The sequence below is a fragment of the Sciurus carolinensis genome, chromosome 13, assembly GCF_902686445.1.
Source record: "Sciurus carolinensis chromosome 13, mSciCar1.2, whole genome shotgun sequence".
In the NCBI taxonomy this organism is placed as follows: Eukaryota; Metazoa; Chordata; class Mammalia; order Rodentia; family Sciuridae; genus Sciurus; species Sciurus carolinensis.
The window spans coordinates 26875844-26947932 of record NC_062225.1 but is presented as its reverse complement, the minus strand read 5'-3'; the positions used below and the strand labels follow the sequence as shown (position 1 = coordinate 26947932).

The 72089-nt window shown below is 40.3% G+C and overlaps 1 protein-coding gene and 1 pseudogene across 1 annotated transcript; both read right to left on the bottom strand.

The window, feature by feature from the left end:
- Positions 1-46639: 46639 nt before the first annotated feature.
- LOC124963336 (protein TFG-like) lies at positions 46640-50125 on the bottom strand (annotated as a pseudogene).
- Positions 48387-50081, bottom strand: LOC124963338 (B box and SPRY domain-containing protein-like). Its single transcript, XM_047522999.1, has 2 exons — positions 49178-50081; positions 48387-49025 (listed from the first exon to the last, which is right to left on the bottom strand). The coding sequence occupies exons 1-2, from the start codon at positions 49755-49757 to the stop codon at positions 48496-48498; spliced, it is 1110 nt and encodes a 369-aa protein (XP_047378955.1). The 5' UTR covers positions 49758-50081; the 3' UTR covers positions 48387-48495.
- Positions 50126-72089: the final 21964 nt, after the last annotated feature.

Below are 72089 nucleotides of genomic sequence, written 5' to 3'. Positions count from 1 at the left end.
GTAAGATATATTTTTGGTAAGTTGGGTACAGTGGCACCCACCTATATTCCCAGCTACTTGGGGAGCCAAGGTAGAAAGGTGTGTCTGAGGCCAGCCTGGGCAAATTAATGAGACCCTGTCTCAAAATAGAATTAGGGGGGCTGAGGTTGTAGCTCAGTGGTAGAGTGCTTACCTAGCACATGTGAGGTACTGGGTTTGATCCTCAGCACCAAATAAATAAATAAATAAATATATAAAATAGAATTAGGAAGGACTTGGATGTAGCTCAGTGCAATGTGTCAGGTCCTGTGTTTAATTGTCAGAACCACTAAATGAATAAATACAAACACACACATATATATATATATGGTTTAGATATGAGGTATCCCCTGAAAGCTCATGTGTGAGACAATGCAAGAAAGTTCAGAGGTGAAATGATTAGGTGATGAGCATTGTAACTTAATCAGTGGATTAATCCCCAGATAGGGATTAACTGGGTAGTAACTGAAGGCAGGTAGGATGTGGCTGGATGAGATAGCTTAGTAGGGGCATGCCTTTGGGCTGTATATTTTGTTCCTGATGAGTGACGCACACTCTGCTTCCAGACTGCCATGTCCTGAGCTGCTTTCTTCCTCCTTTCCCTCCACCATGATATTCTGCCTCACTTTAGGGCCAGAGCAATGGAGTCAGTCATCTATGAACTGACTCTAAAACCATGAGTCAAATAAACTTTTCCTCCTCTAAAATTATTTTTGTCAAGTCTTTTAGTTACAGTGATGAAAAATCTAAAACAATATATCTAAAAGTACATGTATATGTATATATATTATGTATGTGTGTGTACATATATATACATGTATAGATAGATATAAATTAAGGACCAGTTACATAAAAGCAAACCACTGTCTTTGTCAGTATATGAATTTCAAATGTATAAAAACAGTTTTAAATTTTTAAAAATCACTTGGAATATAATATGGTTACTTGTCAAGTCATGTTTTTCTTCTCTTTTTCAAGGATGCTGGGGATGGAACTCAGTGACATTCTACCACTGAGCTACACTCTAAGCCCTTTTTATTTTTTAATTTGAGACAGGATCTCATTAAGTTCAAGGCTGGATTCAAACTTGCATTCTTCCTGCCTCAGCCTCCTGAGTAGCAGGAATTACAGTTGTGTGCCATCACACCCAGCCATATTTTTTCTTTCACTCTTGTAACACATGAGACAAAACTGATAATTATCAGATTTAATCTTCAACTAAATAATTATCACTCTGACTTTAAAACGAAGAGAAAGAAAGAAATACTAAACATAAAAGTGGTATAGAGTTTCTCTCTTGGTGTAAGAAAGTCAGGAGGAAGGGAGGAACATGTATATGTTTTCAATAGAACAGATAATGTTCCAGTGTGTAAACTGGGCAGTGGCCTCACAGATTTGTCACTGCTATAGTCTGATCTAAAATGCCTCCAAGGGTCCAATGTTAAAGGCTTGGTCCCAAGCTTGGTACTATTGAGAGGTGAGGGAGATGTAGAGGTAGGGCCTAGAGGAAGGCAGTTAGGTCGCTGAGGGCATGCCCGTTAAGTGGGTATTGAGTCTCTGGCCCCTTCTTGTTTCTTTCTTTGCTTCCTGGCAGGCATGAGATGAGCCTCCTTTTCTACCACATACTCCCACCATGATGTACTGTAGACACCGCAGGCCTAAAGCAATGGGACCAAGCAACCATGGACTACAACTTCTGAAATCTCTGAAACCATGGGCCAAAATAAACTTTCCTTTTTGTTTAAGTTTATTGTCATCACAATGACAGAAAACTAATATATTCACCATGCTTTATAATGTAACCATGTTACAAACATTCTTTTATATATATAAATCTTATGTAAAAAAAAAGTTTTGTCTTTTTCCAAATGGGTACTTTAATATTCTACCACATTCATTGTCAAGATTTTCCATTCTGCTCTATAATGCCACCTTTGACATGAAAAACTGTCCATATGTCTGTTTTACTATTCTAAACCATTGAAAAATGTGTCCATCCTTGAGCCAATATGATAAAGTCCTAATTACTATAGTTTTGTACTTAATCTTGATACTGCTACCAAGAATAATTTATTCAATGTCAATCTTCTTCGTATATACATAAATTTTATATATTTATTAAATTGCATATTGTATATTATTTAGTGTAATATATCTTAATATATAATGAATATACACTTATGCATTTATTTTTATATATACATATCTCCTTCTAAATAGTTTTATCTGCCTCCCACAACTTTGAATTTATAGTATTTTTATTTTTGTTCAGTTCAATATTTTATAATATTAGATGTATACATAGTTAATAATCCTGGAGAATTAAATTTTCAATTATACCTTTTTTTCAGTACTGGGAATTGAACCCAGCCATTTTGCTTTGTTTTATTTCATTTTATTTTTGGTGCTCAGGATTGAACTAGAGCACTTTGTCACTGAACTATAGCCCCAACCCTTTTTAGTTTTTAATTTTAATACAAGGACTTACAAGTTTGCTTAGGCCTTCAACAAATTGCTGAGGCTGGCCTTGAACTTGTAACCCTCCTGCCTCAGTCTCCCAAGTTGCTAGAATTATTCAATTAAGCCTTTTTCTAGAATGGATTTATGTTATTTCTGCTATGGACCTAGAAACACTAGTAATCTGGGATCACTTTCATCCAGTTTTAGAGATAGACTAATTAAAGCTGAGTTGTGATCCCTCTAAAGGCCTATTTGCTTCTGTGTCAACCTTACTTGTAGGGTGCAGGCATCCCTTTGGAGTCTCCGTTTAAAAAAAAAAAAAAAAAAAAAAAAAAGAGGGCTATCAAGTTTTAAATTGGTCATGATTCTGAACTTAATTCTGAAAAAAAATTTTATTGCTGCTTTGTTACATTTTCCAGATGATAATAATATCATTGGCAGATAATCATATTTTTGTCTCTTCTTAGCACTTAGTATTACACAGAAGATGTATACAGCCAGACGAATTTTGCAGCTTGCCTTCCAGACTGGATGCTTTATATACTGTGTACTTAAATGTGAGTCTCATTTTATTGATTTGGCATAGAAGAAGCAAACCATTTTTAATCCACATGTAAAGTTCTGTCAGTCTGAAAGTTATTTTATTTCGTAATTATTGATTCTGCCCCATTTATTCTGTTTTTTAATTATTAGAATTATTTACATATTTACAACTATGTATAATCATGTCTCAATTTCCTGTTCATTGTAATATTCTCTCACATAATTTTTCCCTTTTTCTTTGCATCCTGGAAGAAATACTCAAGCTTGTCCTTCACTATCCCTGCTTTTATCTCCTACGTTATCAGTTCTGTTCTTTATGGGTATTTTAAAATTTTGCTATCTCACTGTTTTATCTCTTCGTAGGTTTCTGTTTTGTTTTTATAAAGGCTATATCTTTTTTTTCTACTGAGGATACCAAAAAGTTGAAATTTTCTTTTGGAGTCCACATTACATTATTGTTGAAGATATATTTAGCCTCTGAACTTTCAATTTCCTTTCCCTTGTTTCTGTAATTTATTTCAATTTCCATATTAAACTGCTTTTCTCTTTAATCATAACCTTTATCATAATATAGCTTACATTTATTGAGTGCTTGCTATGAACCGTCCCAAGCACTTCTCATGTATTGACTCATGTAATCTTCACAACTCTATGAAGTAAGAAGCATTATTAATCTTATTTTACAGGTGCGAATGCTGAGACATTGAGGTTAATAACTTGCCCAAGGTCACAGAGCTGTAAGTGGTGGAGTCAGAATTTGAACCTAGACAGTCTGGCTCCAGAGTACTAGTGCTATGCTGCTTCTCAGTCAGATTCAAGTCATTTTTTAAAAGGCAAATGCTATCGCACTCAGAATTCAACAACAGATAATGTGTATGCATTCCACCTAGCTCTGTTTCTATTTGTGTGAAGGTCAAACTCTACTCTCAGCACTACAGTTGAAGGGCAGGTTGGAGTGTGTGATAACCAACCCAGTTCTGCGATCTGGTAGATGCTCATCCATTAAACTCTGCACTTGATACTTGGAACCAATGTGGTTCTTGAAAAGCTACAGTTCTGAATGGTTCCAACAGAGTTCTTTCTCTCAATACCCACTTTGGCAGCTCTTTATTTGTAGGGATTACATGACCCAGGATGTAGGTACTACTGCCAACCCCTCACGCTGGCATCTCCAAACACACACACACACTCTCTCTCTCTCTCTCTCTCTCTCTCTCTCTCTCTCTCTCTCTCTCTCTCTCTCTCTCTCTTTCTCTCTCCCTCCACCCTACCCCACTACTTAACTACTTACTTCCCAGTGAACTTCTGGGAAATCACTGCTATCTTTACACAGATGAAAGAGATAACAAAGAAAAAGAGGAGAATCCATCTTCATTACCTTATAGGACCCCGGGTAGCACAACTGGGTCTTTGAGTTCAAAGGCACACAGTGGGGAAGTCTGAAGGGTCTTATGTTTTTTAGGTATGTTCTGTTTCATGAACCGAGTGAGGGAAAGGTTTGTCTTAACCTTCATTTGTCTGTTAAAGATGCCTCTGAGCGTATGCAGTGATGCATGCCTGTAATCCCAGCCTCTCAGGAGGCTCAGATAGGAAGGCAGAGAGGTCAAAGCCAGCCTCAGCAACTCAGCAAGGCCCTAAGCAACTTAATGAGACCCTGTATCTAAATAAAATACAAAAAAGGGCTGGGCATGTGGCTCAGTGGTTAAGCATTCCTGGTTCAATCCCCAGTATACCCCTCCCGCACCCCCCAAAAAAGATGGCTGTGAACTCAGGTTTTTGTTTTTTTTTTTTTTTAATTTATTTATTTATTTTTTTATTATTGTACACAAATGGGATACATGTTGTTTCTCTATTTGTACATGGCGTAAAGGCATACCATTTGTGTAATCATAAATTTACATAGGGTAATGTTTGATTCATTCTGTTATTTTTTTTCCCTTCCCCCCACCCCTCCCACCCCGAACTCAGGTTTATGTTCTCCATTGAGTTTAGTTCTCAAGCTTCTCCCCAACCCTCCAAACCACAGCTTCCTAGACAGACACTTTATCAGAAGTCGAGAGAGGTATATTACAGACTATGAAGCAAATGCATTTTAAACCAGAAATCCCTTAGCCATTTGAAAGCTTACCAGATTAGAACAGATCTGTAATCAAAAGCACTCTGAAAGATATTGAAGAACAACATTAATTTCTAAACTGATTACTTTCATCAGTGGCCTTTGTATATACAAAGATACTTTTCAACTCTGTATCTTCTGTATCCTCACCCCCCAAAAAAATTATTCAATCTATACTACCTGATACAATCTTGAATCAGAAAAAAATTAGGCAAGAAGTACTGATTGCTTACACAGCCAGTAATACTCTTCTCCTCTTCCTGAGTAACACAACTCTGATTATTTTTAAAACTGTGTGGCTGTGTGACATTATTTTAGCTGAAGAAATGTGAGTAGATGCCAATGAGGATATAATAAGGGGACAGTACACAGAAAAAAAAAATCCTTGAACAACTGGAGATGGCACCTCTTCTTGTTCTTCCTTCTGCTTCCTACATGGAACACACATGTTATGGCTAGATTTGCAGCAGCTATTTAAGACCATGAGCAACCTAGAATGCAAGCCCTGTACTACATCTCTTGGAATTTCCTGGGTGATAGGTACATCTTTAGTTCTAAAGAGGTGGCTCTTCCTGGGTTCCTAGGGCAGCTTCAGGATAGGGGCTTGTCATCAGAAAAACCAAGCCATGATAAGAAGCATGCAACATTCTGGGAAGAGGAGAAGGGTTGGAGATTAAGGGAATAATTAATTATGCCTGTCTACTGAAGTCTCCATAAAAGTTCATAAAGTACAAAGTTTGGTGAGCTTCTGGGTTGGTGAACACATCCATGTGCCAGGAGGTTGGTAATGGGAACAGAAGTGCCTATACTTAGAACCTCTTTAGATCTCACCCTAGGTACCTCTTTATCTGTTGTTCATCTGTACTTTTTGTCATATCCTTTATAATAAACCAATAAATGTAAGATGTTCCCCAAGTTCTGTGAGCTGTCATACCAAATTAGCAGACCTGAGGAGGAGGTTATCGGAACCCTTAGTTTGTAGTCAAGTGGAAGTGTGCATTCCCTGGGGACATATGTCTTCCAATTGGTGTCTGAAGTAAAGGACTGTCTCATGAGACTGGACCCTTAACCTATGGGGTCTTCATTAACTGCAGGTGGTGTCAGATTCAGATAAATCATAGGATACCAGCTGAGATCTCTGAGAGTTGGAGAATTGGTTGGTGTGGGGAAAACATGCTTCTGGTTTCATAAGTGAAGTATTGAGAATGTATAGAAAAAAGTGTTTTTCCTACACATCCACCATGTTAACTACCACTAACCTCCTAACCCAGATATCAAAAATGGCTCAGAAAACATACCAGGCACTGAAATTAGACAACTGCAGTCCCAACAGTTTAAGATGAGCTATTTTCAGGCTCCTGTGTGCCTTTCATGGTATTCAATGACTTTCTGAGCATCAGATCACCATGCTGACAAAAATCCAAACTGACAGCCTGCTGCACATGCTGAGCTGAAATCCTGGCAGAGATTCAAGGGCCTGTTGCATGCAGGTGCTGGACCTTCTACTGCCTTCAGGCAGCCCAGCTGGAGTTCCACATTCACATCACATTCAGGAATCTTACAGTCATCCTTTGGCAAATCCCTGTTTTTTCCCAAATAAAATAGAAATTTTAAAATGTATAGTAATCCTTTAACTTTCCATTACGATGCAGTTAGGTGTATGTGTTCGGATCATTAGCATATATAAATGAACCCATTCCTAGTTTTTCTATCTGTAGCCATGTTGTGGACATAGCTCACCACAGAGTAATAACCAAATGCATTTATAAGAATGTACCCAAATCCTTTGGGACGTTTATATATACATTCATATAAGGTGTTTTGTAGCCCTTTCTTGATCAATTTTGAGTTAAGATGCCATGGTTACCAAAAGTTCTCATTCTTTTCTTTCTCACCTACAATCTGTTTTTTAAAATCATACTGATTTCATCTGTGTGGAAAAGCAGAGTCCAAGACACACTGATTTCAGTAAGTGAAAAACTGAAAATCTTACCAGCCTTCCCACAAAGCACATAAGTTAAAACTGTAATAGGACCCAGTTTCAAAACATGTATTACCAAGACTTGGGGTTTTTGAAACCTGAAGAGATTGAAACCAAGGGAAGAATCACTCTTAGGCAATCTGGGTAATTCCCTACCTGAAAAGCATGATTTGATAGGAATCATGAAGATTCCTCTAACTGCAAATTTTCTCCTACTGACCTATTTGAAATACTAACTATGTCTGAAATCCTGCCACTGAGGATCTCGATCCTTCTTCTGAGGTTAGGCCTGCAGATGCTCCTGGGAATGAGAACAATAGACAACAATGATTTTATTCTCCAAGGATAATGACCTAGTTTATCAGTGCCCTTCCAACCTCACAGCTACCTGAGAAGTAAATCAAGACTCCAGAAAAAGATGAGCGTGTGTAGGGATGTGGGGCATGAAGAGCGGCCACAGCAGAGAGGCAGGGCATACTTAAGGGTAGGAGTATCCAGAGAGGGGTGAGGGAGCAGAAGATGTGGACCCCAGAGGGTTTCTTGGGGAGAAGAGGGAACATGCAGAGGAATGGTATCTAATGAAGGAGCCAAGGACAGGGGAAAGGATCAGTGGTCTTCAGCATGGCGTTTTGCCCCCAGTCTCCACCTGGGTAAAGGAACTGACCATAGGGAATAAGAGGCAGCAGTGTGTGGGTTCCAGGTGATGGGAGGGGGTGGAAGGGACAAAGAGGAAAAAGCCAGCATGTGCAACCCCTCTGACTTCATATGGACACTGTCTTGCCAAGACCAGCACAAATGCTATGGATGATGTTCTCAATGAGCTTTGAGCCTGCCTTGCAGCTCCTCTTCCAGAGGTCTGTCTCCAAAAACTGGTTTCCTAATCACGTGGGAATGAGTCAGGGCCCCACCAGGCTGGAAGGGTGTGGGCGTGGGCGGGAGCCCAGGAGACTTGCACAAGCCTGGGCTGCTGAGGTCATTGGAGGGAGTGCAGCTGTCTCGAGAAGCCCAGAATGGCTCCTCTGAAAACTGGGAGGGGAGGGGCTCCAGGCAGCAGGATCTCCGGGTCCTCTGATGTGCCCTGTCATTTCCTGGACCAGTGTACTAACAGGAATAATGAGGCTAGATCCTGTCTGCTCCTGTGGGTAAGAGGAGGGCCTCAGAGGTGTTAGAGCCAACACCCCCAACCGCCCCAGCCTTGACCTGAACTGTCACCTGGCACTTTTGGGCCAGACAGTGATGTCAGTAAATCTCAAGGGGCTTCTCTGAGCTCTCAGGGAAGAATGGGGCTCCCTCTGGAGGAGACTGGTCTTGGGGGTCACTCCAGCTTTGGCCTGAGGGGAGAGGAATTAGGGACGCTGAGTCTCTAAGCCAGTTCAGTCTTCGGTGGGGGCCTCAGCTAACCCAAGATTTTGGCAAGTGTAGGATACAATCACCTCCATCCTCCAAAACCAGCTGCTGAGCAAAGACAGGGAGCCAGTCTGACAGGAGTGAAGAGAAGGTATGGAAAGCAGAAAATTAGATATAGTTGAGACTATCCCTGCTCTGTGGAGAGCTGTCCCACCAGAGCTGAAGTCAAGAAGGAAGCTCTCCTGTGTGATGTCAAGAGGATACGCCTCAGTAGGAGGAGGGGATTTTTAAGTTCCCACCAACTTGCAACCATGTTTGCTCACCTGTGGAAATTCTGAATTGTCTTTTGGTTAAAAATGGATGGCTGTATTAGTGACAGCCAAAAAGACGCAGTGACTATCTATTAAACACCTCTTTTTTCTTGACATTCATATGTGTATTCTTCAGGGTACTGGGACAGGCACAGGTAAAGAACCACGATCCCTTGTGTCATCACTCTGGGCTTGTCTGAGCATAACAATTTGTTTACTCATAAGACAGTCTAGTCACAACACAGGGGCAAAAGCAACCCAACTTCACCCTTGGGGTGGGAGGGGGACCAAGGGAAGTGACCTGCTGGCCCAACCTAATCCCAGATACTCAGTCAGGCAGATAAGGCTGGATGCCAGCCACAGGCAATCTCCAACTTTGGTGAAACAAACAGTGAACAGCAGGGGCCAAAGCTGGACTGGACACAGGGGTGGCTGGAGGGCATTGGAAGTAGCATCAACAGAGACCTGGAAGTCTGGTCAAGCAGGTTATCTACTATGGGGAATCTACAACTTTGTTCCAGGATTTAGGAGAATTCTCCAGTCTGTTGCTGGGCAACTGGCAGGTTCAGGCAGTGAGGTGGGGCCCTATGAGTTTGCCAGAAAAGAAATCTGGGAATCGAAGTTAAAGGGAACAATGGGGTTCAGGACTTAGATCTTAGGATGTGATTCTGGTTAGTTTGTGTCTTGGATCAGTTAAAATGAAGGCGAATGAATGGCACAAAGTCATGAAATAATATGAACTGGATGCCTAGATGAGAAGAGATCCACCAGCCTGGCTCAAAAGTTTTGGGAGCAAGGGGAAGGAGCTGAATTCTTGGGCATCAAGGAATCTGTCCTCTGCCTCTTTAGGGTACACAACCAAGACCTTCACTAGGCCACATGGAGCCCTTGTATGAACTAAAAATGGTGCTCCCACTGGGCAGACCAATATTGTAGAAACATCAAAGAACATAGATAGTACCTTCATAGGAAAAGAAAGACTCCACTTCCTTCCACAGGTGCAGCCCACAGCAGACCAAACATGTGAGCAGAGAATGTGCTGGATTTCAGTATTCACTAGGTCAGCCATGGAACCACCCACCTGTACTGGAAGTGGGTAAACCTAGACCTCCCAAAGAGCAACAGTGACTGTGGGTGGGCTTAGCTCTGACAGGAAGTGGTATTAGAAGAAACCAGTCTTTGTGTAAGTCTAAAACCAGCCCCATACCTCAGTTGCCACCCTGCAGTATAGCCTGTAATTGATTCTTGTTCACACCATGTTGGAATTTCAAGAATCAGTGCTAATAACACCCCCTTCCAGCCTTGCAGCCCCAGAGCCATAGTTGGAGAGAGGCTGATAAGCTGGGTAGGCTCAGTCACAGCCTTCAGCTAGAATCCTGACCTGCAGGTTACAGTAATTACCACTAACAACTAACATTTATAGAGCACATTGCAATTTACCACCACGCACTTTCGCACGCATTCTCTCACTTGCTCCCTATGAGGCAGGGATTACACCCCTACCCTTCAGCATGTCCTTCCTCTCCACCTGCGTTGGCTCTTTGTATCCCCCTCCCCCCTGACACACACACACACACACACACACACTTTTGGAGTCCTGATTGATTTCATCTCGGGCAGTCCATCAAAAACAAGAAGAGAGACGTTGCGAAGTCTTACATGACCAGGTGACATGGCAGGGAAAATGGAACCTGACTGCTGGGGTTCCCATCCCAGTCCTGCCATTTCCCTCCTGTATGACACACAGAGCAAGTCGTCTCACCTTTCTGTCTAAGTTTCTCCATGCATGAAATGGGGATATTTGTAGCTACTTCATGCATGAGCTGGTTGTGACAGTTTAAACACTTAAACAGCCTAGCATAGACAAGGGCTCCCGGCATAGAGGGTCTGCTTTCATAACATCATCTGGAACCAGGTCTACCAATAAGTAAAATCTCACAGATTGTCTGTGATACAAACAATGGGTTAGTTTGTAGCATCCACTTGGGAATTTTCTTTTTCCTTTTGGTACTGGGGATAGAACCCAGGGACACTTTACCACTGAGCTGCAACTCAAGTCCTTTTCCCTTTTTATTTTTTTTATTATTATTTTATTATTTTTTTATTTTTACAGACTGCATTTTGATTCATTGGACACAAATGAGGTACATTTTATTTTCTATGGTTGTGCACAATGTAGATTCATACCATTCGTGTAATCTTACATGTACATAGAGTAATGATGTCTATCTCACTCCACCATCTTTCATACCCCTCTCCCTCTCATTTCCCTCTATGTAATCTAAAGTTCCTTCATTTCTTTTATATTTTGAGAAAAGTTCTCACTGAGTGACTGAGGCTGACCTCAAGCTTGTGATCCTCCTGCCTCAGCCTCATGAGTTGCTGAATTACAGGTGTGCGTCACTATGCCCTCCTTACTGGGAAATTTAATTGCTGATAAGTTTATTAAGCATGATTTCATTCCTACATAAATGAACATAATCAGCTGGGTACTCAGAGATGGTGTCTACAAATGCAGGTGACCAGGATGAAGGAAGCAGGTGATACTGTCTAGATTGGGTGCTGTGTCTGTCCCTCTAGGGAGGATCAACTGGTCGGTGACCAAGTGGGAATACAGGTCCAAAGCAGCCCCATCTTCCTGTTTTTATCAGAATCTGCCCATTTGTCAATGGAAGCCCTCTGATACTAACTTTTTAGTATAAAATATCCTGAAATATTCAATCTTAGAAACTCTGTTGATTTTCTGTAAAATGCGGGGCCAGACCAGACCCAACTGCAAGTAGCAGTTTATGTCACTGCTCTGAGTTGCCCTCTCTGACCGCCATCCCCAGGAGCCTTTGGTGCCTGCTGACCATACCTGCCTCTCCAGGCATGCCTTGTCATCCCTACACTGGACACCACCCTGCTCATTCTGCTCCTTGAATTCCATAGGTGGTAAAAGTTTAGCCCTGTAGGGTATGGATATTCTGCATAGAGTATTTCAGAGTGAAGAGGTACCATAAAAATTACTTGATTACCATGGAGTATTTAAAAATACTGTGCTATATAAGATAAAATGAAATGTACTCCTTGTGAGCATGCAATGGGAAGTGTTAAGTGAATGGCAAGCATATATAGGATCAGGTGCTGTGTGTTCACCATAAATTTTTAATACTCGGCAGAGATTTGAGTGACACATGAAAACATCTTAAAAAGGAAAGGAACTTCAAGGTCATGTCTCTCAACATGTCATTTCCGATGGAGAAACAGAGAAATTTGCTCAGGATCCTAGAGTTGGAACCCAACACAATGCTGCCCATGTGCTCACTAAGCCCACTCTTCCAACTTCAATGTGCAATTCCTGCTTGGAGTGCATTCACAGATGTGTCTTCTCATGCATGTTCTTTTTCTTTTTTTTTTTTTTTTTTTTGCGGTACTGGGGATCAAACTCAGGGCCTTGTGCTTGCGAGGCAAGCACTGTACCAGCTGAGCTATCTCCCCAGCCCCTCATGCATGTTCTTAAAGGGGTGCTTCTGTTTGTGCAGGGTGGCACCAGAGCCTCAGGAAAGTAGCTTACATTTGCCTTATATGGTTTCCCAAGGGCTTTCAAGTGTTTCTCTATTTTTCCAAAAGGGGCACAAGGCACAGAAGAAACTGGGTCCTCAGATAAACACCACTTATAAGTAATGAGACATTGTGGGAGGTATTTGGCCTTCTTCTTTTTAACATTTTTTTAGATGTTGATAGACTTTTTTTTTTATTCATTTATTTATATGTGGTGCTGAGAATCAAACCCAGTGCCTCACACATGCTAGGCAAGCGCTCTACCACTGGGCCACAACCCCAGCCTGGTATTTGGCCTTCTTGAACCTCCTTTATTCTTGCTCTTCATAATACTAACTATGCCTTAGTATTGAATAATTATTATGAGATTTTCCCATGTTAAAGTCATGTTGCTGAGCAACTCTGATAATGAATGTCCAGCCCAAGGATGTTTCTTGGTTGACAAGTGACACCTTGAAAGGTGGTACACAGTCCCTGAATCCAAGAGAGGAGAGTTCCATGCACAGAGACACTCCTGTGTGTGCATGGTCAAACACTGGCAGGCAGAGAGAGCTGCTGAATGAGTGGCACTTGAGGAACCCAGCACTGGTAGCTGCAGCAGTTCATCGACCCCGTGAACCAGACTTCAGGTCACCAGACTTTCCTGCATCAAGGGCCAGCAAACGTCTTGGCTGGGCCTGGTAGCCCTGTACCTGGATGGTTACTGGAGCTAGGATGTCTTCTCCCTGACTTTTGAATTCATTTGGCAATCCTAGTGCACGCTGAGACCAGACTGTTGTAGCAGTGAATTACAGAGACAATGACCTCAGCAAGACAGAGGCAACAGGATTAGTGCTGAAGACAGTCAAGATCAGCACCTGTACTCACATGCGTGCAGAGAAAGTTACACAAGCTGGTAGTACTAAAACTTGAGGGGACTGAAATCAGGGTAGAAAGGATTTTCCTGAGGGGAACAGCGGATTAAGAGTGACATTTGACAGGGACAGATGAGCCTGTGGTCTCGGCTGGAGAGGTTAGGCTTATTCTAAACTTCATTGAGGTCCTAATTAACTTGGGAAAATATCTTAGTTTTCTTGACTATTGTCCTCCCCAGTTATAAAAATGTAAATTAGTCTACATCTAGTAGATACTTAAGATATGCAGGGCACTGTGTTAAGCATTTTACGTTATGTGTCTCAGTCCTCACAATGACATGGTTTCTATTATTATTTCCATTGTCCAAATGCAGAAACTGAAGCTTACAAAAGTTTAGTTATTCACTACCAAAAAACAAAAGAGTAATACATTTTAATAGGAGGAGCTGAGGAAGTCTTCACCAAATGTTGGAAATAAGAAAAGGAGAGAGGACAGGGGTATATTTCAAGCAGAGAGATCAGCTTATACGAAGGCCCAGAAACAGGAAATGAGCTGGAAAAAAATCAAAGTAGGATTAGACTGTGAGCATTTAAGTGGGGTTGGGCAATGATGTGTCACTGAGGACTTTTGAGTGGGAGAGTCAGATGACCAGATTTGTTAGATGGTCTAATGATTTTACAATACCTTTTAAAATAAAGTTTGCATTCTTCATTTATTATGGGTTCTACGATTTATTCTTAATTCTCTACTACTTGCATTCCACTTCCGATTTTATCATCCTGATGAAGCGTATGTGTCTGCTACTGTTTAAATTCTCCAGAGAAGGAGACAGGCCTCTTTCTACCTACACATGCATACACATATATATGCATATAGGTGAGATGCAGGCCTTGGAGGAGGAACTGGCAAGAGAGACTGGGAGAGGGGAATTGGAGAAGGAGACAGAGTAAACAGATGGGTCACAGTAGCCAAGAGGAGGGTTAGAAGAGGGAACAGCTGGTCAGCATGTCACATGTTGCCAAGAGGTTAAATTGGATGAGGACTAAAAAAAGGCCCTGGGATTGAGCGATGAGAAGGTCACCAGGGACCACAAGGACAGTGCTTTGCCCTGTTGAGTCAGACACAAGTGGGAGATAAAGCAGCACAGGCAGCAATGATGGACTCATACTTTCCAGAAATTTGCAAAGGGAAAGAGAAGAAGAATGATGAGTGAAGTGAGATTTGTGTTGTACTTTTTAAGGGCAGGATATAAACACAGATGGGAAGGTGAGCTTCGACATGGGAGGGGGCACTGAGAGAAAGCAGGAAGGGACCGACAGACCTGGAGGTAGAAGGAGACTTGGGTCTTGGAGATGGGGAGAAAGCTAAAATCTAATTTCTGGGATTTCCTCGGAATAACAACTGAGAGATGAAGTGTGCAATCCGATAGGGGAATCTGAGAAGTGGGTTTCTATCCTTTCCTTCACAGAAATATCATGGAGGTCATTGCACCAGCTTCAGAAATCTGGCACTTCATTCCCCACTGCCCCCGGACACACAGGCTTACTTCATGTTCCTGGGGACTGTCCCTTCTCAGGGCCTCACTTTTCCTGCCCAAGGCTCCTGGTGGGGGTGGGGCTACCTTGGGGAACTGGGGAGGAATGGAGGATCACATGGGGAGAGGGAAGCTGGCAGGGAGGGTGGCAAGCCAGGGCTTGGTAAGGCAGGCTGGCGGCCCGGGACGTCTACATTCTAATATCAGCTTTTCTTAAAAGACTGGGCTTCCGCCAATGGATGGATAATTCCTGTTCTGCCTGCTCGCCAATAATGCTTCCATTTCCATTCCAAAGATGAACTCAAAGAAGTTTGTATCCAAAAGGATATAAAAAATAGTAGTTCGTGGGATAGGAGAGGCCTGTGGCTGCCAGCACACATGTCATGTTCCTGCATACTTACATAATCACAGTGCAACAGTGAGTCACAGCAGCCAGCAGAGCTGAAACGTGATTAAGTCCTTAGAACCCCTCTGCCTGAGCAGGGCAAGGCATGCTCTTTAACCCCTCTGCTGCTATGGCCTAGCACAGGAGGGGCTGCCTTTGGGTAAACTTGAGGTGGTAAGTTCAGGGCATCAGGAAAGGATCCCTGACCTGCCAAAAAATACTTCTCTGAGACAGCAGCCGAAGACTGTTCATTCCACAGGTGCAGATGCAGATGGGAGAGGTGACACGTGGAATCCCGGCATCTCTGGCAATGGCAGCAAAAGACTGCCAAGGGGACAGGTTGTCTTGTTGGCATTCTCCACAAACTTAAAATGCCATACTCCACCCCAAGTGTCTGTCCCAGTATTACATAACGAAATATTTCTGTCATCCAAGAGTTTATCTAAATGATTATTAGAAAAATAATTTCTTTTCATGATTGTCATATTTGAACATGTTTAAAGCCTACATTCCATAGGAAGGGGACCTGTAACTACTAACAGTAGTAAGAGAGGCAGTCAACTGGGAACAGCAGACAGAGGGAAAGTGGGATGAGGAGACGACTTGAAAATAGGGGATTAAGTAAAAATGCACACTGAATGGTGAGACCCCCTCACCCTTTCCCCAATAGTTCCAAAAATGTTGGCAACCAGGTTCAAATCTCCCAAGAGAGAGGTTGGAGGATCTTAATCTGCAGAATTGAATCACACCAGGAAAAAGACCTATAGGAGGAGCACCTCAGTGAGAAAGTCCCATTGTTATTCAAATACCCTAAAGCAGTTGGTTCTACTCTACCAGACCCAACCCCTCCCTACCCTCTCTCTTTCTCTTTTTCTAGCAGCTTTATTGAGGAACAACTGACATATGATATACTACTCATGTTTAAGGTGTACAATTTGTACATATATGCATATATATATGCAGCTACCACTACAATCAAGAGATCGGACTATCCCCCAAAGTCCCTTTGAGCTCCCTTATAATCCTCCCTCTTGACATTCCCTGTCCCACCTCCCATACCCATGCAATCACTGATCTTTCTGCCGCGGTAGGTTAGCTTGCATTTTCAAGATTTTTTAAAAAGTGGAATCAGAGTATATGCTCTTTTAGTCTGGCTTCTCTCAGTCAACATGATTATTCAACCACGTTGTGAGATTCAACCATGTCGTAGGTACCTTTGACCTTTTTTAAAATACATATTTTGAAATGTCCCCTTTACTCTCTAAAATGAAATTCAGAGTTAAAATAGTCTACCCATTTTTGTTTTGCAATTGCACTGCCCTGATGAGAGGACAATCCTTGGTTAAGTTATAAGAAAACCCCAGCCTCATCTCAATTTACACAGTGGTTACATTTTTATTGAGGGCGGTACTTGTTCAAGTACTTCTTTTTTTTTAATTAAAATCTTTTTTATTTTTACAGACTGCATTTTGATTCATTGTACACAAATGGGGGACAACTTTTCATTTCTATGGTTGTACACATGTAGATTCACACCATTCATGTAATCATACATATACATAGGGTAATACTGTCTGTTCATTCTACTATCTTTCTGTCCCCCACCCCCTCCCACCCCATTTTCCTCTACACCATCCAAAGTTCCTTCATACTTCTCTTCCTCCTGCCACCCCCCATTATATATTGTCATGTACTTATCAGAGAAAACATTCAACCTTTGGTTTTTTGGGCTTGGCCTATTTCACTTAGCATGATATTTTCCAACTTCATCCATTTACCAGCAAATGCCATAATTTCATTCTTCTTTATGGCTGAATAAAATTCCATTGTGTATATATACCACAGTTTCTTTATCCATTCGTCAATTGAAGGGCATCAAGTTTGATTCCACAATCTAGCTATTGTGAATTGAGCTGCTATGAACATTGATGTGGCTGCATCACTGTAGTATGCTGATTTTAAGTCCTTTGGGTATAAATGGAGGAGTGGGATAGCTGGGTAAAATGTTAGGTCCATTCCAAGTTTTCTGAGGACTCTCCATACTGCTTTCCAGAGTGGTTGCACCAATTTGCAACTCCACCAGCAATGTATGAGTGTGCCTTTTCCCCCACATCCACACCAACACTTATTATTGCTTGTGTTCTTGATAATAGTTATTCTAATTGGAGTTAGATGAAATCTTAGGGTGGTTTTAATTTGCATTTCTCTAATTACTAGGGATGATGAGCACTTTTTCATATATTTGTTGATCACCTATATATCGTCTTCTGTGAAGTGTCTGCCCATTTCCTTATAGGTTGGGTTCTTTGTATTTTGGGTATAAAATTTTTTAAGTTCTTTATAAATTTAGAGATGAGTGCTCTGTCTGAAGTGTGTGTGGAAAAGATTTTCTCCCACTCTGTAGGCTCTCTTTTCACATTATTGATTGTTTCCTGTGCTGAGAAAAAACTTTTTAGTTTAAATCAATCCCATTTATTGATTCTTGCTTTTATTTCTTGCGCTATGGGGGTCTTGTTAAGGAAGTCTGGTGCTAAGCCAATGTGATGGAGATTCAGGCCTATTTTTCTTCTATTTCGTGAAGGGTCTCATGCCTAATTCCTACATCCTTAATCCATTTTGAGCTGAGTTTGTACAGGGTGAGAGATAGGGGTTTAATTTCATTTTACTGCACATGGATTACCAGTTTTGCCAGCACCATTTGTTGAAGAGGCTATCTTTTCTCCAATGTAAGTTTTTGGTACATTTGTCTAGTATGAGATAACTGTACTTATGTAGGTATGTCTCTGTGTCTTCTATCCTGTACCATTGGTCTATCTGTCTATTTTGTTGCCAATACCATGCCAATTTTGTTACTATTGCTCTATACTAGAGTTTAAGGTCTGGTACAGTGATACCTCCTGCATCACTCTTCCTGGCCAGAATTGCTTTGGCTATTCTGGGTCTTTTGTTCTTCCAGATTAATTTCATGACTGCTTTTTCTGTTTTTATGAGAAATGTCATAGGGATTTTCATTGGAATTGCATTAAATCTGTATAGCTCCTTTGGAAGTATGGCCATTTTGATAATATTAATTCTGCCTATCCAAGAACATGTGAGATCTTTCCATCTTCTAAGGTCTTCTTCAATTTCTTTCTTCAATGTTTTGTAGTTTTCATTGTAGAGATCTTTCACCTCTTTGATTAGATTGATTCACAAGTATTTTTTTTAGGCTCTTGCAAATGGAGTTGTTTTCCTCATTTCCATTTAAGATATTTCATCACTTATGTATAAAAATGCTTTAGATTTATGCGTGTTGACTTTATATCCTGCTATTTTGCTGAATTAATTTATGAGGTCTAGAAGTTTTCTGGAGGAGTTTTTGGATCCTCTAAAGAGAGGATCATGTCATCAGCAAATAGTGACAGCTTAAGTTCCTCTTTTCCTATTTGTATCCCTTTAATTTCTTTACTCTGTCTAATTGCTCTGGCTAGTATTTCAAGGATAATGTTGAATAGAAGTGGTGAAAGAGGGCATCCCTGTCTTGTTCCCGTTTTTAAAGGGAATTCTTTCAGTTTTTCTCCATTAAGAATGATGTTGGCCATGGGCTTAGCATAAATAGCCTTTACAATGTTGAGGTATGTTCCTACTATCCCTATTTTTTCTAGTGTTTTGAGCATGAAGGGGTGTTGTATTTTGTCAAATGCTTTTTCTGCGTCAACTGAAATAACCATGTGATTCTTATTCTTAAGTCTATTGACATGATGGATTACATTTATTGATTTATGGATGTTAAGCCATCCTTGCATTCTAGGGATGAACCCCACTTGATGGTGGTGCACTATCTTCTTAATATGTGTTTGGATGCAGTTTGCCAAGATTTTGTTAAGGATTTTTGCGTCTACATTCATCAAGGATATTGGTCTAAAATTTTCTTTCCTTGATGTGTATTTGCCTGGTTTGGATATGAGGGTGATATTAACTTCATAGAATGAGTTTGGTAGGGTTCCCTCCTTTTCTATTTCCTGGAATACTTTGAGAAGTATTGGAATGTGTTCTTCTTTGAAGGTCTTGTGAGCTCAGCTGAGAATCTGTCTGGTCCTGGGCTTTTCTTTGTTGGTAGGCTTTTGATGACTTCTTCTATTTTATTGCTTGATATTGATCTGTTTAAATTCTGTATGTCCTCCTGGTTCAGTTTAGGAGGATCATATGTCTCCAGAAATTTGTCAATGTCTTCAGTATTTTCTATTCTGTTGAAATATAGATTTTCAAAATAACTTTTCATTACATTATGTATTTCAGTGGTGTCTGTCATGATATGTCCTTTTTCATCACAAAATTTAGTAATTTGAGTTTTCTCTTTCCTTCTCTTTGTTAGTGTAGCTAAGGGTTTGTCTATTTTTACTTTTTCAAAGAACCAACATTTTGTTTTGTCAAATTTTTGAATTGTTTTGTTGTTTCAATTTCATTGATTTCAGCTCTGATTTTAATTATTTCCTGTCTTCTACTACTTTTGGTGTTGTTCTGTTCTTCTTTTTCTAGGGTTTTGAGCTGTAATGTTAGGTCATTTAGTTGTTGACTTTTTATTCTTTTCTTGAATGTGCTCCATGCAATGAATTTTCCTCTTAGTACTGCTTTCATAGTGTCCCAGAGATTTTGATATGTTGTATCTTTGTTCTCATTTACCTCTAAGAATTTTTTATCTTCTCCTTGATGTTTTCTGTTATCCATGCTTCATTCAATGGCATATTATTTAGTCTCTAGATGTTGGAGTAATTTCTGTTTTTTATTTTGTCATTGATTTCTACTCTCAGTCCATTATGATCTGATAGAACAAAAGGCAGTATCTCTATTTTTTTGTATTTATTGAGGGCTGCTTTGTGGCATAACATATGGTCTATTTTCAAGACAGTTCCATGTGCTGCTCAGAAGAAAGTGAATTCACTCATTGATGGATGGAATATTCTATATATGTCTGTTAAGTCTATGTTATTGATTGTGTTATTGAGTTCTATGGTTTCTTTGTTTAGTTTTTGTTTGGAAGATCTATCCAGTGGTGAGAGTGGTGTTTTAAAGTCACCCAGAATTAATGTGTTGTGGTCTATTTGACTCCTGGAATTGAGAAGGATTTATTTGATGTACATGGATGCACCGTTGTTTGGGGCATAAATATTTACGACCGTTATGTCTTCCTGATTTATGTTTCCCTTAAGCAGTATGAAATGTCCTTCTTTATCCCTTCTGACTAACTTTGGCTCAAAGTCCACTTTATCTGAAATAAGAATGGAAATCCCCGCTCTTTTACTGAGTCCATGTGCATGGTAGGTTCTTTTCCCATCCTTCTACCTTTAGTCTGTGGATGTCCTTATCTATGAGATGAGTCTCTTGAATGCAGCATATTGTTGGGTCTTTCTTTTTAACCCATTCTGCCAGTCTATGTCTTTTGATTAATGAGTTTAGGCCATTATGGTTCAGGGTTATTACTGAGATATGATTTATATTCCCAGTCATTTGGGCTTATTTTTAGTTTTTAACTTGACTTGCTCTCTCCTTTGATTGGTTTTTCCTTTAAGGTAGTTCCTCCCTTTGCAGACCTACATTGTTGTTTTTCATTTCTTCCTCATGGAATATTTTGTTGAGAATATTCTGTAGCATAGGCTTTCTATTTGTAAATTCTTTTAACTTGTTTATCATGGAAGGATTTTATTTCATCTTCAAATCTGAAGGTTATTTTTGCTGGGTATAGGATTCTTGGTTGGCCACCATGTTCTTTCAAATCTTGAAATATGTTGTTCCAGGCCCTTCTAGCTTTTAGAGTCTGGGTTGAGAAGTCGGTTGCTATCCGTATTGGTCTCCCCCTATATGTAATCTGATGCTTTTCTCTCGCAGCCTTCAAAATCCTATCTTTATTTTGAATGTTAGGCATTTTCATTATAATCTGCCTTGGTGTGGATCTGTTGTGATTTTGTGCATTTGGTGTTCTGTAAGCCTCTTGTATTTAATATTCCATTTCATTCTTATGGTTTTGGAAATTTTCTGCTATTATTTCATTGAATAGGTTGTTCACTCCTTTGGTTTGTACTCTGTGCCTTCCTCAATCCCAACAATTCTTAAATTTGGTCTTTTCATGATGTCCCATAATTCTTGGAGGTTCTGTTCATGATTTCTTACCATCTTCTCTGTTTGGGCAACTTTATTTTCAAGATTAAATATTTTGTCTCCATTTTCTGAGGTTCTGTCTTCCAAGTGGTCTAATCTGTTGGTGATGCTTTCCATTGAATTTTTTATTTGGTTTACTGTTTCCTTCATTTCAAGGATTTCCTTTTTTTTTTTTTTTTTTTTTTTTTAATCTCTATCTCTTTGTTGAAATGATCTTCTGCTTCCTGTAGTTGTTGTTTCAACTACTTATTGGAGTGATCATTCATTACCTGCATTTGCTCTCTGGTTATCCTTTGCTTCACGAATCATCTTAATCATGTATAATCTGAAGTCCTTTTCTGACATTTCTTCTACCATGCTGTCACTGGATTCTATTACTATAGAAACTAGGTTTGTTTGGATCGTTTTCTTCCCTTGTTTTTTTCATGTTGTTCATGTATATTCCCCTCTAGCAGTGCAGTTTGGGGTAGTACAGTTCCCCCCTGTAGGCTTATAGTTACCCTATAGGGTTTCTTTAAGGGGGAGATCAATATTAGCAGTGCCCAGTACAGACAATATGCAACCATAAACCAAATAGCCCCTATAAAGATGTTAACAATATTGTCATAATAAACAGAATGAGTTCAATTATTACCTTCAGTATGACAAATAGATTTGCAATAAGGTGTTCAGTTTCTAATGGAGAACCAAAAGGGTGGTGAGGGGTTTAAGATGTAGCTGTGAATGGGATAAGAAAAAAATATATAGGAATTCTAGATTGTAGAAAGAGTGTTATCAAAAGAAGTTTGTTGTTAGCATGAGAAAAGGGAGAAAGAGACTCTGAGAAAATAGGTAAACAAAAGGAAAAGAGAGCGAAAAAAATAAAGAAATAAAAACTTAAAATTTTTCAAAAAGGAGGAATAAAAAGAAGAGAAAAAAAAAAAAAAAACTACACTATAACAGTCATATAGTATTCAAACCTCCCAGTCTGCAGTAGCCTGATGTATGAGTGGTACCTGACAATTAGCTTCCAGTCTCCAGCAGGCATCTCAGGATGGGATTTGCCTCCCCAAAGATGGGAGTTACTGCTTCCAGGATAACCCAAGATGGCTGTTCTGGCTTCCAAATGTGTGCAAATGGGGGGCTGCAGCTCAGGGTGTGGACGAGGTTGGCTGGAGGTCCTGGGGGCGGGAGCAGTTGGTCAGGCAGGGATCCTGGTGGTGGAGAGCAGTCAGTCAGTCTGAGGGCCCCAGAGGCAGGGAGTGGTCAGTCAGGCTGAGGGGTCCTGGAGAAAGGGCTCAGTCAGTTCTCCAGGAGTCTTACAGTTCCTGGTTGATTTCTCAAAATGGCAGAAGCCACGTGTAACCAAACCTGCAGGTACTATGACAGTGAACTTCCAGGTACTAGCAGGCAGCTGGTGCTCCACTGGCAGTCTGCGGTCAGACTGCTGCCTGCTGTCAGACGATTGGCAGGTGAACCTCAGGTGGTGGGTAATGGGTAGGTGAAAGGCAAGCAAAAGGCAGGCAAGAGGCAGGCAAATGGCAGATGATAGGGGCACTCAAAAAGTAGTCGATATGCTGGCAGACTGCAGGTGATCACAGTAGACAAATGGGGTAAATAGCAGGGCATCAATAAGCAGCAAAAACTGCCTCACCAAGAAACAGATATCCTCTGCTCGAAACCTGAGTTATGGAACGACAAGGAACGCAGACTCCCTCTAGTCCACCATCTTGAATCTCATGGTTACATTCTTAAAAATCACAGGGTATATTAAGACCATGTGAAAAATCATTTGTATTTATATATAAGGCAAAGTCGATAATATGGATCTAATAATTTTAAACAGATTTGTATCCACAAAACTACCTAGTAGGACATTGAAAGTAGAGTAGGATACAAATAGGGTCTCCATCCAATAAACATACAATACTTAAAACACACAAATACAAAAAAATACATTTATTTTCTGTCTAAAATTCAAAACTGTGTTCCTGTGTTTTAGCTGGCAACCCTAGACACAGGGCAGTCTTTGTTAAATGGAACTGATCCACAGGTCAACAAGCATGCTTAGCCCGCACACAGCTCATGCTAACAGGTCCCCCAATAACTCTGTCAACTAAAAATCCTCACAACTTTCCAAAATTCCCAAGAGCTATCTCTATTGAGCACCACTGTCCTACAGTGAAGATGACCGAAAGCAAGCTGTAGCTCCCCCACCTGTGACAAACAGAACACTCATCAGCTTCTTAGTGATGGATTCAAACATTAATGAAAAGCTAAGGATACCAGACATTTCAAAAAGATCTTCAATGTCAAATGTAGCCCTTGTTACAGCAAAATTTGAAAAAAAAAAAAAAAAAATGGGACTTAGAGAAAAGATCAAGAAGAAAAATACTTTAGGGGAAAAAAATGTAGATACTCTTTGGAAAGATAATAGCAAGAAGAGAATGCTATAGAAGGAGGACACCTCTAAGTGTACTTGAAAATTAAATATATGAGATCCAGAGTTGAATAAGAAATCAATAGAAAGGGTCAAAGATAAATTCAAAAGAGTATCCCAGAAAGTAGAACAAAATAATAAAGAGTTTGACATTAGGAAAGAAAGAACTGGGAAAGTAGAGTATCAATTCAGTGAATCAAGCATCCAATTAATAAGGATTCTAAACAGATAAAACAGAAAAGTTGAGAATACATTGATAATATTTCAGACACTTGGGGATAAATAAAAGTTTCTTAAGAGGAAAAAAGTCACAACAAAATAACTAACAGTAAAAATAGCAAATTTGTAGGCAGGGGGAGACTAGGGATTGAACCCAGGAGTGCTTTACACCTGAATTACATCCCCAGCTATTTTTATTTTATTTTATTTTACATTATTATTTTGAAACAGGGTCTCATGAAGTTTCTGAGGTTTTCACTAAGTTGCTAAGGCTGGCCTCAAACTTGCAATCCTCCTGACAGTCTTCTGAGTTGCTGGGATTTCAGACATGTGCCACCATGCCTGGCAAGAATAGCAACTTCTTAGCTATAATATAGAAAGCTAGCAAACATGAACAATGTTTTCCAAATTCTAAGGGGAAATTAGTTTTCTGTCTAAAATTTTTATACCCTGCCAAATTATCAATGAAATATGAGGATAATGAAATAAACAGACTTGAAAGATGTCAAAAGAATTTTCTCCCATGCACTCTTTCTTAGTAAACTCCCTGAGAATGTGTTCCATGAAAATCAGGAAGTCAATAAACAAGACAAAGTCTGGGGATCCAGGAATGGGGATCAAACATAGGTGAGAATCAAAGTATTTCTAATCCCAGAGCCATGCCACACAGTTGACCCCGAGAGCAACAAGTCAGCCTTGGGAAAGAGAATGGAGGCAGGAGAGCTGCCTGAAAGTTATCCATTAAATTATCTGACATGTAACCAAGTGGATAAACAAATTAAGAGGAACCAAGTAATTTAAGCAAATGGGATAGGGAGGCAATTAACCCTGTCAATATCCAAAAGTCTACCAAATAAAGGAAACATAATTACATTCTTTAGCTCTACACTGAACAACATTTTCATACTTATAAAAGTATAAACATTGCAATGAAATTTAACCAATAATTACAACAGAACTATATTGGTAGAAAGAAGGATAGAAAACTAAAGTGGGGGACTGCAAGAAAGTTTTCTCTTGTTGAATCTATGAGAAATCCACTAGATAAAGTATAAAATTGATGACTCAAACCAATAGTATACATATATATCACATAAATATAAGTAGTGAAGAAAAAAGCTAAAAAAGAGTTTCAGATCTAGCAGTACCACTACTGGAGAAATATCCAAAGGAAATGAAATCAGTGTATTGAAGAGACATCTGCACTCTCTTGTTTATTGCAGCACTATTCACAAGCCAAGAAACAGAATCAAGTTAAGTGTCTAACAGTGGATGAATGCATAAAGAAAATGAATTATGTCCCTACTATGAAATACTATTCAATCCCTAGTTAGTCTCCCCCTGCCCCAAAATTTGCTATTCCTACTATTAGTTATTTTGATGTAACTTTTTTCCTCTGAAGAAATTTCTATTTATCCCAAGTTTCTGAAATGTTATTGTGTGTAGGTTATATTCTTTGTGCTGGTACTTGATAGACCCTTTACAAATTTTTGTATCTTTTTGTTCTAAGAATTTTTCTTGAATTGTTTGATAAATGCCTTTTCTTCCATAAATAAGGGTGCAGTCCTATTATTTGTGATATCATGAAAGGATCTGGAAAACATTATGTCAAGCAAAATAAGCCAAATACAGAAGGACAAATACCAAATGATCTCACTCATATGTGGAAATTCAAAAGGTGAGCTCATAGAATTAGAAAATAGAATAGTGGTTACCAAAGATGAGACTGGAGTGGGTAGGAGGTGGAGAGAGATTGGTCAATGGGTACAAAGTTACAATTAGATAGGAGGAATGAATCCAGGTGTCCTATTGCACCCTAGGATGACCACAGCTGATAATAACATATTATAGATTTCAAGATAGTTAGAAAAGAGGTTTTTGAAAGTTCTCACCACAAAGAAATTATAGATGTTTGGATGATATGCTAATTGCTCTGATTTGATCATTACACAGTGTATCCATGTATCAAAACATTATTACATTCCATAAATATACATGTTATTATATGTTGACTAAAAGCACTAATAATGTAAATATTGATGGGGAAAAAAAGAGTTTAGGAGTCAATGCTATAGGAGTCAGCCATTTTTTAATGAACCTTTTGGTACTGTTTAACTTTTAAAGCTAAGTGTGTGTTTCTTAAGATAAAATTGAAAATTAATTTCAAGAAATTAAAGGTTATGATAGAAGTGGTTTGGAAACTTCTGAAAGGAGAAAGAGCTACAGTATTCTGACACTGAGTTTAATCATTGAGCTACTCTCTACCCAGTGATGGGGCAAAGTAGACCAGCTCTTTTGAAAAGTGCGCCAGGTTCGCTGGATAGAAAAGGACCATAGAGGAAGGATTGGGGGAAGGACCCTACTATGCACAACTGTTATGGGCATATTCTCTCTTCCTCTCTTCTCTCTCTCTCTCTCCCTCTCTCTTGATCATGTTTTGTCAAGTCACCAAGAGCAGGAAGCTGCTTTCTCTTTTATACAGAACAACAAAGGGATGATTGGATTCAATAATGAAGACTGATAACGGAAACACAGAGAAAACCTGGGCCTCCCAAAAGCTTTAAATTACAACTTTTATGGCACTGATTGGGTCCTAAAATTGTAACTGGGACATGGAGAAGCCACAGAAGAGGCAGGCTATTTTCTCAAACAAACACACACACACACACACACACACACACACACACACAGAGAGAGAGAGAGAGAGAGAGAGAAAATATACAAACAAACAAAAACCTCGAGTCAGATTAAACAAAGATTCCCAGTTACTGACACAGATTGAGGCAGGGGGGCGGGGAGACTAGGAGATGTGTCTCTTTAAATCTTGCTCTAAACTGAAGGTTGCCTTGTTTGTAGGGTGAAAATTAAATTGTTCAATTGTTGTTCAATTCCAGTTGAGTGTCTTATGTTGGTAGAAAAAAATCCACACAAATGGATGGTGTAATATGTGAGAGAATGTTAATATATTTGACAAGTTAACTATATTTAGGAAGTCCTGTCTGCTTGGATCACAAGCCCAGAACCCATCCTCTGCATGGGTAGCAGTTTTACCTGGACCACAGATCTGGAGCTCAGAAAAAGCAATCATGTATTAGCTTTGCCTGAATCCAGGACTTGATGAGAAACAGCATGTCCCTCTTGAGACTGGGTGTATTTTCAATCTAGGGCATCTCAAACCAGGTCTGTTTATCTGTTCAGGTCTGTTTATCTGTCTATGTTAGCTCATCACAGATTCTGGTTGAGGTGACATGGAGGTGACTCTGCAGACTATACAGTGGTCCAGATGTGTTGGTATTTCGATAACTATTTCACAAAGAACCTTTGAACACCACATCCAATGTCCATCTACTGGGGTGTTGGAGGTGGATATGGGTAAGAGCCTGGCCTTCTTACCCCAACCCTGACAACTCTGGAAGCCAAACCCAGCTTCATCACTCTCTATGGGGCCTGCTGAGGGCATTGTGTGACAACATCCTAGTCAAATTTTCCCTCTGCCCAATCCTGCCTGTTTCCTTCCCTTCATCCCCCAACTAGCAATGATCTCAAGAATTCCCCCTAATAAATATCTTTACACTGACGGAAAAAAAGGAAGGGAGAGGAAGAAGGAAAGGGAGGAAGAAAGAAGAAATGAAGGAAACAAAGCGAACTATTCAATGTTTAATAAGTTCATTGAAAATCTACAAACCAGAGCTTAAGGCAATCATTTCTGAAGAGGTTATACCAGACTTTGGTTGATTTTTTTCATTGTGCATTTTAACTAGGCCCTAAATAACCCCTCAAAGTGGATTCTATTTGACCAAAGGTCCAAAACCACCATCTCTCAAACTGCAGAGTCCTGGGATACCCATATAATCTGTGGCAAAAACTCCCTCATGAAATGTGAAGTGATCCTGGATCTGGCTACAGGGAACTGCCATTAGTCAAGCAGAAGTCACTCAGGGCTACTATGCACTCACCCTGGGAGGCATTGTGGTGGAGAGGGAGTCATTGGCACAGTCATCCACACCACAAGTTCTTGCAGCAGGTCGTGGTGGACTCATAGGAGTGTGCACATGTGAGAAAGAAAGGGCCTCCTGATATCAACTTCTAGTAATAACACGCTAACGATGCAGCTGTCCCCACTCCTCGGGAGACCAGCTACTACTCAATTACTGCTGACACCAAAACTGTTCATTGAGTGGTCATCACTTGCCAGGCACATTCCTAACTTCATTCAATCCCTGTAACAATCTCATGAGACCGTGAGTGCCATTTTCCATTTGAGAAAACAGCTTTTAAGAGGTCAAGTAACATGTCGAAGATCAGATGGAGTTGGTATGCAAGCTTATGTAATCAGAGAAGAAATCCTGTTTCTATTTTTGTATAAATAAATTTGTCTTGGGTTTCTGTCACTTACAACCAAAAGAGTACCATCCAATATAGAAAATTTGTATGATGGGCAAAACATGAAGCCACCAAGGCACATGACAGGCAGCTGGGCCTGAGAAGCTTCTGGAGTCAGAAGTTCACACCCTTGACGGCTTCATCCCTCGCTTCTGTTGTTCTGCATGAGATGGTTTCCTACACTGAGTGTTTGATAGTATGTTGGCTTAGAGTGATTATTTCTGAGATTACAGGTGATTTTTAAATTTATTTTAATATTTTATCATTGGATTTTTTTTAGTTTTCTGCAATCTGTTTCTTAGGTAATGTTTAAGAAGATTTGAAGAAAACAAAATTAAAACAAACTCCAAAGTGCTAATTGCTCACCCCCACTTCACTGTTAACTATCCCAGAAAATATACGAGGCAGACTCGTGAAGGTCAGGGACATGGACTAAATGTGGCTGGATGAAATGCAGAGATGTCAAATCTTTTTCTCTCATTTTCTCTTTATCACTCCAACTTAAAGGGAGCTGACTGCTGTATCTCAGAGGAGGGGCATCACAGAACAGAAAACAAATAGTATGCAAGACGCTTTCTTTCATGGCTTTAATTTCTAAAGCTTAAGAATGAGAGGGGGAGAGGAATTTTAGATGAAAGCAGTGTATGAGGAAGATGCATGAACTAGATTCTAGATGCATGATTCAAGATTCTAGAAAGATCTGCCAGGGAGAGGAGTAGGAGGCAAAGTCTCTAAGCACAGGTACAGAGATTAAACTTTTCTTTTTTTTTTTTTTCTAACTGTACATTATATGATTGTGTTAAAAAATTAAGACAACTTTCTAGTAATTCATTCATTGAACAATGTGAAAGTATACACAGGAAACACTAATATAAGGAAACACTTCAGCATTGAAGAGGAAAGCACCACCAAACAGGAATCTTCACCAAAGTTTTAGGAAGTTCTATAAAGAAGAAAAAGCCATTGGATCAAGGCTCTGAAGTTGTTTCTATTTTGAAGCTATTCCTTTAAGTTTATAGTTCATCAGAGTCAGAAATCAAGCCAAGTAAAGTCCCGTGAAGATATTTTTTGGTACTCTGGTTTCTGAAAAACTTAGGGCAAATGCACACTCATGTTTTTTCTGCATAAATACCTCTGTCCTGGTTTTTGCTTCTGTGCTTCTAGATGTTACCCACCAAGGATCCATGAGTTGGATGCTCCAGGATATGTTCCAGAGTCTTCTCTGCTGGACTTCTTCCTCCTATGTGGAGATCAGCCCAGTCCAAGATAAATCACATCCTTCTAACAAGTAATAACCAACTTCTTAAACCTAAGAAAGCAAATAAGAGTATGGGATTGGGAGTTGTAGAGTGAGAAAGAGAAGCATCTTAGCACCTGGTTCAATTTTGTTTGTTCTAAAAGGTTTTTCAAAGTACATTTTAAATTTTGGAATAGTTTTAGACTTATGTAAAAGTTGCAAAGATAATACAGAAAATTACTATCACCCAGTTGCCACTAATGTTAACAAAACTAAGAAAACAATATTAGGCAACTTAACTAGACTTTAGATTTCACCAATTTTTCTAGTAATGTCTTTTTCTGTTCTAGAATCCAATGCAAAATACATACTCCATTTTGCGATTCATTGTTTTTCAGTATGAATTTTATTTTTATAAAAGTTATACGTATTCCCAGTTGAAAAAAAAAATGATCAGATATGACACATAACAAAGAAAATCAGTCTTCTGCTCAAACCCTTCTCACCTCTAGTTCCCTGCCCTCAAAGGCAAGCAAGGTCAGCTTTCCCAATTCTTTCACCCTCTCTCCTTTCTATCCAGACACACCAGCCTCTGAATGCTTCCTCAAACATGCCAGTCCCATACCACTTTAGGGCCAATGCTTTGCTCAGACTGCCTATGTGACATCTTCCCAATAAGGCCTACAACTCACCACACTGTTTTAAATTCTCAGACACCTTACACTATGCAGACCCATTCTCTCTTACTCTGCTTTGTTCTTTTTTCCCCCCACGACACTGTTTTTTATTGAATGGTTTTATATATTACTATCTCTCTTTCCCTACTGGAAGATAGAAACCTAGAAGACAGTACCTTGCACACAATAGTCACTTGATAAATTTGTTGAATGAATGTGCATTGAGAGAAAAGGAAAGCCAGAAGCTGTTAAGTTCCATCCTCCTTCAGGTCTGCAGCATTCCTCAAATTTTCCTACTGACAGAGTCTACCATGGAGCCAGCAGCAAGGAAAACAATGTGATATGCAAAATTACAGCCCAAGTGTTATACAATAGAGTGTCAAAGGGTGGTTTTACAGCTGACAGACAATAATGTAATAACTAGAAAATACATACACACATAACATTGCCCTGCAATAATCTTCAATATAGTTGGAGTTTGATTTTTATATTATATTATTTACATTATTTTAAGCATAGAATATTATTCACAGCTAAGTCATGTTATATACCATTATTCCATTTCCTTTTCTTTTTTAAATTTTTTAAAATTTGTTTTAATTAGTTACACATAACAGTAGAATGCACTTTGCAATATCATATATAATGGAGTATAATTTCTCATTCTTCTGGTTATACATGATGTAAAATCTCACCAGTCATATAGTTATATATGTACAAAGGGTAATAATGTCTGCATTCTACTGTCCTTCCTTTCTCCTTAACCCCTCCCCTTCTTCACTCCCCTCTACCTAATCTAAAGTAACTCTATTCTTCCCTAGCACACACGCCCCTTATTGTGAATTAGTATCCTCTTATCAGAGGAAAGATTCATCCTTTGGTTTGGGGGGTTGGCTTATTTCACTTAGAATGATATTCTCCAGCTCCATTCATTTACCAGCAAATGCCATAATTTCATTCTACTGAGGTTTGAACCCAGAGGCACTTTACCACTGAGCTATATTCCCAACCCTCTTAAAATTTTTTTTAAATTTTGAGACAGGGTCTTACTAAGTTGCTTAGGGCCTTGCTAAGTTGCTGGGGTGGCCTTGATTTTGTGATGTTCCTACCTCAGCCTCCAGAGTCACTGGGATTAGAGAGGTGCACCAACGTACCCAGCTCACATTTCTTTTCTTATAGAAATATTGTTTTCCCTAGATTTATTAATTTCCTTACTTTTCTATTTATCAACCTTATCTCAAATTTATCCTCAAATGTCTCACATAATACTCAATACAAACATATCAGGAGTCTATCAGTTCATTTCTTCTCTGGGTTACATCATTCCATGCAGTCCTCTGTCCTCTTGTGTTTTCATTGCTTTAGCTTCTTTATTCCTACAGTGAAGTCTTCTCATATTCTGTAACAGCCTTTCAATACAATTTTCCATATAAGGCAAGTGCATCAGATCATTCATCAGTTCTTTTCTTTTTCTTCCTCCAGGAGCCCTGGAGCCTCTGGTCCCAGCTGGGTTGTTTCCTCTGAAGGCCTGCTGCACAGTTGTCTGGAACTTCCCTTCCCCATGATCATGAGTGTCCTTCTCTCCTACTTCAAATTCCATATTTCCTGGGTCCCAATTTTTCTCTTTCTTGGATCATTTTTGAGGCTCACATCCTCCAGTGTCTTTCTGAGAAAGAATATCCTGGAGGTAGATGTCTTCCATATTTGAATCAGTCTGCTCTCAGACTTGATGAATAGTTTGTCTGGGCAAGGAAATTTAAGTTGAAAACCGTTTACCACAGTCTATTGAAAATATTCTTCCATGGTCTTCTACTTTTTCAAATTTCTATTGAGAAGTTCTATGTTATTCTGCCTCCCAGTTCTTTTTACACAACCTACTTTGTGTGTGTGTGTCTGTGCTCCTCTGGACTTAAGGACTTTTCTAGTTTCCTGTGGTGTTTGTATGTTTGTTGGTTTGTTTGTTTTGGTCTCTGGTGATCCTTGACTTTACTTATGTGCAAAAAGGAGAACCTGAAAGGTTATTGCCTGTTCAACGTGTATGAATGGAGCTTGTTGATTGGCAGGACTTACCTTGTTATAGAATGACTGGGCAAGGATCCAGGTATTTTTAAATTTTTTTCAGTATTTTCTCTTAGACTGGTTAGTTTTTCAGAGAGAAGTGACTTCATTTCCTTTGTTAGGTATTTCTGATGGACTGGGTGTAGTAGGGGAAGGAGGTCTGCTTGGCATAAGGACTTTTTTATTTAATTCCATCTTTTTCAGTGTGGTACTTTTGTTTTGCCCTCTGTTGTCCCAACTCCTCTTCAGTTCAGCCTTTGTGGAGAATATATTTGCTCCCATTCTCTGCCAGAGTGAACAATTTGCTGGCTGTGTTGGAAGGAGATATAGAAGTCTAAGGGTCTTACTCAGTCCTCTTGTTTGGAGTCATGCCTTGAGCTATTTCTTGTATCTACCACTATGTGACTCTGAGGATATTGTGTAGGACCCAGTTTCTTCCTCTCAACTCTGAGGGCCTTTGAGATGTTGTAGATCTCCAGTCCCTCCCCCAAGCCCTGTCCTTCAGAAAATGGAGTTCTCTGTCCAGTGAGTAACACAGACCAGAAGATACAGGAGGTGAAGAAACCGGAAGTGACAAATGGATGGAGCAGATGGAAGACAATGAAGTAAAGGTAGGACTCGAGAGGTTAAAAGTGAATTGAAGAAGCAGGGAAGAGGAGTGCCCGCTCAGGTGGTCCCACATGAAGATCATATTGCTACAGGATCATCACAGCATGTTTGGGACCCAGTAAATAGACCAAAGATTCCAAAAGATGATGAAGGTAGAGAGTAAACTGGGGCCAGATTATGGAGAGTTTGAGTCTCTTATCTAAGATCTGATGATTAAAATCACCTGGGGAGTTTTTTTTTTAAATGCCATGAACCCCACCCAGGCTTTCCCAGGAATTTACATGTCTTTAAACTTCCCACACACTTCTGATGAACTGGCATGTTTAGGAACCACTTCCTTAGGCAATAGAGAACCATGGATGGGTTTATAATCCGGTACAGTGATAAAACTGGAAACTTTAGAAAGATGGCTTGGATAGGCATTTTCAAGGTGAACTGTAGGTGAAAGGACAAGAGACAGGTACTCAAGAGAGGTTACTTCAATATCCCACAGAGATGGTCATGAGGGCCTATAGGAGGAAAGTAATCATGGAAACAGAAAGGAAAGATTATGACAGTCTGCGTGTTATGGTTTGGATTGTGTCCTTCCCCCAAAATTCATACACTGAAGTCCTAACCCCCAGTACCTCAGAATGTGACCCTATTTAGAAATACAGTAATTGCAGATGTAATTAGTTAAGTTACAATGAGGACATTAAGGTGATCCCTAATCTGACTAGTGTTCTTATAAAAATAAGAAATTTGGACACAGAGCAGACAAGCATATTGGGAAGATATGTGAAGAAAAGTAGGAGAAGACAGTGTATACAAGCCTCTCCATAAGGAGAGAGACCTGGAACAGGCTCTTCCTCCCTAGTGGACACCTTGATCTCAGAGTTCTAGCCTGAACAAATGTAACAATAAATTTCTGTGGTTTAAGTCACCCTGTTTGCGGTACTTGGTTATGGTTGGCCATAGGAAATAAATACACCATAATTCTGGAAACACCTCCATAGATTCAAGTTACCTATTTTTCACTATCATGAAGCAGTAGTTCCTCCAAGCCACCTTCTTGAGAGGACTGGAAGCTCTGGTTGCAGAGTGAGGCGTGTGTTTCCAACATTATAGGATGAATTTCTACTACCAGAAGAGTGAATAGGGACGGCTTTTCCAAATCAGCCAGTCAGCTCTCAGAAGTCATCTGAAAAAACAAAAAACCAACTCTAGAGATTGGACAAAAAAGATGCTATTTGTGTGGGAAGCAATGTTCATTCTTCCTACATGAGGAAGACATTGTTGCCAAGCATCTCAGACTGTGGGAAAAGTCAGAGGAGAAGGGAGACTCATTTGTGTGGAGCCACGAACATCCCACTAGCGACTCATCCAGAGAAAGCAGAGAGGAAAGACATGGAACAACCTAAAAAAAAAAAAAAAAAGGTGGCAAACATTGATTCTGTCATTTAGATTTAGTGGTTTAACCTATGCTGAAATAACTGTCCTTCTTGGTTAAATAAAGAATTTCCAAGAACTCAATATATGAAGGTTAATGGCATGATGGCTGATACAGTCTCATGAGACCAGGGAGTGGTGAGCCAGCCCCAGAGTTCAACTCTTGGCCTCCCTCACGTTCTTGGTCAACCTGGACCCATGGCCAGCTACTCAGTGTGGTCCTTGCTAACATCTTTGACCCCTTTGACCATTTTATCTGCCAATCCTCACCTACTACCTGCTCACTCTAGGGCTGCTAAGTTCTGCTGGAAAAAGTTATCACAACTGTGATACCACAGGGTCTGCTAAGTATTCCCACTCCCAAGTCACATCTGGCTCTTCCTGGTTCACAGTGTTCCATCTGGAGTTGGCTTTCTGTTGCTTCCCTCATAGCCCTTCAGAGAATTTTGTAGGCTCCAGTCTCCAGTTACATTTCCATACCGCTCACTTTCATTTTCCAGTTAAGTAAAAGTCTCCAGGCATACGCTGCCTCAGAACTTCTCCCCGTGCACAGCCAACCTTTCCCGAGTTCCTGTTTCAGAGGAAGAAGTGACGATTTCAGTTCCTTGTCCAGGCAAACTCACCTCTGCTCTGAATCTCGGTCCCCATTACAACAACAATGTTATTTATTTAAAACCAACAAAACCTTTTATTACAGAACATTTTAAACTCATATGAGTGATTTTATTTCCTTCAAACCTATCCTTTTTATTTGTAAGTTTAGATCTCCTCCACACTTGAACACAACAAAAATAATTTTTTTTGTCGTTGGTTTGTTTTGATACTAGAGATTGAACCCAGGGAGCTTTTCCCTGAGGTTCAATCTGCAGTCCTTTTTATTTTAAGGCAGGGTCTCACTAAGTTGCCCAGGTTGGCCTCGAACTTGGGATCCTTCTGCCTCACTCTCCTGAGTATATGGGATGACAGGCATATGCCACTATGCCGGGGCTCTTCTGTTTCTTAACTCCCTGTGGTCTAGTTTCAATCCCTACCATTCTATTGAAATTCATCTTTAGTTTTTCTAACTTTATTATTTTGTAATAAATTTCAATTTTTAAAAACATTTACAAAACATTTGAAAAGAGTTTCCATATGTGCTTTATCAGTTTCCCCAAATGTTAGCAGGTTAAATAGTGTCTATTTATCAAAATCAGGAAATTAACATTGTTAACAATACTATTAACTCAACTACAGACTATTAGAATTTCACCAATTATCCCACTTCTCTAACTTCAAAAGCCATCCTTTCAGAAAGAGCTTTTAACCGCTCCAAGATTTCATCTCACTCCAGTGGAGTGACAATTATCAAGAATACAAATGTTGGTGAGGATGTGAGGGGAAAGATACACTTATAGATTGTTGGTGGGACTGCAGATTGGTGCAAACATTATGGAAAGCAGTATGGAGATTCCTCAGAAACTTGGAATGGATCCACCATTTGACCCAGCTATTCCACTCTTTGATTTATACCCAAAGGACTTAAAATCAGCATACTACAGTGACACAGACATATCAATGTTTATAGCAGCTCAATTCATGATAGGAAAACTATAAAACCAACCCAGATACCCTTCAACAGATGAATGTATAAAGAAAATGTGGTATATTTACACAATGAAATATTACTCAGCCTTAAAGAAGATTGAAATTATGGCATTTGCAAGTAAATGGATAAAACTAGAGAATATCACACTAAGTAAAATAATCCAATCCCCATAAACCAAAGGTCAAATGTTTTCTCTGATAAGTGGATGCTGATACATACCCGTGTGGCAGGGAGGGAAGGCATAAGTGAAGAATGGAGGAACTTTAGATTGGGCAGAGGGAAATGAGGGGAGCCAGTGGGGGAAAGAAAAGATGGTGGAATGTGACAAACATCATTACCCTATGTACATGTAACATTACATGAATGGTGTGACTCTACATTGTGTACATTCAGAGAAATGAAAAGTTGTACCCCATTTGTGTACAATGGATCAAAATACATTTGCTATCATGTATAACTAAATAGAACAGACAATTTAAGAAAAGCTTTTTACTTGAGTCATCTTAAAGATCTTTTTAAAACTTAATTTCTGAATGTAAAAGTAATGAATCGCAAGTAGAGAATTAGGAACTATAGAATTGCAGAAAGAAGAAAAAAAAACCACCCACGATCTGACAAGGGATAAAAACAATTTACAGGATGTACAAGGGACAGAAGAGTATGTTAAATACCACCAACACAGGGTTATCATTAGCAAAATTCTATGGTTTTCTTCAGAAAAAAAAATTAAGAGATAAAAGGGAAAACAGTATGTTAAGAAATTCATGAGGACTGGGGACATAGCTCAGTTGGTAGAGTGCTTGCCTTGCAAGTATAAGGCCCTGGGTTCAAACCCGAGCACCGCAAAAAAAAAAAAAAAAAAAAAAAAAAAAAAGAAATTCATGAAATAGAGTAAGCAACTTCCATGTGTAAACTTTGCATTCAAATTTAAATATACTACAAGGAAAAATTCTAAGACAATCTGTGAACTGTGAATATTTATTTCTAACATTAAAAAATTGTTAATTTTTATGTTTATATAAAGAACATTCATTTTAGAGATACATATGGAAATATTTACAGATATAATGACTGCTTCAAAGAAAGGAGGAGGTGAGGATACAGGACAGATTGGCCATGTACTAATAATTGGTGATGTTGAGTGATGGGTGAATCAGATTCATTAAACTATTTTCTCTACAGTTATGTGTTTTGAAATTTTCCATCACAAAATGCTTTAAAAAAAAAAAAAGGAACCATCATTTCCCATTTCTCATCAATCAAGTTCATCTTGATACTCATCTATTAAACAAATACTTATTGCACATTTTATTAATATAGCTTATTACCCTGGGATTAGTGCTCTCTCAAAGCTCACAGCCTCCTTTGGAAGAGTATAGTTTCACAAAGAAAATGGAGAACAAGTTAGGGCAATATTTAACAATGTGTTTAATCAACTATAATCAAATTCCATAATGTGTAATCTAGACAGTTTCCTGGGTGGTCAAGCTGTGGAGGAGCTGGTAGAAGTTAGAAGGTGAGGTAGGGAGGGGCAGAGGCCGAAATCTTCACTAGAAGGTTGAGCTGACCTAAAGGCAGTTGAATGCTGTAAGGAAAGTAGAGGCTGAAATAATTTCACAGAATAATTATTCCTGTTTTCACAGGGGGCAGGAAGGGGAAGAGGATAAACCAAGAGGATCCTGCCACCTACTTAGTTAATGATTCTTCATGTTGGAGTACCAGTAGATGACAATGAATGCCAGTTACATTGTTCCCATGTGGTAATTATCATAATTATAAACACCAGGGAATAATATTTACCTGTCAGAAGACTGGTTGAGTAATGGGTGTCTCCCAAACCTGTTGCTGAATAAAAGTAAATGCAATTCCTGGAGAATCAGCTTTGATTAATGAAACTTCTGAGTTTTAGTCTTTATTTTGAGTTTCCAAGTTGTCATTCAGATCAATAAGGTCACTTCTTCATGCTTCACCTAAAAGAAGAGGATTTGCCTGGAAGTCCAATTTGCCTCAGTCACAAATGGTCTTAAGTAAGGCATGAGCCCATTGTGAGTTATAAAATGCAATTTCAGGAATCCTAGAAAGAAACCTATGCCCCAAAAGATCTCCACCAAGAGCCTGTCCACATGTCTGAAATGACCCCATTATATATCTTGCAGTTGTATCCAGTTCCCTTCTTAAAATATAAGCATTCTTGTGCAAGGCACACTTTAAAAGCTCAAATCTTTCGGTTTGAATGTGATTAAACTGCATTTTAGGGGAAGAGGAACGTTCCCTGAACCCAAAAGGTGTGGGACAAAATCCAACACCTTGCCTGGTTTAAAGGGAAAAGGCCCCTGTCTGAAGACGCACACAAGACCGGTTCCTCTGCTTCTGCAGGAACCTGCAGTAACTGGAAAGCCAGCTTGGTGGAGCCCGTAGGCAGCCCACCCTTGGACGTGCAGAGCGTCAGGCCTCGCTGTCCCCAGGGGGGATAGCACGTGGGAAGACAACTATCGGTGCTCAGATCCTGGGTGCAAGTGGATGCAGTTATGTAAGGTCTTAGGAAACACGCAGGACCGGTCCTGGAACCAGCAGTAGGGCTGCGAAGGGAAGGGACTCATACCCACGCAGGATATTGCTCAGCCCCCTGCTCACAGGCTGGGCAAAGGATGCTGCGCCCGCCCTGAGCTGCAGGTCTCCCTGGCTCACGAGGCCTGTCTGGAGGAGTTTCAAGTAAAGCTAGACTGGAGGGGTTTAAATGAATGACGTGGTCTACCCCAAGTCATAGTTCTAGTAATCTTATTTCTGTAACTAACCGGGTTCTCATCTCCCGGCCCCAAATCGACTCACGGCCGCGAGCGCCCTCACGCGGCAGGGATCGGCGCTCGCACTGCCACCTTCAGATGAAAGGAGAAATTGTAGTTGGGTAGCAATGACTGAAAGGTAAGATTTCAGAACAGAGTAGTGTATATTTCAGATTACTAGAACTGTTGGAATTACTCACGATTACATATATTTTTTCAAAGAGCACAGCAGTTGGCAAAAGATTTGATCTAGTCTCCACATCCTCTGGAGGTTACCCTTTGGTTTTTTTTTTTTTTTTTTTTCATTATTGATGACAAATATTTATACAAATGCAATTCAGTATTGTAAAACAGATGTTCACCACCAAAGCATGTAATTGGTGCACATCAGACAAAACTGGTTTTTTACCAGTGCCACCGCCATGATGTCACTGTGATTTCCATCGCAGTTAGCTCTGCCCTGCCTTCATTGCTCTGAATGATCCATGTAACATCACCAGTGGTCATCATCTGGGTCATTCACAGCCCAGCAGTTACCTCATTACCCTACTGTGCACCAGAGCGAGTCTTTCTTCAAGCATTCCAATACCATGATTCCAGAAATGAATGAACACTGTAAAAAATAATTTTAGAACAATTCCATTAGAATGATGGTTAAGAGTTTTAATCCTGACTCCAACTCACTGCCTTTGTGACCTTGAGAAGGTTATTCATTCTCCCTGTGCCCTAGTTTCCTCACCTACTGCCTGGAAAACATAATAGAGACCTCGGGGACTGCTGTGCATTTTAAGTGAGATAATATGTGTGAGGGTTTGCAGTCCAGCACACTGAGAAAGAAGATGTACGCCACACTCAAAACATCCCAGTGTGTGCTCAGGGTTTGAAACTTGATAATTTGAGGTTGTACAATTACTTCCCTCCTTTGTGCCTCAGGTTTTTTGGTCTATAAAATGGGGATGATAAGAGTATCTATCTCACCAGATATTTATGAAGATTAAATAAGGTAATATGTCTCCCAGGCTTAGACATGATAAAGATTCAATTTATGTTAGTCTTATAAACCTAACTAGCCTTTGCTATTTTTAGAATTCTGTTGTCTGGAGATCTGATTTTTAGACTTCCAGATAAATAATCTTCATCTGTTTGTTCATCATTTTCCATGTGTGATCCATTTTCCCTATGTGATCCTGCCACCACTGTGGGAAATAAGAGTACTCATGCCCAGTTTATAGATGAAGAAACTAAGACTCAGAGTGGTTTGCTGACTTCCCTGAGGTCAACAGCAAGTGGGACCAGGATACACACTGCTTCTCTCTCCATGACCAGCTGCCTTGATTGTGCCTCTAAATATGATGACCCCACATTTTATTTTATAATCCTTTGCCAGATGTCCACACAGTTTTGAAGTTTTTCGAGTTGTGGCGACTTTCTAACCAGACCTCAAATTTTCAGGAAACTAAAATACAGTTAGAGTCCTTTGTTCATAACAAACCTTCTTTGTGACTTTTTAATGGCCCGTTAGGTGTTGCTTTCAGAGGGTAGACTGCAGGAGGTAGCAGAGCCAGCCAGGGGAGCCGGGAGGTGCCAACTTCTCAAGAGCCACAAGAGCCTTGCCCCTTGCCCATTCCCAGCACCATACACTCGGTTTCTGAAAACTCCTGCAGTGTAGTGAAATTACTCCTCTTCTTCCTCTTTCTTCCCTGAAGACTATGGGTTCTGTGAAGCTCAAGACGGTGTCTAACATGTCAGTTCTTTAAATGTTCTTTTGATTTTCTTTTATTAAAAAAGAAATGCTGAGCTGGGACTGGGGCTCAGTGGCACAGCGCTTGCCCAGCACACGTGAGGCACTGGGTTAGATCCTTAGCACCACATACAAAATAAAATAAAGGCATGCTATCTACAGCTACAAAAACAATTTTTTAAAGAAAGAAATGCTGAGAAGAAATCATTCATGGAAAGTAGTCAAGAAACAAAATGACATTTTTTAGACAATAATAGATCCAACCCAATCTGTATAGAGAGAAAGAGATTAGGGATAGACTATAATTTTGGCAAAAGAACCCACTGAAGAACTAGATTCCTTCCTTGATTAAAAAATACTAACAACTAGCCTTAGTATTTAAAAAATACTAACCATGAGCAGACACTATGCTAAGCATATTGATATGCTGAGTGACTCAATATGTAGTTGACCTCAAGTATCATAAATTCAGCATCCATGGATCAAAAATATTTAGAAAAAAATTGCATCTGTACTAAACATATAGACCTTTTTTCTTGTCATTATTCCCTGAACAAAACAGTATAACAACTATTAACATGACATTTACATACTATTAGGTGTTATATGTAATCTAGAAATGATTTAAAATGTATGGGAAAATGTGCATAGGTTATATGCAAATTTTATACCATTATACATAAGGGACTTGAGCATCTGTGAATTGAGATAATAGCAGGGGTCCTGGAACCAAACCTCTACCTCTGGAGGGATGACTGTAGGAAGTCCTTTAGTCACATTCTCATTGTACTGATCAAGAAACTGGCTAAGAGAGTTTGGGTTTACCAACATCACACAGCTAGTAAGGAAAAATATGTTAGAACTTTGACTTGAATCCCCTTCTCACACTGAGAGAGAAGGCTTTAAGTCTGGTCCTGCCTCCCAGGAGTGGCAGGGCAGCAGCAGAAGCGGCGACCAACTCAGGGGAGGCCTCTGATGGGGTGAGGGTGTGCATGCTTCCTACACGCACCATCTGGATTCCTTCTCTTCATCTTCCACCCCAGTGGCTGGGGTCTGTACCAGAGTCATCTTCTTTGGCCTCTTGCTCTGCTGTGCCTGGCATTCCTGGCCCTCACTCAGGTCCAGAGTGCTCTCTTCCCTAGTCCCTGGCTCCAGGGCAAGGGGGAATATCCAGTGTCAGAGATCAGCAAAGCCCTCCATGTGACCACCCGGCAGACAGGCACTCATCTTCCTGGCAGACTGCAATCACGCCTACAACGAGTGGTTTCAGTGGCTGCCAGCCAGGCCCAGGTCTCATCTCTCCATCAGTCAGTCACAGATGCCCAGGTCACAGGACGCAGCTGATCCTTGCATGTCCCTGGCCCTCAAGGCCAAATGTTTCCACTCAGATCATGCAGTCCTAAAGCCTCCCCCTTTCCTTTATTCATGTCTCCATTTGTCCCTTCCCATTAAGCCTCCCAGAGCCAGATTCTTTTATCACTGACTAGTATGGACAATTCTGCTTCCTGAGTTTGATTTCCAGGTACTTGGCAGCTCCAGTAAATCCAGCAATAACTGTACAAGTAGACCCAGATATTCAATGGCTTCTCATGCCCAAGAATTTTTTAAAAAACTTTTTAAGGGTTGTTTGGAACAGAATTCCAAATCCATTTTCTTGTTATATTTGATCCTAAAATAAAATTAGGCCCTGTGGAAGACTGTAGAATCATCGTCACAGACTGGACACCTGCAAGAAAGACAGTGAAACACCAGGCCAATGCCGTGATGCTCTATGCCAATGTGGTAGTCTGTGCCAGCACAGAACTTGAGGAAAAGCAAGGACGACGGGAGAAGGCATTGCCCGAGGCCGGGATTCTGAAATGGGATTCAGAGCAATTTACAAGGACACAAAACAAGAGCTTCTTAACTCCCAGGAGCAGAGGAGCCACTGGGAAAGCCATTAAAATGCAGATTCCAAGGCCCTTCCTCCAGAGAGTCTGATTCTAATTCCTTGGGCCTGCAATAGAGCCCAGAACCTTCAGGACCAACTGGCCCCTTCCTGAAGCTAGAGATCCACAGATAACACTCAGAGAAAGGCTGCTTGAGGGACCAAGAACCACAAGGAGATGGACCCAGAGCATGAAAAGAGAGGGAATAGGCAGCGAGGAAGAAAGGCAGAAAGGGGGAGAGAAAGAGGATGCGACATGAATGAGGAAAAAACCCAGACATTCCCAGACTCCTACATCCTCCCACAAGTGAATCTCTCTCTACTACTCATGAATCCCACGTTCCAGAGAGCAGTCAGCAGCCTCTTTCATGTTTGCAGTATAGGCAACACCACGGCAGGTCATCCTGCTTTTTATTATTTTTATTAGAATTATGTTTATCCTATTGAACTTAAAATATACCTTCCATTATTTTTTTCCTATTCCCATAGAATAAAAAGATTTGAAAACTAATTAATATGTGACTGACTTATAATCCACAATCTTTGTGTATGAAACAACTTTATTGAGGTATAATTGATAGATAATAAAATTTCCATGTTTAAAGTATACAATTAGATCAAGTTTTCACACAAGGAGACACCTGAGAAACCATCCCCACAATCAAAATAATAAATATATCCACCATCCTCAGAAGTCTTCACAATCTCTTTTGTAACCCCTCCCTCTTGCATCCTGTCCTCTAACATGTCTAGGAAACCACTGATCTGATTTCTGTTGACATAGATTACTTTGGATTTTATAGAATTTTATGTACATGGAAACTTATATATGTTTTTCACCTGACTTATTTATTCACATAGTAAATTTCCTCCTCCCCCTCCCCCTCCCCCTCCCCCTCTCCCCCCTCCTCCTCCTCCTGGCTTGTGTGTGTGTGTCGTTGAGTGTGTGAGCTGAGGGCACACAAGAAGTACTGGGGATTGAACCCAGAGGTGCTCTGCACTGAGTTACATCCTCCAACCCACTCACCCACCCGCCCCACCCCTTTTTTTTCTTTTCTTTTCTTTTCTTTTCTTTTTTTTTTTTTTTTTGAGACAGGGTTCTGGTAAGTTGCCCAGACTGGTCTTGAATTTGCAAACTCCTGCATCGGCTTCTGAGTATCTGGGATTACAGGTGTATGCCACCCTGCCCAGCTACCTGATCATTTTGAGATTCATCTATCTTGCTGCATATATCAAAGTTTCCTTCTTTTCATTGCATAGATACCCCACAATTTGTTTATCCATTCACCTATTGATGAATGTTTGGGCTGTTTCAGTTTTTTATTATTACAAATAATACTTCTAAACTCTTTGTATTAATATACATTTTCATTCCTCTTGGATGATTATCTAGAAGCGGAATGATTAGATCACATAAGGTATATGTTTAAGCTTTTAGGAAACTGCCAAATTAGAGCTGGGGGTATAGTCCAGTGGCAGAGTGTTTACCTAACACGGCTGAGGTCCTGGGTTCAATCTCCAGCACTACAAAAATAAGGAAACTTCTAAACTCCTTTCCAAAGTGGCTGTACCATTTTATCTCAGCACTGTGTGAGAGTCAGTTGTTCCACATCCTTTGAAATACTTGGCAAGGTTGATACTTTTTAATTTTAGTAATTCTAATGGATAACCAGCAGTATCCATTATGTTTTTAATTTGTATTTCCCTGTTGTTGAGTGATGTCATCTTTGACATAATTCATCTTTGATGAAGTGACTGTTCAAATATTTGGCCTCTTCAAATTTTTGGCAGAAGAAAGGGTTGTCTTATTATGACTAACTTTTTGTCCCCATGGTTAAATCAAGAGCTGTGTATTTAATTCATTGTCTTATAAAAACATTCCATACTTTGTATTTTTTTACCCTGAAGTCACAGAAGTGATAAAGAAAATACCAGCAAATTAAAATCTCATGAAATTTCACTTTATAATAGAATAATATTATTAAATAGCTCATAGATAACTTTTAAACCAAATGTTTATTCTTTGGGACCTAATAGATAAATAAACATGGGAGGGTATAGGGTTATAGATTAGTGGTAGAGTGTTTGCCTAGAGTACCCCAGCACCACAATAAAATAAAATAAAGTTAAAATAAATAAATATAGGGTTCAATCCCCAGCACCACAATAAAATAAAATAAAGTTAAAATAAATAAATATAGGGAAAAGGTAAGTTCAAAGCTTCAAATGAACAAAATTAAAGCAAGCTCTAGGAAACAAATTCTAAATGGAAAAAACAACAATAACAAAAAGGTTTTCTCAAGAACCAAATACTAACAAAACAATTCATAAACTACAGATTGTACAATGTGATTGACTATTACAGGGGAATACATGCATGTAATATATCCTGGGCTTATAAATTAGTATCTCCATTATTCTGTATTTAGCTTGTAAAATTACTTTTTCTATCTCAAAAAAGGTCAGACACAGTGGTGCACACCTGTAATACCAGCTACTCAGGAGGCTGAGGCAGGAAGATAGAAAGTTCAAGACCAGCTAGGCAATTCAATGAGGCCCTGTCTCAAAAAACTAAAAAATCAAAAGGGGTGGGAGCAGGTAACTCAGTGGTAGAGCACCCCTGGGTTCAATCCCCAGTACCACAAAAAAGAAAGAATTAGCAGCAAAAAACTGACCCAAAAATGCCTGGAAAATCACATTAGGCTAATTGTGATGATTTCATACCATTGGACAATGATGAAATCATGAAAAAGGTCATAGCAAGCCATAAAGCCCCAGAAAAGCTATTGACAACTTAGTATTTTTCCTATCATGGATAAATACTCATTTAGTTAACCAAAATAGGTCCAGGAATGATATCTCTCATGATTAGACATGTTTCCTTAACACATGTGAAATTTATAGCATCATAAAAATGATTGGTATAAAATGCTAATATCCCCTCTTGATGTGTTGACTGAGGCCTCAACTGGGTTCCTGCCTGAGTTGATGTCCACTCTGAATTCTGCAAGTGCATTGTCCTTTGGTCTTTTTAAAAAGTATTATTTTCTGTTTGTTTGTTTATTTTTGTTTTCTGTTGGTGGTGGTGGTGGTAGTGGTACTACGGGTTGAATACAAGAGTATTTTACTACTGAGCCATATCCCCAGTCCTTTTTATTTTTTTATTTTGAGACAGGTTCTCACTAAGTTGCTGAGGCTGGCCTTAAACTTGTGATCCTCCTGTCTCAGCCTCCTGAGCTGCTGAGATTACAGGCGTGTGCCACCATGCTGAGTTAGCAGCATGTTATTCTTGACTAGCACCTTGACTTAACCTCCTGAGCATTGTAATGACCTCTTCATAGGGTGAGCAGCTATGCTATATTTTTACTTTTTCTATTGCTCCTTTTTCCTTTCTGATGTCCCAAGATTCCTTTCACCCTTCTGTTTCGAGGACTACCCCCAGTCATCCTTTAGGATAGGACAGGTGTGCTGTTGACAATTTCCCTTCATTTTCCCTCATCTAAGAATGCCGATTCCCTCCTTTATTTCTGAATGTTTCACTGAATATTGGATTCTGGGCTAACAGGTTCTTTATTTCAGGGACTTTCTTCTGCTCTCCAGAGTTTCATAGTTTCTGAGAGGCACTTCTGCTGTTCAAATTTTTTTTTTTTTCCTATGTGCAAGGTGTCATTTCTCTACCTCTGCTTCAATTTTGAAATTTATAATGTGCCTTGGGGTAGGTTTGTTTGGATTTATCCTGTATGGGGTTCACTAGCCTCTTAAATCTTTAGGTTTATGTATCTTGTAAAATTTAGAAAATCTCCAATCATTATTTCCTCAAATTTTGGTTATAATATTTTTACAGTTCTAAACTTTCCATTTGGTTCATCTTTATATCTTTTCTTGGCTGAGACATTATTTTTATTTGTATTAAGCATTTTTTATGGATTCAGTCACCTTTATTAATGTATTAATGTTACATTTTGTACATAAAATCTAGTCATCTTCTCAAAGGGCTCTACTTTAGTGCAACATATTAATAGTAAAAAGTCAAGTAAGATGGCTAAACCTCAACCAAGCATTTTAATATCCTTTGGACAAGGGAAGTTAGAAAGCCAATCACTTGGGTTGGGGCGATAGCTCAGTCGGTAGAGTGCTTGCCTTTCAAGCACAAGGCCCTGAGTTCGATCTCCAGCACTGCGAAAAAAAAAAAAAAAAAAAAAAAACCAAAAAACAGAAAGCCAATCACTTTACACACATGTAAGTGTAGTGTTCCAAAATAACTAGAAAGCTGCTACATTTTTAAGCAGTGGAGAAAGAAAAACAACTTTCATTTTGGTCTTTTTGTTGTTGTTGTTCTAGCAAATTATAATTTCAATTAACAATAATAGCATAAAAATACTCTGCCTTTTGAATTTATGAACTTCAACACAAATTAAAATAAAATGGTATTGGAGTATTTTGGAAGGTAAATAGTTGACAAATAGCTAGCAGCTACATCCAGCAGTGCAGTTGGGTCTCCTTATCAATAACTAGGTCCAGGTTGGGTATAGCCCTGACCAAAGGGAGGACGAATCCGTGCATAAGGGTTAGGCCCACTTGGAGGAGAGGTCATGGTTCCAGAAGGTGGAGTAAAACCTGGTCTTGGTTAATAATCCCCCATTCCAGGTTGAAGGCAGGGACCACAGTATAATTAGTAGGCTGAGACGTTTGGTTAGTATAAGTTTGTGGAGGATAACTGCTGGCCTGGTACTGCTATGGTGGTTAAGCAACAAGTTGCTGAAGCTGATCAGAAAAGGTAGGAGTTGGTGCCTGGGAAGTTGGCTGCTGGCCGTATCCCTGGAACTGCTGAGGTTTCTGGGGTTCAGTCTGCTGACTGTAGCTAGTTGAATACTGACTACCATACTGCTGGGGTGGCTGAGGTGGGCATCACAGCTGGCTTGCTGCTGGTATTGTTGGTACATCTGACCTTCAAGTGTCTGAGATCTTGTACATGCAGGCTGTTGTGGCTGAACTCCTGGTGGGTGAGTGATGCTGTCCAGTGTTCCTGAACAGTCTTCTGTAGGAGCACTGGGTGGCCCTGAAACCTGATCATCTCTTAAACCAAGTGCTGACATTACATTTTTATTGATTTCACCTTGGTTTTTCAAAGGATCAAAAGCTGACATACTTGCTGCCATAACCTGAGTAGACTATTTTCCAGAAGAATCAGAAACAGCAGGCTTTTCTTCCCTACCATCCACAGTATCATTTTCAGGAATACTGGTGGAATGTCCTGGTTCTCCCAATGGTTCCAAGCTGTCCAATAAATGACTCACTTTATTTTGAAGTTCTATCAGTTCAGTTCTTTTTTTTTTTTTTTTTTTTTTTTTTTTTTGTCTTTTAAAACCTTTAATCATGTCCATGCTCCCTAAGGTCAGCCCTCAGTCCTCTTGGCTCTTCCTGACTTGAAACTCATCCCAGGTCTTCACTTTTAAGTCACAGGGGCACTCATCAGTTACAGCAAGGGAAACATTTATCCCCATTATCATGGGTGGGCACAAGCTGGCACTCAGCCTCCAGGTCTGGGGCAGATGCCCTGGCTGTGCTGCCATAGGTTTTGGAGATGGGATCCCTCAGGGCAGGACATGGGCACTCCCAGGTCAGATTCTTCTTTCCAGAAGCAGCCTTACAGGAATTCTAAATCCCTTCCAGGTTGTCCTTGTATACCACAAAAATATTTTCTCATTGTGCCATGTCATGAAAAAGATTGAGAAGTACTGAACTAAGAGGATAAGTCTTCAGCCATAGGCTTCTCTGCAGAGAATCCCTTCCACACGTGAGAAGCTGGGGACAGAGGGCTGAAGTGCTTCTCCAGAAACTACATCTGCCTAGTCACCTGTCCATCTGTCCATCCATCTACTCACTCACCATATAATTATTGCTTCCTCATTACGCACCAGAGGTTGCCAGAGATAAAATGGTGAAGGAGACACCACATGGGGCAGATGTGTGGTAGACTTGGGAGACACAGTACAGGAGTGACAGATTCTCCACAGATGCCCAGGATTTAAAGGATGTGTCAGGTCTGAAACATATCTACTGCTCCTAAAGCTGCCCACTGGGCATGGACCCTTCTCCTTACAAACCCCAACATCTTCTGGGGAAAGGACATCCAGTAGGTACATGGCCTGGCCTGAGCAGGTGGTGGGGAGGTAGAGCTGGCCTCCCTGTGGCCAAAGGTCAGTGGATGATGGAAATGGTCTGGTGGGCCACAGCGAAGACTGGGAAGAGGGGCCAAGGGAAGGATGCGCGGTGAGAGTAGAGCACGGTGCCTGAGGCTGGCTCGAAGAACAGCAGCTCCTGCGCCTGCAGGTCCAGCAGCACGCCCAGCTGCGCGGGGCACTGCAGCAGACCCAGGGGCTCGTGCTGCGGGTTGTGCGAGAAGCGGAACTCCTGATCATAGCGGGAGAAGACCCAGGAGTAGGCGTTATGGCCCAGGCGGCAGTCACTTCCCGAACCCTTGCGGGGCAGCTGACTTGAGGCCACGCCCACGTTATAGGCACAACTGTTCTGAACATTCACCATCCAGGCATGGAGCCCCTCCTGGAAGGAGGTGGCAGCCAGGGCATTGGGCCAGTGGTCAAAGCGCTCTGGGCCATCTGCAAAAGCCTTGGATTTCTTGGCACTGAAGGTCAGGGTCCTTCGATCCTCTGACAACTGCAGGGAGGGGCTGACAGTCTTCTCCTCAATGCGGACTTCCTCCATGCCTGCCAGAAACAATTCTGAGTCATCCAGGCCCTCCTGCAAAGCTCCAACCTGATCCCATAAGATAGCACAGGCTTCCTGGTCACTCACTGGCACTGAGACTCAGACAGCCATTTTCTCTCTCTGAGCCTCAGTGCCCTTATCTGTAGAACAGCTGAGAGAGACCCAAGAACCGCTGTCGCCCAGAGCTGGGTCAGTAGTGGGCTCCAAGTGCACTTCTCGTTAAAGTTTAATTTTTCTGATTCCTGGGGATCCAAAATGCCCTCTGCTTCCTCGGTCCTCTCGAAAATCTCCTGCTCCTTCTGAATCAACTGGAGGTCATCCAGGTGGGTAAGCATGTCCACCAGGCTGTTGTGGATGGTGTCAAGCTTCTGCAGAGCCTCAGCCCAGTGTACCCGCTGGGTGAGGATGCTCTGGTGGGCCCGCTCCTCTTCGCCATGCACCTGTTCCAGTAACCGCTGCTCCTCACTCTCGCACAGACTCCTCACCAGACTCAACCGCTGGATAACCAGTTCCCTTGCTGAACTGGCCATGCTCCGTAGCTCCTCGGCGCGCTCCTCCGCTCGGCAGATGCGGTGCCCCTGGCAGCGGCCGCCCACCCCGGCGCAGGCGGCGCACACTGGGCGCCGCTCGGAGCCGCAGAACCAGCTGAGATCCTGGCCGTGCTCGCGGCAGAGCGAGCCGGGCTTGGACCCCAACCAGAGCCCCAGTCTCGGCCCGGCGCCCTCCGCAGACATGGCCGAGCGCCGCGCGCCGCGCGCTCCACCTTGGAGTTCTATCAGTTCTTGACAGAGATAATCCACCTGACTTGATTCAAGGGGTCTTGGTTGGTCATTAACAAATAAAGTCAGTTTCAGTCTCCTATGACACGAATAGCAAAGGAAAGGTCAGAACTATCAAAAATTGTAATAAGATCTCCATCTTCATCTTTATACTTTATTGTAACTTCATCACTACTTCGAAGTTTTCCTCTGAAAACTCATTGCATCATTAGCACTAATTCATCATAAGTAATATCTTCATTATGAATGGGAATTCTTCCAATATCCTCTCCAAGTTGAGCTTTGATAATTAGTTTCCCATTTAGGTCCAACTGTCCATTCATGGTGGATCCCAGGATGTTCTTATATAACTCTAGAGAAAGACAGTTTTCAAGGCCACTGCCTTTGCGCGGGTCTCTGCTGACTGGTTGATAAGCTCCCTTATCAGCTCCTTGGAGTCATTCCAGGTTGAGAGGCAGGGGCCACAGTATAAATAGCAGGCTGCAATGTTTGGGTAGTATAAGTTTGGCGTCACAGTTTCTTCAACATTACTGTCACCATCTGTGTCATCACAACTTTGGCATCTGTTGATATCTTTTTTCATTCATATTGAAATTTTCCTGGTTCTTGACGTGATGAGTGATTTTCTATAATATCCTGTACATTTGGAGAATTGTGTTATAAGTCTCTAGAGGCTATTTGAAATTTCGATTTTAGCAAGCCACTTCGTACCCCTCATCAGTAGGAAAGGGAGATTGATACTTCATTACTGTCAGGTGGGAGTAGAAGTCCATGTTCTCACTTGTCCTTCATGTACAGAGAAGGAGTGTCTCATTACTGCTGTGAGGGTGAAAGACCCAGCTCCCCATACAGCTTCTACTGACATTATTGTGGGGGGGGGGGAGAGTCGTGGGGACACCACCCCAGCAGGGAAGGGTCAGGATGCTTTATTATAAATTGGATAAGAGTAGGAGTCTAGACTATCTATTAGTCTTCAATGATAGGTATAAGGCCATGATTGGTTATATGGGTCACAGGTTTCTGCTTCTTACCACATCTGTTAATTTTTCTTAGGTGCTAGGCATTATATTACTTTGTTGAGTATTTTTACATTTTTGTATTCCTGTAAATTCTCTTGAACTTGGTTCTGGGATACAGTGATGCTGTTGGAAATAGTTAAAGCCTTAGGTTTTGATTTCATGATGTTTGAACAGATCCCGAGAATTGCTCAGTTGAGGGCTATTTATTCCGCACTATGGAGATAAGACCCTCCTTGCTCAATACAAGTGCCCCAGGAATCTTGAAGCTTTCCAGTCAAACTGGTGAGAACTGGCACTATCCCCAGCCTTCTGTGAGCACTGAACCCAATTGCCTCTAATCTCCTCAGATGGTTTCCTCACACACAAGTACTGGGTGGCCAACTCAGTTGAACTAAATTTAAGGAGACCCTCAGAAGATCTCCTGGGTTCTCTTTGTACAGTTCTCTGCTGTCATCATCTGTCCTGTGGACTTTTGTGTCCTTAGATTCTTACCTGTTTCCTTAACTCAGAAAGTTTGTTCAGGCTTCTGTTGGATTCCCTCTCCCTGAACTGTGACCTGGGAACTCCTTCAAGGCAGTAAACTGGAATAATTGAAGGAATCTCCTCCTTAGTTTTTCACGTCTCAGGAATCACTTCCCTTCATTGCTTGATGTCCACATCTTGAAAGACATTCTTTCATATATCTTCATGGCTTCTTTGTTGCTACTGTTGTTTCAGGCAAGAGGGTAAATCTGAACATGTTACTTCATGTTGGTCAGAAGCAGAAGTCTCCTAGGGGAGTTAATTTTTATTTTAAAAAAAGAAAATCAAACTTCCATAAAATTTTCAAAAATGGTACAATGAACAGATACATACCCTTTCCCTATCACCAGTTGTTAATATTTTGTCTTATTTGTCTTCTCTCCAGGTAAAGAGATATAGATAGATATAGATCAATATACATGTACACGTCATTATTATTTTTGCTAAACCAATTAAGAGTAAATTGAGGATATCATGCTCCTTAACCTTAAATACTTCAGCATCTACTTTCTAAGAACATGAATCTCTCTCTCTCTCTCTCTCTCTCTCTCTCTCTCCCTCTTTCTTTGTACCAGGCTTGAACCCACTGGTGCTTAATAACCGAGCCACATCCCCAACCTGTTCTTTTTATTTTATTTTGAGATAGAGTCTTGCTAAGTTGCTTAGGACCTCACTAATTTGCTAGAGCTGACTTTGAACTTGGGATCTTCCTGCCTCAGCTTCCCAAGTCACTGGTATTACAGGTATAATACCAGTGCTCTACCACACCCAGAAATAATATTCTTATGCAAATACAAAACAGTATAAAAAATTTTCAGAAAATGTAGCATTGATAGCAAACTATTATATGCTATGTAGTTTGCACTCAAATTTTGCCAATGCATCTTATAGCAAATTTTTCCAATCCAGAATTATGAAATGTACTTATTTGTCAAAGACATATTTTAAAATATAATCCAAATGAGTCTGTGGTTGACCAAATGCCAGAAAGTCAAGGGGATAAGACTTCAAATTTGCTCTGCCCCCCCCAAATTTGAATCCATCCCTAGCTTCTCCCACTTTCTCCTTATAGTCTACACTTGCCCTCCACTCCTCTCCATCTTCCTCTCCAATGCCCCTATGTTCTGGAGGCTTCCAAGTGGTAAGAAGAGGAATGGCACACCAGGGGTCCTGCTTAGTAACTGCCTTTGGGACCCTCTACCTGGTCCCTGCAGGTAGAATGCTTCTCTTCCTCATTTGGCTTATGACAGGTGCAAAGTGGAAATGCTGGGAAGTGCTCCATGGGACCCAAAGCTAACTGAAATGAGATTTTGGATAGACAAACTCAGAAGTGAAAACCAACAAGACAAAAACCATCCTGCTAGAAAATTAATGCGGTGCAAAGGGATGTGAAATGTGAGCAGCAAACCTCATCCAGTACCACTTGTCCCAAAGGCCTCCCAGCTACTCCAACTCCCCATTAGTTCCCATCCTTTCTGCTTGCCATGGCACCCATTCATCTTGGCTTTCTGGAAAAAACCCAGTTCCAACTGCCAGTTCCTGAAATCTGACATCCAGCCCACGTCAGATCTCCCTCCCTCATTATTGCAACCAGAAGGGCCCCCAACCTGCATCTCCACAGCCCTTTGTGTCACACATGTGCCACTGCTCTGGGTCTGCCTGTACCTGAAGTCTTTCTTTCTGTCTGTAGACTCTGAGCCTCTCCCAGACTGCAAGCTCCTGTTGTATCATGAAAGAATTTGAAAGCTGTGTGCATAAGTGCCTTGGAGTCAGACCTGGTCTCAAATCCCAGCAAATGTATGACCTGGACTTGTTCCTAATCTCTTCTATGATCCTATGTTTCTTTATTGGTAAACTGGGGACATAATTTCCCATATAATTATGGAGAAAATTAAATGAAATCAATTATGCGAGGACTGTCCAGTACCTGGCACATTAGATACTTTGAATAGATGTTATTCGTTTTTGAATCCTCAAAACCTAAAAATTGCTGCCAATAATTTTATGCATATTTTAACAGCTTGTAATTACATGACAAAGTCACATCATCACTGAGCAATCAGAATATATAGAGAAGCAAAAAGAAGGTAGAAAGTCATCTCTAATCTGCAAATCCAGGAGTTTCAAGATGGCAGACTAGAGGGTGACTGCATTTCATATCACTCCAGGACTCAGGATTCAAGAAGAGGAAGTATTGAGAGACTCGGGACTAACTCAGAGCCACCGGGTGAGTCTCCCCTACTGGGCGAGGCTCCCCGGATGGGGCGGTAGTCCTGCAGGGAACTTGGTGGAGAAGAGTTGCTCAGCAAAACTCCCCCACTGGAGCAGTGAACCCGGACAGCCAGGAGCGTTGCAGAGGAGGGCTGCCTAGTGAGAGACTTCCCTGCACAGTGGGGCTCCCCGGCCATGGGGGTAGGTCTAGACCCCAGGAAATATCACAGAGGAGAGCTGCCCACCGAGAGAGTCACTCTCAGGGCGAGGCTCCCCTGCCTAGGTGGTAGTTCTGGACTGCAGGGAACATCTTGGAGGAGAGCTGCCCAGCGAGACTTCCCCACCAGGTGAGTCTTCCCTGCCAGGTGAGGCTTTCCTACCAGGGAGGTAGAACCAGAGACACAGGCCCAGACCAACCATGCCCCAGCCCACAGTCTAGTCCCCCTTTGGCTGACCATCGGTCAACAAGTAGAGGTGCCTCTGCCCACTAGCAGGGAATATAACCCACCTGAAGGCCACCACCCCTAGAGGGGCAGCTTCCTTGTAGAGCACTGCATTATCAAGTTCCTCCAAGACTTCAGGCTACTGAAGACTAGGAGGCAAGTTATTGGAAATCTACACGGACACTATAGGTCAATGGGGGAAATCTGCAATATCTCAGAGTTTCACTACTAGAGGGGAAGATACCTAAGCAATATGAGAAAACAAGGGAAGAAAATGTCCAAACAAATCTAGAAACTATATCAATAAAACCCAATGACAGCACGGCAGAAGAAATGTCAGAAAGGGAGTTCAGAATGTACATAATTAAAATGATCAGAGAAGCAAACAATGAGATGAGAGACCAAATGCAGGCTTTGAATGATAGCACCAATCAACAGTTAAAAGAGCAAATGCAGGAAGAAAAAGATCATTTCAATAAAGAGTTAGAGATTCCGAAAAAAAAAAAAAAAAAAAAAAACCAGAAATCCTTGAAATGAAGGAAACAATAAACCAAATTAAAAACTCCATAGAAAGCATAACCAATAGCATAGAACACCTGGAAGACAGAACCTCAGACATTGAAAACAAAATATTTAATCTTGAAAACAAAGTTGGCCAAACACAGAAGATGGTAAGAAATCATGAACGAAAAATACAAGAATTATGGGATATCATGAAAAGGTCAAATTTAAGAATTATTGGGATTAAGGAAGGCACATAGAAACAAACCAAAGGAATGAACAATCTATTCAATGAAATAATATCAGAAAATTTCCCAAATTTGAAGAATGAAATGGAAAATCAAGTACAAGAGGCTTATAGGACTCCAAATATACAAAATTACAACAGACCCACACCAAGGCACATTATAATGAAAATACCTAACATACAAAATAAAGACAGAATTTTAAAAGCCACATAGAAAAAAATCAAATTACATTCAGGGAGGAAACCAAAATGGATATCAGTGGATTTTTCAACCCAGACCCTAAAAGCTAGAAGGGCCTGGAACAACATTTTTCAAGCCCTGAAAGAAAACGGATGCCAACCAAGAATCTTATACCCAGCAAAACTTACCTCCAGATTTGATGATGAAATAAAATCCTTCCATGATAAACAAAAGCTAAAAAAATTTACAAAAAGAAAGCCAGCACTACAGAACATTCTCAGTAAAATATTCCATGAGGAAGAGATGAAAAACAATGATGCAAATCAGCAACGTGAGGAACTACCCTAAAGGAATATCCAAATAAAGGAGAAACCAAGTCATGTCAAAAAAAACAAAAATGAGCCAAATGACTGGGAATACAAATCATATCTCAATAAGAACTCTGAATGTTAAAGTCCTGAACTCATCAATCAAAAGACATAGACTGGCAGATTGGATTACAAAGAAAGATACAACAATATGCTGCCTGCAAGAGACTCATCTCATAGAAAGAGATACCCACAAACTAAAGGTGAAAGGATGGGAAAAACATACCATGCACATGGACTCAGCAAAAAAGCCAGAGTATCCATCCTCATACCATATAATGTGGACTTCAAGCCAAAGTTAGTCAGAAGGGATAAAGAAGGACATTACATGCTGCTTAAGGGAAGCATAAATCAGCAAAACATAACTATCGTAAATATCTCTACCCCAAACAGTGGTTCATCCATGTATGTCAAACAAATCCTTCTCAATTCCAGGAATCAAATAGACAGAATAATACTAGGTGACTTTAACACACCTCTCTCTCCACTGGACAGATCTTCTAAACAAAAATTGAACAAAGAAACCATAGATCTCAATAACACAATCAATAATTTAGATTTAATGGACATATTTAGAATATTCCATCCAAAAAAGAGTAAATACACTTTCTTCTCAGCAGCACATGGATCCTTCTCTAAAATAGACCATACATTATGCCACAAAGCTACTGTTAGCAAATACAAGAAGATAGAGATACTACCTTGTATTCTATCAGATCATAATGGATTGAAATTAGAAATAAAAGATAGAATAAAAACAGAAACTACTCTAACACCTGGAGATTAAATAATATGCTATTGAATGATAAATGGATAACAGAAGACCTCAGGGGGAAAATAAAAAAATTCTTAGAGGTAAACAAGAACAAAGATACATCATATCAAAATCTCTGGGATACTATGAAAGCAGTACTTAGAGGAAAATTTATTTCATGGAGTACATTCAATAAAAGAAGAAAAAATCAACAAATAAACAACTCAACACTACAGCTCAAAGCCCTAGAAAAAGAAGAACAGAGCAACACCAAAAGTAGTAGAAGACAGGAAATAGTTAAAATCAGAGCTGAAATCAATGAAATTGAAACAAAAGAAACAATAGAAAAATTGACAAAATAAATAGCTGGTTCTTTGAAAAAATAAACAAAATTGATAAACCCTTAGTCACACTAACAAAGAGAAGAAGAGAGAAAACTCAAATTACTAAAATTCGGAATGACAAGGAAATATCACAATAGACACAATTGAAATACAAAACATAATTAGAAGCTACTTTGAAAATCTATACTCCAACAAAACAGAAAATCTCGAAGACATCAACAGGTTTCTGGAGACATATGAATTACCTAAACTGAACCAGGAGGACATACACAATTTAAATAGATCAATTTCAAGTAATGAAATAGAAGAAGTCATCAAAAGTCTACCAACAAAGAAAAGTCCGGGACCAGATGGGTTCTCAGTCGAGTTCTACAAAACCTTTAAAGAAGAGCTCATTCCAATAGTCCTCAAAGTATTCCATGAAATAGAAGAGGAGGGAACCCTTCCAAACTCATTCTATGAAGCCAATATCACCCTGATACCTAAACCAGACAGAGATACATCGAGGAAAGAAAATTTCAGAACGATGTCCTTAATGAACATCGACGCAAAAATTCTCAACAAAATTTTAGCAAATCACGTACAAAAATATACTTAAAAGATAGCGTACCACGATCAAGTGGGTTTTATCCCAGAGATGCAAGGTTGCTTCAACATCCAGAAATCAATAAATGTAATTCACCATATCAATAGACTTAAAGTCAAGAATCACAAGATTATTTCAAAAGATGCAGAAAAAGCATTTGATAAAATACAGCATCCCTTCATGCTCAAAACACTAGAAAAAATAGGGATAGTGGGAACATTCCTTAATATTGTAAAGGTCATCTATGCTAACCCCATGGCCAATATCATTCTAAAAGGTTAAAAACTGAAAGCATTGCCCCTAAAAACTGGAACAAGGCAGGGATGCCCTCTTTCACCACTTCTATTCAACATTGTCCTTGAAGCTCTAGCCAGAGCATTTAGACAGACTAAAGAAATTAAAGGGATACGAATAGGAAAAGAAGAACTCAAACTATCCCTATTTGATGATGACATGATTATATATTTAGAGGAAATGGGAAATTCCACCAGAAAACTTTTAGAACTCATAAGTGAATTCAGTAAAATAGCAGGATATAAGATCAATGCTCATAAATCCAATGCATTTTTATACAGAAGTGATGAATCTTCAGAAAGAGAAGTTAGGAAAACTACCCCATTCACAATAGCCTCGAAAAAAATAAAATACTTGGGAATCAATCTAACAAAAGAGGTGAAAGACCTCTACAATGAGAACTACAGAACACTAAAGAAAGAAATTAAAGAAAACCTTAGAAGATGGAAAGATCTCCCGTGTTCTTGGATAGGCAGAATTAATATTGTCAAAATGGCCATACTACCAAAAGTGCTATACAGATTCAATGCAATTCCAATTAAAATCCCAATGATGTACTTCACAGAAATAGAGCAAGCAATCATGAATTCATCTGGAAGAATAAGAAACCCAGAATAGCTAAAGTAATCCTTAGCAGGAAGAGTGAAGCAGGGGGTATCACAATACCAGATCTTCAACTCTACTACAAAGCAATAGTAACAAAAATGGCATGGTATTGGCACCAAAATAGACAGGTGGATCAATGGTACAGAATAGAGGACATGGACACAAACCCAAATAAATGCAGTTTTCTCATACTAGATGAAGGTACCAAAAACATGCAATGGAGAAAAAATAGCCTGTTCAACAAATGGTGCTGGGAAAACTGGAAATCCATATGCAGCAGAATGAAACTAAACCCCTATCTCTCACCCTCCCTACACAAAAATCAACTCAAAATGGATCAAGGACCTTGGAATCAGACCAGAGACCCTGCACCTTATAGAAGAAAAAGTAGGTCCAAATCTTCAACATGTCCGCTTAGGATCAGACTTCCTTAACATGACTCCCAAAGCCCAAGAAATAAAAGCAAGAATCAATAACTGGGGGGATAGATACAAACTAAAGAGCTTTCTCTCAGCAAAGGAAACTATCAGCATTGTGAAGAGAGAGCCTACAGAGTGGGAGAAAATCTTTGCCACTCATACTTCAGATAGAGCACTAATTTCCAGAATATATAAAGAACTCAAAAAACTTTACACCAACAATTTAAATAACCCAATCAACAAATGGTCTAAGGAAATGAACAGACACTTCACAGAAGAAGATCTACAAGCAATCAACAAACATATGAAAAAATGTTCAACATCTCTAGTAATAAGAGAAATGCAAATCAAAACTACCCTAAGATTCCATCGCACCCCAATCAGAATGGCGATTATCAAGAATACAAGCAACAATAGGTGTTGATGAGGATGTGGGGAAAAGGGTACACTCATACATTGCTGGTGGGTTTGCAAATTAGTGGAGCCACTCTAGAAAGCAGTGTGGAGATTCCTTAGAAAACTTGGAATGGAACCACCATTTGACCCAGCTATCCCACTCCTTGGCCTATACCCAAAGGACTTAAAATCAGCATACTACAGAGATGCAACCACATCAATGTTCATAGCTGCTCAATTCACAATAGCCAGATTGTGAAACCAAACTAGATGCCCTTCAATTGATGAATGGATAAGGAAACTGTGATATATATATATATATATATATATATATATATATATATATATATACAATGGAATATTACTCAGCCATAAAGAATGATAAAATTATGGCAGGCAAATCCATTGCAGGCAAATGGATGAAGTTGGAGAATATCATGCTAAGTGAGATAAGCCAATCTCATTAAACCAAAGGACAAATGATCTCACTGATAAGCGGATAATGATACATAATGGGGGTTGGGAGGGAGGCAAGAATGGAGGAAGGAGGGACTGTATAGAGGAAAAAGAGGGGTGGGAAGGGTGGGAGGGAAGGAAAAATAACAGAATGATCAAACACCATTACCCTATGTAAATGTATGATTACACAAATGGTATGCCTCTACTTCATGTACAACCAGAGAAACAAGTTGTACCCCATTTGTTTACAATTAAAAAAATCTCCAAATCCACAGATGACTAGTATATAAATTGTATATATATATATAAATTTATACACAATTTATATATATATACATATGTATATACACAATTTACACATATATATATACATGTGTATATATATGTATAAATTGTGTATATACATATGTGTATATATATATATATATATACAATTTATCTTTCCAAACTTTAAGACTATAAATGCTCCTCAACTTACAATGAGGTTAAGTGCCCATAAACCCATCTTAAATTGAACATATCAAAAGTCCAAAGTGCACTTAATACACTCACTCTACTGAACATCACAGCTTGGACTAGCTGACCTTAAACATACTCAGAACAGTGATATTAGCCTACAGTTGGACTTATCATCTAACACAAAGCCTATTTTATAATAAAGTACTGACTATCTCATGTATATTATTTAATAATACTATACTGAAAGTGGAAAAAAACAGAAGGGTTATGTGGAAATGCATGTGCAAACTTAAAGTAAAAGTAAAAAATTAAGGTCAAGTCATTGTAAGTCAGACATTGTCTATATATAAATATTCATTTTACTGTACACAATGCTTTATAATTTTTTTATATATAATATACATCTTTCTTGTCCAGAAATAAGTTTTTTAAAATATCATCTATTATGGCTGCAGAGTAATTCTGTATAGGGATGTCTCAACTCTCTCAACAAATCCCCTACTCTTCTTTGGAAGGGGGAAAATGCTGGGGATTGAACCCAGGGCCTTGCATATGCTAAGCAATTGCTCTACCACTGAGCTACATCCACGGTCCCCAAACCCCTTCTCTTGAACATTTAGATCATTTGCAATTTTTCCACTATTTCTAAGTAATCACTGTGATGATCAAGATTATAAATCTTTGTTCTGATTCTCAAAAAAATCCCTGGAATTGCTGGGTAAAGAGAATGTGAAAACATTAACCGTTTTGATAACACGTTGATGAATTGCCTCCAGAAAATTGATATCAATATATATTCCTACTCAGGATGTATAGTGATTCTTTTCTTGTCTTTGCCATAGGGAAAATGGTATCTAATTATTATTTTAATGTCCTTTTTGAAAAATGTCACTTGAGTTTAGTAAATGTTGAACTAAATGAGTGCACTTCTCTGTCCATCTTGACCCTCACACCAAATCCACCTACATACTTGCAAGTTTTGCCTGTCTCGAGTGAATGGTCACAAAGAGAAAATGATCATAATTTGCATGAAACTGACTGACCCCTGCCTAAGAGAGAATCAAAAGACCAAAGGGGTAGAGAAACAAAGCTGTCTGCTTGTTGAAAGGAAATGAAGAGCAGCAGGGAAATCATGGGACTACATTGCTGGCAGTAGTGAAAATCAGGATTTGGGGGACAGGTTCGGAGGAGAGAGATAGGAAAGAACGAACTTAGTGACCATCCTGAAGGCAATTAGGGCCCTGCCAGTGGGAGTATTATTGAAGATACCTGGCTAAGTTTGAATCTAGCCCACGTGGGTGAACAAGTTATAGTTTTTACTTGCTCTTATGAAAGCTCTTGATATAATATTCACTCTCCTAATAATCACTTTTTCCTCATTCCAAACTGGTCAGGTAAGTAATAACCAGGAACATATGTTGAGCATTTTCCGCATGCCAGGTGCTATGCTCTACGTGAATTATCTAATTGACCCTTACAATGACCCTTTGAAATCTGCACTGTCATTATCCCCATTTTGCAGAAAAGGAAACTGAGGCTTGGGGACATATAGCAGCTTGCTCAAGGCCAAACGGCAAGTAAGGTTGAGATGGAGCCAAGATAAGAACCCAGACCCCAGACCTGCCTATCTTCAAAGTAACCACAATATTTTACAGGGGCTACTGTCTTTTTCCAATACATGAGCATACTGGACCGTATTTCAAGTTGAAGACCAAACAGTCATGAGAAAATAAAAGTAAGACTCCAATGGAGAGTAGAGAAAAGAAGTTCAAGAATCCTGCCTCTTCTTCCCCAGTCCCAATTATCCAAACATCTACTTTGTTAGAGCAATTCAGCAGCTCCCTCACCAAGCAGGGGTGGATTTAATGTTCTTGGCTCTTGGGAAATTGGACACTCATTTACGCTCAAAGGATCAATCTATTCCGTGATTCACATATCTGACTGCTTTCTCCCCATACAGTCTGATCTAAAATGAGTACCAGGGGGCTGAGGATAAAGCTGCGTAGTACAGTGCTTACGTAGCATGCGTGAGGCCCTGAGTTTGATCTCCAGCACTGCAAAAACTAAAACTAAAAATGATGGGTACTAGGAATTCACACTTCACAAGCCCTATTTGCACTTGGCTACCCGCCCCCCCCCCCAGGCTTGTATCTGCCAGTGGGGGCTTGACTCCCACAGACAACAGTAGGACTTGGCCACATCTCTAGGGTACAGTGTAGAGGTGCAAACGCAAAGCCTTAGGAAAGAGCCACAGAAGGACCTTCTGTCAGCAGCTCCTGGCGGCTAACCCAGGGCAGCTGTGGCCCCCACCGTTTTCATGACACAAAGATTTGCGATCAGAGGTTGTTACTGAGGCTCCCAGGCTTTGATCCTCAGTGGGTTTGAAGACTGGACTTGACCTGAAGGACTTATACCTTCTCCAGTCAATACTTACTAGGCCACATAAGGAGCCATTGAAGCCACTGTGACAGATTACTGTTCCTAGTAGTGTCTCCTCATGAGAGCATCTTCCTGGAAAAGGCCAAGATTAGCGTTTCATTCTGGCCCATTGCAACACAAACTGCTTCCCAGCAGCTGATGGGTGGGGAGGAAGGGTGGGAAATCTTGCTTCATTATTTCCCAGCTGAGTTCCACTCCCTCAATGAGACTTTTCCGGACCATTCTTGCCAATGAGTCCTTGGGCTACATCCCTCCCCTCTTCTGCAGCTTCTCTGACCTTCTATAACATTGCTTGTCTCCATCAGCCATGCAATTATAATGCCTTGTTTGTTCCATCACCAATTGACATGTGAATGCCGCCTTGTTTCCTTTACCAGATTGTGCACTTCTGGAGAGCTGGGCTAGATCCTTAGATATTTTTGTATCTTCCCCCAGCTCAGAACATGGTGTTACCATATCTTCCTAGTCACCCTATTTAACACTCCCAATTGAATCACCTCCTCCCCTCGAACCTGAAATATAAATTATTTACTTTGTTTAATATCTGACCCTATTAGGTTCATTCCTAAAGGTAGAGATTTGTGTCTGTTTTGTTCCCTTTAATTTTTCTCCAGCATTTAGAACAGTGCCTGGCATTAAGTACATGCTCAGTTAATACATATTGAATTAATGGATGAGTTGAGGGAGAATGATGAAGGGAAGCACCAATATTTATGGGAAAATGACCCTTTTCTATTTCGACTTTCCAGTGAAAATTGTATGTATTTCTCCATATTATGAGTTTCAGGAAAATTTCTTTAGGATCCCAAAACAATTTCTTTATCTTTTTCTTTTTTTTTTAACTTTATTTCTCACTTAGGAAATCCTGAGATAAAGAGTTTCTTCTAGTAAATAATTGAGTTTTTGTTGTACACTAGTGACTACATATTCTCATTTAATCAATATGCCACTCCCCTAGATTGATACTATTAAAACCATTATTTTACTGATGAGGATCTGAATCTTCCAGAAAGCAAATAACTTGACTGGTCTCACAGCTAGTAAATGAAGGAGCTGGGACTTGGACCCAGACTGTTGCTGTTGATCAACAATCTGCTTTCTTCACAGAACAAAATGCAGGTTTCTAGGATTCTGTTTGAGCTTCCTTCCCGTAGGTCCCCAGTCCTGGACAGACTAGGCAAACCTTCTCTGGGTTGAGATACCCAGGAAGGGTTGAAAGTCAATTACTAATCAGAAAACTAACAGACAATAAATTTATGGCAGGAAAAGAAACTAAAAAACAGTTCCTGATCAAGGAAGTTTCTTGTTAAGTGCAGATGAACAACTTAGTTGCACCCTCAATTAACTAAAAGGAGATAACTGCATGTAGAGCAGGTGTCAGGACAGGGGAAAGAGTTAAGTTTGGTCATCTTGAATTTGAGATTATCAAGTCAGCCCTCAAAAGCAGATATTCTATGAACAATTGGATATATCAGCCCAAAGTTCAAGTAAAAGGTCGAGAGATAAACGTGTGGGCGTCAGCATGTTGGAAACTTGTCTAAAGCAAAACCCTCAGGGCTGCCAAACTTGCTTTTTAGCTGTCAGAGCATTAATCCTGAAGACTATGTCAAATGTTTCTGAAAAGTTGATGAGCACCCTGCATGGGTTTCAGAGTGACCTGAATTGCTGCAGCTGCTCCATTAGAAAGTGCTTAAGTTTGCCTTATTTCCCTTCTTGCTGGATCCCATGAGTGTGTGTGTGATCAACTGCAATTATTCGGGTGGAGTGGTTAACCCCAGAGATTGCCTCTGGGATTCCCTTTTTCTTTGGCTTCCATCTGCCCAAAGCACTTGCAAATGGTTGCATTCTTTGGAGACATGTTAAAACCACAAGCCAGGCCTGGCATCTTACTTGCTTCTTTTAAGTCACTTTCTCTGTTGTAAGTTTTCGATGGCTTTCTTTAATCTGAAACAGGAGACAATAATTTCATAGCATGATTTGAGGACTCTCCAGTTTCCTTTCTTTTTATATTCAGGGCACTGAATGTACCACCCTCGCTAACTACTCAGTCAGTCCACAGTCTGCCCTCAGCCTCCCCTCCCCACCGTAGTGAATGAAAATGGAGATTACCCAGAATGAGGGCACCCAGGAGAGGGGGCGCTCAAAGAGCGTGTCCAGAACTCAGAACAGTAGACACGGGTATCTGAAAAGGACTGACTGAGCAAAGAAATGAAAAGATTATTTTATCAACCTTGAGAAACCAGCTGAAACTGGAAATCATAAATTTGTTCTGGAACCAACCAGTCTGACTGTGGAATTTTCTCTAGCTGAACTCAAGCAGAGGAAACAAATGGTAGGGATGATTCAGGGCTAGGAAGTGGCTTCCAGGTGCATAGGGAGAGCAATTTTGGGGTCATAGATGAGAATTTAGCTGAAACAATTGCCAATGGATAAGGAAGAGAAGGAAAGCCAGAAGGAATTGATACACCATGTCCCATCTTGGTCAGGTTGCAGGTAAACCAACGAAGACCTCCGGAAGACAGAGCATGAGGCTGGGGGACCCAGGAAAGGCCAATCTAGGGTGAAAGAGGTGAATGCAGCTGACACCTCAATGCCCAGTTGGGTTTAGTCCCCTCAATCACCTTGTCTTCTCCCACAAGCAAGGCAGCAAGAGTCCTACACAATCTCCTCAGCCATGCTATATCCCACCCTCCAGAGATCCCCAGATATCAGGGTATAATGAAACCTCAGTTTCCCAAGAACAACTCAGTGCCTCCAAGTGGATCTGTGCAGTTCCACCTTTAATTGGAATGACAGTGAGGTATCTCACAGCACTGAGAAATAACTGAAGCATTACAGCTCAAGAAAGCAGGGACCAGGGAAGCTCTGGGGACCTCAAGAACAAGAAGTAGGGACTCATGAACCATTAGAACAGTCACTCTCATTTCACCTTCCTTCTCTCCTTTGATCTACAGGTTATCATCCCTCTATTTTTCTGAGGAAAGGTAAGAGCATGGATCCTAGAACCAGTTGCTTGAGATTCTAATTTCTAGCTATGCTCTTCCATTTACCAGAAGAATGACCTTAAGCAAATTCCTTTGCCCCAGTTCCCTTCTGGCAACAACAGTAGTGCCCACCTTAGGTTTGCTTGAAAAATAAATGATTTAATAGTTTAAAAGGACTTGGAAGAGCCCCTGCCTCACTCCAGGCTCTGTCTACTCTAAGAGAAGAGTTTGGACATCAAGGATATTTAAGAGTTGCCTAGCTCCTAAGGTGGAAAGTAATAAATTGGGGTCTCATTCAGGCTAATAGTGGAATCTCCAGGAATCCAATGTCATGGACAGGGGTCAGGAGACAGCAGGAGCTATGGTACTACTCAGAGTCAGACAGTAAACACACCATTTTGTTAGGAGCAGGAAACTCTAATTCTCTCAGACCCTGCTCTACCATTGTTCCCCTTACCCTCAACAAATCACCCCACCTAGTACATCAAGAGAAAACTGGGCACTTTGCTCTTCCCCCTACTCCTACATTCAGATGTCTGCTTTGAAACCCATCCCTCACCTTTCCTTCAGTCCTGTAAACAAGGTGTCCTCTCCAACTTAAGAAAAATCCCTCTTACTGTCCTTTAGTGCCCTGATGTTCTTCCTTAATACTGTTGTTCCATCAGCCATCCCCTTTATACCCACCCACAAAGGTCTTCCACCTCTTCCTTCCCCTTCTGATTAGCATTGAAACAAGCACAGATCTCTCACACTCAAAGACAAACATCTCTCCCTTGACCCATTTCTTTAGGTCTCCACTTACCTTCTCCACCAGCATCTCAGAGGGTTGTCTCTACTCACAGGCTCCTATTCCTTCCTCCCCATTCTCTCCTCTAGCTTCTGTTCTTTGCTTCCCACTCACTTTTTTTAAAAATGGACACCTCCCTGCAATTGTAAATGTCAGGCCTCTGCTTCATTAGACATCACTGCTAACCTTATTTGAAACTCTCTCCTCCCTAGGTTTCTATAGTAATACTTTTCCCAGTCATGCCCCTGCCTCTCCCACCACTCCTTCTCTGTGTCTTTGGTGAGCTTCTTCCTCTTTCTCCACTTACTCTTGAATGATCCATCTTCCAACAATTTCCACTCTCTTTATTTTACAGTTTTTTTGACATGGCCTCATTTAATTTTAAGGTTTCAACCACCCACTACACAAGCTAATGATTCTCACATCTATACCCACTGTCTTAGTCCTCCCTGAATGTCAGATTGTCTATCCAACAGCCCATGTGGCATCTTCACTTGGAGGTCCTCCCGAGGCATTGCAAATACATGATGTGGGTTTAGGGGGAAGTTTCTAAAACCTATAGAGAATAATTGGAGACACTAGGGCTATCTGATCCACAGTGGGGAATCTGATGGGTTAGGGTGGTGAACTGGAGCCTAGGGATCAACAAGGAAAAGAACTAGAGATACCCGGTATGCACCCCCAAGAGTCAAATGAAGGTCAATAATTGGAAAGGACAAATTCCTGATGAACCTAAAGATTCTTTGAAACTCAAAGTGGCTCAAAGTCAGATTTGGCTACCTTATGTTTATGAGACCTTGGTTACTGAGGCATTAAAACACCAATTTTAAGTTCCTTCAGACTTCAAGTCTATAATTTGCTGGGTGTCATGGCCCATGCCTATAATCCCAGCAGCTCAGGAGGCTGAGGCAGGAGGATGGAGAGTTCAAAGCCAGCCTCAGCAAAAGCAAGGTGCTAAGCAATCCAGTGAGACTCTGTTTCTAAATAAAACACAAAAATGAACTGGGGATGTGGGTCAGTGGTCAAATGCCCCTGAGTTCAATCCCTGGTACCAAAAAAAAAAAGTTTATAATTCTTTGAGAAAGCAAAATTGAGCTTCTGCAGATTTGATTATGTTTTCATTTAAAAACTGGTGCTGCTGCTGCCAATTTGGCAGCTGTTTGCTAACTGGAGGCTTTAACCCCTAAACTGGAAATAACAGGAACATTTTAGGATACCTGAGGGAACAGAAAAAAATTGAATAAGTTCTCAAGTGAGGAAGGATGGACTGTAAAATAAAACTCATCAGGGCGCCCTTTCTCAGAGATTTGTACTCAGTTGTATGCAAACATTCAGGGGATATAGAGTTTGTGTTACCCAAATTGCAATAGGACCTTGTGATGAAGTTCTATGTCAACAAACCTAACCAGGGACAGGCAGGGATCCCTGAATCTGGGTGGAGCATAATGATCTGAGAGCCAGGCAGAGAAAGACTTTTGTGCCAGAGTCTATAGCTATCTCTGCTTTCTGGGTAGAGGGCTGAAATTGCTGTCAGGAGAAGGGTGGTTCCCAATTACAGCCAGCTCTGTGCATGTCTATGTGATAGTGTACCCCAATACCGTGACAGATCCATCCCTGGGCCATCCCATCCCATAATGTGTAACTGTACTCATGTGACTCCTAGAAACTCTTCCTGCTTTCTCCCCATTTAAACCTTCTAACTATGAATAGATTTCTCTGGCTTCCACTGGTTTTCCATACCTGGATATTTTCAACTTTACCTGGTGCCTTCATATGAATGATTTGACCAGATTCTTTCACATAGTATCACCATTAGACCTGGGCCTACGTTTGAGAAGGACTCTGTGAGCCTAAAGGGGTATGCCCCCTGGAGTCTAAACTGCCTTCTGGGCCATCCTCCAGCTACCCGGGACCCTAGAATTTCCTGTCCTTCAGCCCTGAGCCTACTCCCAGGGCCTACATAGTCCTGTTTCCTGGGTCTGGAGGGTAAGCTTTGCTGCCTGTGAATGGACTCCTAGGGCTGATGAGTGGCTAAGACCAGTGCACAAAGCACCTTGAAACTAAGGATGGAACCAGGAAGAGAAGAAGGTAGACTAGAGACTAGGGTCTTCCATTTGTACTCTCACCTTAGGCCTTGCAAATCCTAGCTGTCTCAGGTACAAAGATGAATGAGGTCCAGTCCCTGACCCCAAAGAATATCAAAGACACAAGCAAATCAGAACTCAAGGTAATACTCAAACTAAAGATTGTCATAAGCCTGGAGCCTGGAGCCAGCCTGAATGACCTGCACCTCCCTGGCAGGAGGTAACTGAAGTTCAAAGTGTTTCCCTATCAAAATGTTCTCCAGCTCAATCTGACCCCACCTCAGAAGAAGAGGGGGCAGGAAGCGAGTACCATCTCACCGCTCTATGCCCAAGTTTCTTCATCTGTCATGTGAAATCATAATAACTACCTCTCATATCCTGCAGGATCACTTTAAGGATAAATTTAGAATTGACCACCTGATTTCCCAACATCCAAGGCTATTCTAAGCAATGGCCTCTCAGAGAGAAATGCATGGGAGTGCTAATTTAGGGTGAGAGAAATTAATACTCTGACTACATATCGTGTGGTAGCTATGCCAAATTTTTAAGTATGAGCTGGTTCCTATGTTACCTAACATGTCTCTGTACTAATTAATACCCCTTAATTGATGCCAATAGGTATGTACTCAAGAGACGAAACAAAATTTAATATTAGTCCAAGCAGAATATAACCTGAGAAGATAGATCTCTAGCAAGGACTAATGCTAGCTGTGGGGAAACAGGAATACTTCTACTGTTCTTATGGGAGCACAAGATGGTGAAGACCTTGTGGACAGTTTTTATCATTTGGACAATATCTATCAAAACCACACACACAGTTACCTTTTGACATTGCAAGTCCACTTCTGGAAATTTATCCCATAGATACACCTGCATTCCTATGAGATGACATTTGTACAAGGTTAGTTATGGCACCAGAGGTTGCATTAGCAAAAGATTAGGATTAACCCAAGAATCCATAAAAGAGACTAGGTTAAATATATACTATGATACATCCTTACAACACAATACCTTAAAGTGGAACAAGGAAACTTTTTATGCATTGATGTGGAAAAATTTTCTTGATATATTATTTGTGCAAGAAATAACTTGAAATAGAAATGCATCTTAATCTTTTTACTTTTGCTTGTGTTTCATAAAGAAACTCCACAAGGATGTGTGAGAAATTAATAACAGGGGTTGGAAGAAGACTTTTCTTTTCTTTCTTTCTTTTTTTTACTTGTTCTTATTAGTTATACATGACTGCAGAATGCATTTTGACACATTGTATACAAATGGAGCACAACTTCTCCTTCCTCTGGCTATACATGATGCAGAGTCACACAGTCATGCAATCATACGTGTATGTAGGGTAATAATGTCCATCTCATTTCACCATCCTTCCCCCTCCCCACAACTCCTCTCCTCTCTTCACTCCACTCTGCCCAATCCAAAGTCCCTCCATTCTTCCCTAGCCACCCCCACCCAATTATGTATCGACATTCGCTTATGAGAGAAAACATTTGACCTTTTGTTTTGGGGGATTGGCTTATTTTGTTTAGTATGATAGTCTCCAGCTCCATCCATTTTCCTGCAAATGCCATAATTTCATTTTTCTTTAAAGCTGAGTAATATTCTATTGTGTAGATACACCAGTTTCTTGATCCATTCATCAATTGAAGGGCATCTAGGTTGGTTCCATAGTTTGGGTATTGCAAATTGAGCTGCTATAAACATTGATGTGGCTGTGTCACTGTAGTGTGCTGTTTTTAAGGTTTTTTTGGAGGGGTATAAACTGAGGAGTGGAATAGCTGGGTCAAATGGTCCAAGTTTTCTGGGGAATCTCCATATGGAATCAGGCTTTTCAAACCTACACATTTTTAAACTATTTTTATTTTTAAACCATGTGACCAATTGAGCTTTGCTAAGAAAGAAATTAACAAGGAAAAAGTTCCTCCGGAATGCATTACAGAATGGTAGAGTCCTGGACTATTTGGCAAAGGATCTGATTTGATCCTGGCTGGGTCCCTGGCCGCCCTGAATTTCCTCAGCTGTATGACAGGAGGGGGTGGCCCTGTCTGATTTCAGTTCCTTCCAGCCCTCCTCTTCTATAAATAAGATGCTTTCCTGGATCATGTCCTGTTTTATATCACTGTTACCTTCTGTGCCCTTTCGTTTGTACAGACAAATGCAAGTTGACTGAGCATATTTGGCACCAATTTCCGGAGAATTCCCAGCATCTCACAATCCATATTTAGTTACTTCTTACTCTAGAATTGTATTCGTCAGTTGTCCATGTTCACATGCTTCCTTCTGAGGCTTAATTTAGAGGCTTTTAAATTTGCACTTTAACTTGGATTAATCCTTTTAGAAAGCAATTTGGTCATATGAAAGTCACTCATAAAAGTGTTCAGTAGAGCTTCCTGTTTCTTGGGTAATTACCCTTTACATGACAAAGTCCAGTTCTGTTTTGTTCATTCATTTGGAATTACTTCAGTTAAAGATTATGGGAATGAGGGAGTGAGGTGAATAGAAATCCATGCATGTAGGATATGGAAGATGAGGCCAGCTAGATTACTCTGCTGTGTCTTTGGAGAGAGAAGAGCAAAGTTGGGGACTGAAGAGGAATCAGACAGGGTAGTGCACTGTGCCTAGGGGTTTTTCAGTGTTCTGTGCAAGGCAGAAGCACTGCTGTGCCCTCAGGTTGTGCGAAGGAGAGACACTGTGTAGGAGGTGTAGAGACAGCAGTTAGGCTAAAAGAAGATGGTTGGGTCTGGTCCCAGCTACACAGGAGGCAGCTGGATTGTCACCTCCGGCCAAGTGCCTGATGATGGTGCGAATGGTGTTGATCTAACACCCCAAGATGCTCAGAAATTCCAGCATGATAATATTCTCTTTTTTCCTTTAAAAAACACTTTTTGCCCAGAATTTTAAATTTTTTTAATTAAATAAAATCCTCAATTCAATTATCATACCCCTTGGTATTTCCCCAAAGAGTTGAAAATTTATGTCCACACAAAATCTTCATATGAATGTTTATAACAGCTTCATTCATAACTACCCAAACTTAGAATAACTTACAAGATATCCTTCAGGAGGTGAATGGATAAATAAACTGTGGTACATTCAGACAACAAAGTACTTATTCAGCACTGAAAATAAATGAGCTATCAAGCTATGAAAAGACATGAAGGAAACTTAAATGCATATTAGTAGTGAAAGAAGCTAGTCTAAAAAGGATTCAGCCTGTATCATTCCAAAAATTTGACAGACTAAAAAGGCAAAACTATGGAGACAGAAAAAAGATCTGTGATTGCTGGAGGTTAGTGGGAAGAGAGGGATGAATAGGAGCATGGAGGTTTTTAGGGCAGTGAAACTAACTGTAACTGTAAATATATGTTATTGCACATTCATTATAACCATAGAATACACAACACCAAGGTGAATCCTAACATAAAGTATGAACTTTGGGTGATGATGATGCATTAACACAGGTTCATCAATTCTAACGCTTGGTAGTAGACATTGATAATGCAGGAGGTTGTGTCTGTGTGGGGCAGAGGGTATATGGAAATCTCTGTACCTTCTCAATTTTTCTGTGAACCTGAAACTACTCAAAAATAAAGTCTCTTTTTAAAAGGAAATCCAATTTACCCTCACTCAAAAGCTCATTCTTTTTCTCCATATTTATTTCTGACTCTGATCATAGGAACTTAATTTTCCAGAAATGAAATAATTGTGTAGGTAAATTTCTGCTGTTTTCATATAGCGTTGCCTTATAAGCTTATGACTTCAGAGTCTTCATAATTTTTTTTTTCTTTTCGTACTGGGGGTTGAACCCAGTGGCACTTAACCACTGAGCCACATCCCAACCCTGTTTATTTTTTATTTTGGAACAGGGTTTTTTGCTAAGTTACTGAGGAACTCAGTAAGTTACTGATGCTGGCTTTGAACCTGCAATTCTCCTGCCTCAGCCTCCTGTTCCACTGGGATTACAGGTGCGTACCACCATACCTGGCTATAATGATTATTTTAATGGATACACTGTAATTTAGTTATGATGAAGTTCCCTGTACATTTAGCTTTCCTATCCGTAGGCAATTTTCTTTAAAATAAATTCTCAGAAGGGGTAAAACTAGATTAAAAGATATGAACATGTTGGATGTTTTTGTTACTTTCTTGATTTTTCCCTTTCTCCACTTTGT

Coding starts and splice junctions, on each gene's coding strand:
- LOC124963338 (XM_047522999.1), bottom strand. CDS start 49,757: ATGTCTGCGGAGGGCGCCGGGCCGAGACTGGGGCTCTGGTTGGGGTCC. Junction 49,026..49,177: donor AGCGGTTCTTGGGTCTCTCT/CAGCTGTTCTAC, acceptor AATTGTTTCTGG/CAGGCATGGAGGAAGTCCGC.